The sequence below is a fragment of the Manis javanica genome, chromosome 6, assembly GCF_040802235.1.
Source record: "Manis javanica isolate MJ-LG chromosome 6, MJ_LKY, whole genome shotgun sequence".
Classification (NCBI taxonomy): Eukaryota; Metazoa; Chordata; class Mammalia; order Pholidota; family Manidae; genus Manis; species Manis javanica.
The window spans coordinates 135142396-135214484 of NC_133161.1; the positions used below are offsets into that span (position 1 = coordinate 135142396).

General features: G+C 44.7%; 1 long non-coding RNA gene across 1 annotated transcript; it reads right to left on the reverse strand.

Annotated features, from left to right (window-relative positions):
• Positions 1–6091: 6091 nt before the first annotated feature.
• On the reverse strand, positions 6092–35635 carry LOC118968824 (uncharacterized). Its single transcript, XR_012132910.1, has 4 exons — positions 34709–35635; positions 17521–17592; positions 17270–17379; positions 6092–6699 (listed from the first exon to the last, which is right to left on the reverse strand). It is a non-coding gene; the product is annotated as an uncharacterized lncRNA (long non-coding RNA).
• Positions 35636–72089: the final 36454 nt, after the last annotated feature.

The window sequence follows — 72089 nt, forward strand, 5'->3', positions numbered from 1 at the left end:
AATGAACTGAGTGAGCTCCACACATACTGTGAAGAGCCATCTGCTTTATTCAGTCCACCAATCAAATGTTGACCTCACCCGCAAATCCCCTCGTGACCACACCCAGAATAATGTTTTACCAGATACCTGGGCACACCATGACCCAGCCAGGTTGACATGTAAAATTAACATCACAGTTACCAAAATGGAAAAGGAGAAACCTAGGATGACCCTACGGATTAGAATTAGATACATAAATGTGAACCCACCATTATCAATAGAGAGAAATACAGATGTAATCCCCCTGGGAGGGGGCAGGGAACAATAACACCCCAATAGTAACAAACTCATCTAGCACTCAGATTTTGGTTTCTAAATGCCGTTTTTTCACAAAAGCCTCCAGAATTCTCCAGAAGAATGGCTGATTGTAAGACAGATAAAAAAAAAGGAAAAAATGAGCCTGAAACAATCGCCAGAAAATAAGGCAGTTTTCAAAGAATGATGGAACATATCAAAGGACACAAAAGCCAGCTTGACAATTTAGTACTAAAATAAATAATGATAACAAGTAACAACAGACTATTTAATAGATAATTTAATAAAGAACAAAAGACTGAGTAAAATAGGAATCCATGGGTTCATACTGATATAAGTAAATTAATGACCAAGTTGAAAGTTTGATGATTAACAGGATACTTAGAGTCTCAAAGCAACTTCCCATAAAATATTCATTCATCACAAAGAGCAGAGAAGTAACTTTGCAGGGGAGAAGGCTGAGAGATATCATCTTAATCTAGAGATCAAAATTAACACCATCAGTAATGGGACAAATTTAGTAGTGAAATGAAAGGAATGCAGCATCGCTTCTGGAATATTCCTAGCAAAGATGTATAACTTAATCCAATCACGGGAAGCATCAGTAAACCAAAACTGAGAGACATTCTACAAAATAATGGACTTGTTATCTTCAAAACTGTCAAGACCATCAAGTCAAAGTAAGACTGTGGAACTACCTCCAATGGAAGGAGAGTAAGAGACATGGCTGATTTTAGACTAGATTCTGTCACTATAAAAGATTTAATTGGGACAGTAAGTAAAACTCAAATGGGATCTGAGAGTTAAATGGTAGTAGTGTTTCCTGTTCATTTCCTGGCTTTGATGGTTATAATTTGGTTACATCTAAGAGTGTCCTTGTTTGTAGAAAATACACATTATTCAGGGTTGATGGTGCATCATGTCATCAACTTACTCTCAAATAGTCAAGGAGCAAAAGGTTCTTTTCACTATCCTTGCAGCTTTTCTGCAAGTTTGAGAAAGAGAGATGGAAAAAAGAGAGAGAAAGAGAAAAGACCGGGCAAGCAGACCAGGGCTAGGATCACTTAGGCAAAGCTGACAGCACTGAAGTTCATGGTATAAACCATGCTGCTGAGTCCAGACACTGCCTGGGTCATCCTGCCCAGTCTCTGAGCCAATCCTAATTAAGGCTGGGATGCATATATTAAAAACAAAATTGTATAGTGGCATCTCGTTTCCCCCCTACTATTCCCTAAGTCACATGCTCAGCCCACAGCCTGCTTGACTAGAACCTGGAAACTGCATCCAGCTCTAGCTAGGCCCTCCACCAACCAGAGGTGGTGCTCTCCAGAACCTCCAACCCCTGGCAAAAGTTAGCAGCCACCTGACTCTAAGTATCTTAACCATCAGAAACTATCTGCTGCCCCACCCAGTCCACCATAGCTCCCCTTGGATGTCTGCAGGTCCAGATCGAGCTGGAGTATGCCACAGCTTCCCACCCTATCCTTCCCTGAGGTCCCAGCATCCTTCCCAGACAAGCCCCCTTTCCCAAGCTAAAATAGAAGGAATGGATGATACCTCAGAGGCAGATCTTAGGGAATGTACATGGAGGAAGAAGCAGGCAAACAAGGAAAAGGTCGAGAGGGATGATCAGGGCAGTGGCATTCTGTGCAAACCAAAGGAGGCATTCCGGAGAGGGCAAGGGGTTCAGCAAAGTAAAGAAGTACAATGAGACTCTTTGGACTCGACCCTTGGGAGGCCACTGGTGAGCTCTGAGAGGGCATCTTCCATAGAAGGGCACAGATCAAATGATGAGAGATGATGGGTGTCAGAGGTGAAGACGATAAAGAAGTTTTCCAAGGAAAAGCAGAGGGGAGCTAGTTGTGTAAGATTTAAGACATCAAGGATTTGAGGGATATGAGGAACCCACACCATGCTTGGTGGGCTTACAGAAAACTATGGACTGAAAATAAAACTATGTGTATGCGTGGCTGGGGATTTGGGCAGGGCCCAGAATCAGAAGGAGAGGCAAAAGATCTCACGTGGAAAGCAGAGACTATCTGGGACCCCAGGGATACTTAGGGGAGTGGAAAGAATAAGTACAGACAGTGATTTTTGAGACAGGAAGAGATGTAGTGACCGCTAGTGAGAGTGGAAGCCAGGGCACCACAGACCAGCTGACCTCCAAGAATTCCGTGTTAGGGTCTCTGTAGGGTGATTAGCACAAATGCTAAGATCAGCTCTTCCACTAAGCTGGGTGCAGGTCAGGGGAAGGCACGGTGCTTTGTCTACATTTACACCACCAGTGTGTGCATGTAGTCTCCGAGGATATAGCCAAAATGAGGTCACTGAAGAAGAAGAGAAGCCTAGCAGAGAAGACGACAATATAGAGAACGTGGTCAAAAGGAACATAGTGACCCAAGAGAAAATATTCCCATGGCCAAAGATATTTATAGAAGCATTACTTTTAATAGCATATTAGGAAACAACCAAATGCAGGCAGGCAGGGGGAGGGTAAAAAAAAGTGTGGTATAGTCATAATGGAATACTATTCAGTAGCAAAAATAATTGAGCGATGGCATCAATTCAGATGCAGAAGGCACAAAAAGTCACCGTGTGATAGTATCCATGTAATGTTCAAATGGACACAAAATTGTACAATATATCATTTTATTAAATAAGCTTTCACACGGTAATGAAAAGCAAGAGAACACTAAACATGAAATTCCCTTGTCGGGAGGGACCACCAATGAGATGGGCACAGGCAGGGGGATGCTTCATCATTTCAGCCACATCCTATTTCTTAAATTGGGTGACAGGTCCAGGAGCATTTATCATATATCTTATATACATTATATTTTATTTTTGTGTGTGTGAAATATTTTATTAAAAAATAACCACATGCATTTTAAAAAGTTCCTAAGGACCATCATAGAGGTCTTTCTAAGGAATCTCCTGAGAACTATGAAGACGAGATTACCTACTCCCCTTGGTTGGCCAGGAATCTAAAACTTCTGGTCTCCAAATTTCCAGCACTTCAAGTGTCTCAGCAAAATTTCAAGACAACTGGAAGACTGTCGTTCTAACTGGCAGAATTTCAATAAGAATTCAGGGTTCTCCTTGCATCAGACAAATAGAGACAAAGAAGTGAACACTGTGAACTTTGAAAGAAAACAGTCTCTTGAGAAAAGAATCCATCCCTTGAGCAGTAACCTCAAAGTTACATGAGGAGGGAAGAAACCTGGCAGCCCCACCTCTGGGAGGAGAGGCCTGGAGAGACTGCAAAGGAGACCCTTCTTCAAGACTGCCCAGGGCCCTGTTGAGGTGAGGAAGGAGAAAGGGCTCCTGAACAAATCAGGGAACACCTATTTGCTCTCTTCAGAATCATGGAATGTTTAGCCTTGCAGGATGGGGCATCAGCTGATGCTGCTTAGGTTTCCAGCAGGCAGTACAAAGATTGGCTGGAATCCTACATGCTTGTTTTTCCAACTGAACTCACTCACACAGGAGTGAAAGCCCTCCTCCCCCCTCAGCTCCCTCTCCATCTCCAAGGCTGAACTTCATGCACAGGGCGAGCCAACCAGATGCAAAGGAGGGCAGGGCTAGCATTCGAGAGATCATGAGCCCCAGCCATAGAGATCATGAGACCCGGCCACAGGGAGCCAGAACCTAATTGAGGCAGGTGGTGGGGCAGTTTACCACAAGTTCCCAAAAAGTCACCCCCTGAGCTGCTTGGTGCCTCCAGGCCCCATTCTTCACCTTTGCTCCCACCTCATCTTTTCATTGCCAAGAACATCCACTCCAGCAGCGAAGCGCCATCTGATAATACCACACAACACAAGGCCCCAGGCTGGGGCTGAAGTTCACTGAAGACACTAGACTATAAATAAATGATAAAACATGAGAGAAAGGTCAGGCTCCAGGAAAACACTGCTCATAAATCCCCTTGAAGCTGATTGCTCCATCTAGAAGCAGATTAAGTGTAAAATACTGATCTTGAATGGGGTCCAGCCTAAATTTATACAGCTTAAGGGCTTTCTGGAAGGGCTGTGTTCTTTGTAAGGAAGGAAGTGGGTTAGGAAATGCAGTGCTGATGAAGGGTCCTGGAAGGAGGGGGTGAGCCAGTTCCATCCACCAAGTGGGGTATCCAAGATCCACTGGAGAAGGACATCCTTCCTGATACAGGGCAGGTGCTAGTTCTTAGGGTGAAGACAGTATAGTTGTTGGGGTGTTGTGGCACCACAGATCTGGTGCTGTGGTGGATTGTTTTCCTAAATAGTGTATTTTGTGAGATGATAGGGAGGAAAACTTTGGGTTGCAAAGTACAAAGCTGTTTAAAGTATGGAGAAGAAGAACTATGCATGACTTTGACCATTTCACGGAGTCTCAGTTTATCTCATCCATGCAAGCAGGGATAACTCTAGGATCTATGTTAAAAGATGTTGTGGGGATTAAATGGGAGGACACATGTGAAGTTCTTGGCGTGAGGCCTAGACCATATGAACTGCTCCATAAATGTTAGTTGTCACCACCGTGATCATAATCACCGTCATTATTCACTTGGGTGAATAAGACAGGCTGTAGGTCTGGAGGTAGATAGAGAAGGTAACGTGGGCCAGGAAAGGACCTGCTCATTTGATGGAACTCTGTAAGTTCACTGAGAGCTCATAGGGTTCCTAGAAACTAATATTAAGGAGGACTCTGGGGTCTGAATGATGAGTGACAAATCAGTGATATCTTTCCTTGGGTAGCAGGACAAGATGGACTGACAGACGAACTGCAGAGAATGCCATGTCACTGAGAGATGAGCCATTCATTCTCCCATCCAGTAAGTATTCACTAGCACCTACCTACTCTGTGCCACACTGTGTTCTTGGCAACAGGGCTATAGTGCCGAGCAAGCAAACAAAGCCCTTGTCTCCATGAGCTTTCTGAGAAAGATGCAGGAGCTAAGAGGCAGGCAGAGGCCTGAAAGATGCCTGCAGCCAAGGGAGGAGTGCGGCTATCATGGGCTAAGTGGGCATCTGTTAGAGCTCTGTGCTGTTTCTATGGAAGTCCTTTGGAAGGGAAATCTGAAGCCATATGGAGGGAAAAGTAAACAAAGACTTTGGAGCCAGTCAGCACAGGGTTTGAGTCTTGGTTTAGCTCTGCTGTGTGCATGAGATCTATGAGAAGCAGGTTTCTTGATTAAAAAAAAATATATGGCAATAACTTCCTTCCAGAGTGCAGCAAGGATTAAAAATGACACCTACCAAGCACTTAGTTTTATGGCTAATATATAGTATGTATTCAATAAAGTAAAGCCACTTTTCTACTTAGGCAGTTTGTATTTTTGGTCATTATTTCCTCACTTACATCTTCTGGTTTTTAGTAATGTTCCTTTGAAAACATCAGCCTGTCTCAATGGAGGAACAGGAAGGCACAGACCCCTGCCCAAGCTGTGGGGGTACAGGGAGTCATGCGCCGTAAGTGTCTGAGAGTTAGTGTGTGCTGGGCATGAGGTCCTAGGCAGAGGCCCTGGAGGAAAATGTCAGCCTCAGAGGAAGTTGTATTTTGGTGAGGAAAGGTGTCCTTTTAGGTCCCAAGAATGATGTTGGGCAAAACAGGTGGTCAGAGGCACAGTCGGGACCATGATAACTAAAGTGCACATGGGTATGGCTTTCAGAGGCTTGCACCTGATGTCCCATTATCCTCCAGCTTAGCTCAAGGGGGAGTGTTTTGTTCCCCATTATGCTGCTTGTACACCAGAACTAGGGGCAAACCATCACCTTTACTATTGTTGTTACTGTTTAGTACTTTGCTGTCCACATCAGCTTTTTTATTTAATTGTGATAAAATGCATATAAAATTTACCATCTTAACCACTTTAATATACAGTTCAGTGACATTAAGTATGCTCACATTGTTGTGCAATTATTGCCTCTTCTGGGCCTCAAAGTCCCATGACTGGTGGAAGCTGGGCCCCAGTATCCACGTTCTTGCTGAACCCCAGCTCCGAGTCCTCATTTCTAGGCCCTGGGACTGCTCTGGTTCTGTTCCCCAAATTCGTGGGGTGTTTCTCGCTGCAAACGGACCATGGGTTTGGGCACAGGATTAAAGCTGAGGACTGCTATACTCTTCACCTTTCATCTGGTATACAGTTTCTGTGAAATTTAACATCTTTCACCTGCTTCTGACACACATTTACCAGGATATGACTCAAATCGAGCTCCACTTGGCTGACATCTGCTTTTCCAACCCTGCCTGACTCGGCAGGGAAGCTAGTATCTGGCAGAGGGAATGCTGTCGGATTGCTGTTCCTGGCAAAGGAGAGCAGGGTCTGCTGCCTCACATCGCAAGGGACGAGGCAGGGTTCCCGGTTCTTCTCCCGGAGCCTCTGCTAACGCTCTGTGGGGTTTTTCAGGAAGTCACTTTGTGCTCCACTATCTGTCAAGAATAAGAATAACAAAATCAGTTTCTGTATACAGTTCCTCAGGGGTGATTCATGCAACCTCAAATACTTTCAGGCCCTCTGGATTCAAAACGTTCAAGAAAGGCTAACTCTATTTTAGGAAACTGATGTGATTTTTAATTATGACAATAATTCATACAGATTTAGTCCCTGATTGGTGACAGCCATTGTGCTAGGAAGGCAGGTCCTTAGGTGGCCCAAAAGATGGTTCCCAGACCAGAGTTTATCCCCCAAGATGAGACATGGTGGGATCTCTGATACTCTTTCCAGACACTATCTCTATTAAGTTCCTAAAGGGCCAGTTAGCCAGGGATGCTCACAGAATGAAAGGACCCCATGATATTGCCTGGACTTGACCCAAGCAACCTGGACTAGCCCACATGCCATGATCCAGAAATCCTTCTGTCACTCTTACTTAAGGCCACGGTCCACAGAAAATACTAGGCAACCTCCCACGTGCCCTCTTCTCAAGTGTCAAGCCCTGGTGTGGGCCTCAGCCTGCCCACTCCAATGGCAGAAGGGGAAATGAGGACAGAGAGAAGCAGGGATGGAAAGAGAGCCACTGATGGGAGAAAGCCACCCATGTCTCTTGTCTCCTGTGTTTTCCCTCTGACCTCAGTGGCCTACTGAGGTGGCCCTCAAGGCTCTGTCCTCCCCCACATGTGAAAGAGTGCCTCCTCCTCCCAGGATTGGGAGCTGGTGTCCATCCATGTTTTGAGTTTGTGATTAACAAATCTCCTAAATCTCTGACCATGGGACTCTTACAGAATTATAGGAAGAAGTTAGGGTCTCCCCACTTTGAGGAAACTTCACAAAGGGGGCCTCAGGGACACATCTCTGTGGTGCTTTGCCTTATACTTCCCCAGTAGTGTGCTGTGTTGTCAGCTAAGAACACTGAAGACGTTTCTTCTGATTGCTACACAACTGCCTTCAGTTCAGGCATGAGAATTTATCAAGGTCAGAAAGTGTACCCTAAGCGCTCATGGGTCATCTATGTCAGATAACATGACATAAGCTCAGAGAGGACATGTCTTGTCTTTCTCCCCCTCACATCACCAAATGGAAATGCCACCACTGGATTGCACTCATTCCTGTATGTGGACATTCTTTCACTGACGTCTTTGACAAATTCTTCCCTGATCTTCATACCTAATTTAAGCACCCAGTTGTCATCCTGCTAAACAGCTAGTGAAGCAGTTGCCTTCTTCCTGTGATCGCAGTCCTTTTGCCTTGGTCAAGGGTCCACACAGCTTCATTCACCAAGTAACCAAGTCAACCCCATGACAGCACAGCCCATAGGCCTTCACCTATCTAATGAGTCACCCACACAGACAGCACAAGTGGTCACAGCTCAGAGGACATCTCTCACTGCTAAAGAGGATGTCCCACTTACTACCTTATTATTGGATCACAGAGGAAATGAATCTGGACAGCAGAAATAGTAAGAAAAACTTAAAGATTTAATTTCCTGAAAGTTTAACATAAGGTTAAGGCTTCCAAACAAAAAACTAACAGATTCTCAGGATACAGAACGCAAAACACAGAAGCCACCTCCTCTGTGCCTCTGTCTCTCCATAGAGTCACTGGCCCACACTTGCGATACGCCTTGATTCACTTACAGACATCACCCTTCAAGAGAGGTGTTAGAACACATAGGAATCATTGAAAAAACAAGACATGGTCTCAATGAAGAAAGTGGATAATGTCTTGGGGGAATAATGGGGCAAAAGCCATAAATGAGATCTTAAAGACTTATTACAGGACTGAGAGCAGAAATGAGTCTAATGGGTAGATACTACACTTCTGCCCTATAATAAAAAATGTTTCTAACAGAACTGTCTGCAATTGAACAGTCTGTTCCATGTCTCTGGGGTGTTTATAAACAACCACTGAATAACCACATGACATAATACTGTAAAGACAATCCTTATGTTAGGAGGTAGGTCTAACTAAACGAGATCTAAGCTCTGTATTAACTCATAGATTTTCCCCCCATCTTATGGATAAATGAAGGGAGAGCCTGTTCCACAACCTGTAAAGCAGTTTCTAGAGCAGGAAGCAACATTTTCAACAGGGTGGGTCTAGGAAAACAAAGCTCCTTGGGATCAGGAGTTGGGATGGAGAAGATGGCGAGGGAGAAGACTGGCATGGAGCTACTAAGAGGGGAGGGAAGAAGACCCACTGGAGAAAGGAAATCACAAGCACGCAGATGGAATGTGGTTCCCAAGACTCTGAGGGAGTTTTGATGGCCTGGAGAGGAACTTTATGAGGAAAGTTTCTCCAATAAAATGAAAAGACAAACTTCATGAAGGAATTTACTGCTCATAAACCAAAGGCTGAGAACCTAACTACGGAGAGCAGGGATCAACCTCAGCGTCCCTCAGGCCTGCTATCCCAGGTCACTGGACACTTGTTGGCTAGTTTTGCCTCTGTAGCACAGAGTGATCATCTGAAACATCCTTCAGCTCCTCTTCTTCTTCCCTTACCTTCTCTGTTTATTTTCTCTATGCTCTGCAAACGAATGAGAACCAAGGAGCACACCATCCAAGAAAACCAAGAATCTGACAGCCGCCACCACTGCTTGCTATCAGCTAAGCGTAGCATAGGGTCCATGTCCTGTGCCTGAGATTTGCATGACACATCCCAATGGCACTGGAGAGCAAAACCAAACCAGGTTAGAAAGGGAAGGTGACAGGAACATGTGGAGGCAGCCCAGGCAAAGTGGTGAGAAGAGGAGCCATCTTAGTTACTGTTCGCCAAACCTACCCACCCCACCTACCCCATCTCCTTTGCATTGTAAGACTCAAGTTTCCCTTGGCCTTTCCTCTCTTCCCTCATCAAAATCTGATCCTGGAGAAATAACTTGATTATTCACTCATTTATTCAACAAATACACAATGGGCACCTACTGGACAGTGCCTGCTTATGTACCAGGTATTGCAGTAGGTAAATAGCAATCATTTGCAGCTTCTCATAGGAGTGGTTGCATTTCAAGTCTTTCAAAACTTGTTCCCATACCATATAATTTATCCTTTTAAAGTATACAATTCAGCAGTGGTTTAATAGCTAAAAAAATTGTACAACCATAACCACTATCTAATTCTAGAATTTGTTCATCACCCCAGAAAGAAACCCCCTACCCTTTAGCAGCCATTCTCCAGTCTTCCCTTCCCCCAGCTCTTGACAACCACCAATTAACTTTTTGTCTCTATGGATTTTCCTATTCTAAGTATTTCATATAAATGGAATCATATGTGACTTTTTGTGTCTTGCTTCTTTCACTTAGCATAATGTGTTCAAAGTTATCATGTTGTAGCATATATTGGTAGTTCGGTTCTTTTTATGGTTGAATAATATTTCATTGTATGGATGTACCATACTTCGTTTACACATTCAGCAAGTTTTGAACATTTGGGTTATTCCCCTTTTTAGCTATTATGAAGAATGCTGGTATAAACATTATTGTACACATTTTTGTGTGTACATGTTTTTAGTTCTCTTGGTTATATACCTTGGAGTGGAATTGCTGGATTATATGGTAACTCAATGTTTAGCTTTTTGAGGGACTGACAAACTGTTTTCCCAAGTGGCTATACCAGTTTAGATTCCCAAGAGAAAGATACAAGCGTTCCAATGTTTCCCATCCTCACCAACACTTGTGATTGCCCATTATTTATATATATCCATCCTGGTGGGTGTGAAATGCTATCTCATTGTGCTTTTGAGTTCCATTTCCCTAATAACTAGTGATATTGTTATTCACTTTTTTCCTCTTCTTATTGGCCACTTATATACCTTCTTTAGAGAAATTGTGTTCAAATCCTTTGCCCATTTTTTAATTGGGATAATTATCTTTTTATATTGAGGTTTTTTTTTATTATTCTGGCTACTAGATCCTTATGATACATGATTTATAAATATATTCTCCCATTCTGTGGGTCTTTCACTTTCTTGATTGTGGCTTTTGAAGCACAATATTTTTTATTTTGATGAAGTCTAATTTATTTATTCTTTTCTTTGGTTGTTTGTGCTTTGGGTGTCATACATAGGAACCATTGTCTAATCCAAATCATGAAGATCTGTGGCTACATTTTCTCTTAGAGTTTTATGGTTTTAGTTCTCACCTGTAGGTCTATGATCCAGTTTCAGTTATTTTTGTATATGATGTGAGGTAGGAGTCCAGATTCATTATTTTGTATGCGGATATCCAGTTGCACCATTTGTTAAAAAGACTATTCATTCCCCATTGAATTGTCCTGGTCCACTTGTTGAAATTAATGGACCATAAAGGGAAGGGGTTTCTTCTGGACTCTCAGTTCTATTCCTTTGATCTGTTTCTCCTTATGCCACATCCACACAGTCTTCATTGCCATAACTTTACAGTAAGTTTAGAAATTGAGAAAGCATAAATACTCCAACTTTATTCTTCTATTTCAAGATTTTCTGAGCTACTCTGCATTCCTTGAATCTACATATGAATTCTAGGAAAAACTTGTCAATTTAAAAGAAAAAAAAGCAGCTGAGATAGTGATAGGGATTGCACTGAATCTGTAGACCAATCCACAAATCAAGATGTCTTTCCATTTATTTAGGTATTGTTTGATTTCTTTCCATAATGTCTTATAGTTTTCAATATACAAGTCACACTTCTTTTGTTAAATTGATTTTCTTTGGTGCTTTTGTAAATGGATTTTTTAAATTTTATTTTTGCATCATTCATTCCTAGAATATAAAAATATAATAGACTTCTGTATTTTGAGCTTATATCCTACAATCTAGCTGAATTCATTTATGAGCTCTAATAGTTTTATGTGCATGTTTTAGGATTATCTATATACAAAATCATGTGACCTGCAGATAGAGATAGTTTTACTTTTTTCTTTCCAGTATAGATATCTTTTCAAGTCTTATTTCTTATTGTGCAGTGGAACATTTTATCCCTCCATCAACTAATTTCAGGAACCAAGAACATATGCCCCATGAAGGCAAGAATTTGTTTTGTTCCCTGCCATAGACCTAGCATTTAGACTCACTCCCAGTACTCACTGAATAAATGAAACCAGAAGTAGGTGGGACAGTTTAGTCCAGGGCTTTCCCCACACCCTGAAATCACACCAGCAGGCTGTGACTTCTTCTATCCCTTATGTGTGTGTGTGTCTTCATGTACCACTTATATGTGAGATATATATATTATATATATATATGATAACTGATATATATTATATATATATATGATAACATATATATATATATGATAACTGATAAGTGAAATATATAATATATATATATATATAGATTCATTTACCACTTATACCTACCCAGGGCCTGCCAATTACTTAGTACTCATAAATATTTGTTTAACGGGTGAATGAATAAATAAGGTAAGGCTTGATATACGGTCGTGTATGATGAGTGAGATCACATGGTGACATATGGTATAGGAAACACCATCTGTCGAACAGCTTCTTATGCCATCAATTCCATCTTAGGGTCTAGCAAATAATGTCCCCTAAGATTACAGTGAGAGTAAAACTCTGTCACTGCAATTCCAACAATACTACAGCGGTTGTTAAATGGTTTTGCCCCACAAAATGATACTATTATGCAATTCCTCTTATTTGTATCATTTCAACAGCAATTCAAAGAGTTGGCTGGGGCAAGGCAAGGGGTGGCAAACCAACCAGGCTGGCAGCTGTAGCCCGATCTGCTGGCCCTGCTGTGTGGCTTCTTTTTCTTTGACTCTCGCCCAGGAAATAGTTTAGATACATCTGGAAACGCAGTGAAAATATTTGGCATGGACACCATGTGAAAGTTTAGGAGGCCCCAGCAGCTCTAGGGCACAGAGGGTGGGGAGTAGGGGGATGCTCGCCTACATTCCCCTCGCTCCGGCTCACTCTCTCTTCTTTTAAAGAGACCGTCATTGTTCCCGTTGCCCCACCCCCACCATCCCAGGCTGTGTGCTACAGACTGAAATCTATACTCACCAAATCTGCATTTAATTCTATTTTACTCAGGCAATTATTAAATAAATAATTGCATTCCTATTGGAACCATATTTTAAGATCTTAATGACCACGAAGGAGATTTATAGCTGTTACAGACCTGCTAATCCTCAATAAATATGTTTTCAATCAGGTTAACATTTCATATACAGTAACTGTCCTATTAATTATGGGAGGGATTTTTGTAGCCTTGATGGAAAGTGCTGCAGTTGACTTGTTTACCCTGGGGCTTTTTAAGTTACATTCAAGTTTGGAGATTAAAATGGGAATTTTCTACCCTTCAAAAATCAAGACCCAGGAATAAGAGAGTATAAAAGCCACAAGAAAGAGCAAGCAGCCTATAGCCATGGAAGAGCCTGGACTAGGAATCAGGAAATCAGGATCTAAGTTGGCTTCTACTGCTAGTTAGCTCTGTGGCTCTGGCCAAGTCACTTAACCTTTCTTAGCCACAGTTTCCTCATTGTCGAATGGGGATAATTGTACCTAGCCTGGCCACACTTTTTTGTGGTAGGGAATTTGATATGAGTATATAAGAAAATGCTGTAAAAGTCATGCAGTGCTACCACATGGAGTCTGGAGAACCCAGGCTCAACTTCATGCTCGTTAACTGACCCACCTTGGACACATCTTCTGACCCTCTGACCCTCAGTTTCTTCATTTGTACAATGTAAACAATAATAGTAGTGGGAGTAGAAGTAATGCCTGTTTTTCAAGGATGTGTCAAGTTTGGTGAGATGACATATATGAGCCTTCACACAAGATCTAGCACATAGTAAGCACAAAAACCATTACATGTTCATTCATTAGGAATGAACATACTTTGCTAAGATGAAACCCAAGATGTTTGGGAAACCTGAGAATCACAGAGGCATCCTGTTTTCTGACAGAGAGAAACAGGCCTGCTATGGTAGAACTACTACCATCACCTATATATTCCTGAACCCCAGGGCCCATTCCTCTGCTGTTATGCCCTCTCTACCACTTCTTCATTAGGAGCCCTTTAATAAGTTCCAACTACAATTTTACCTTAACAGCTTGGCTGGGAGAGATGCAATTACACTAAGGAATACAGAAGGATGCTGCATTTGAGAGTGGATTACAGTTCTTCCAGAAGGAGGGCAGTGGGCAGTTGGAGATTTGGATCAGCAGAAAATTCCTAGTAGTCAGTGTCACACCAAGGAAGAAAGAAGCAACCTGGAATAATTTCCATTCCTAAGCATGTAGCTCTTCACTGTCAGCTCTGGAGACAGGGATGCCCATTGATGGACAAAACCTGGAATCATGTCACTCTATACCTTTCCAGAGTCTTCCAACCTCACAGCAGATATAGAGACAAACCACTCACCAGGCTGCCCAGACTGAGCGAGATGGCATAAGAGCACGCGCACAGAAACACAGACCCAACGGAAGGCCAGGGAGCCGAGGAGGGAACAGCCGGAGCACACGCAGGTGCTCCAGACATCATTGTACTCTCAGCTCTCCAGACTGGACTGGGGCCCTGCCCGTGGCCCGCCTGCCCTGCCGCACCCCCAGCACGCACACACACACTCACACTCACACATGCATTCCTCTAGGGACAAGCAGAAGAGAGATTAGCTACACAAACCAGGCAGGCTTGTAAAACAGCTGAAGAATTAAATACTCAGGAATGTTTTGGCCACGTTGCTGACCCATTTTCCGCCCTGCAAAGCCCAGGGAAGGAGAGGGAGGTAGAAAGAAAAATAAAGAACCAGGGGGAAACAAAACCAAATTATTAAGTTCTTTTCGTTAAATAAATAAACTGCATCTGACAGGCCCTCCCCTGGAGTCCTGGAGTGCCATCAGCCCTGGGAAATGACTTGAGAGAAAAAACACAACAAAGACTCCTGGGTCTTGACCAGCCAGAGCAAGAGAGGCCATTTAGTTCATTCCTTCACTCAAATCAGATTGAAATGAGAATTGGAATCTCAACAGAGGAAGGGGAAATGAGCAGCCTGTTGATATCCATTCGAGTTTGGAACCGGGAATCAGCGCATTTCATGCTGGCTTATAACCCTGGCACCTCTGCTTCTAATGTAATGACACCCAGGTATAAATGTCAAGACCCCAAATCTAGTCGCCTGCTGTCCTCTCCTCCCAACTGTATTCAACTCAAACACAGCACCTTGCCCTTCACTCTCCACTCGTAGCCACTCATCCTTCCGCATTCCTTAATCTAGTGCTGTCCCTTTATCATTAATGATCATCCATCAAAAAAAAAATTTCTGGCATCCCCCTCTCTTCCTTGTTCCTCATCCTCCAGATCCATTTGGTCACCAATTCCTATCGATTCTACTTTGACATATCGTCCAAATCAGGTCCACCTTCTGCAAATCTGTGATCACCAGATTAATTCAGGATACATCAGGATTTATTTTAAGAATCAATCCTCTTAGTGTCACCTATCAGCCTTTCATACTCCATTGTCATCTGCCACAGTATCATAGATGTTACTGTCCTAAAGAAAAACACCATATCAGGTCATTTCCTGATTAAAGACCTCCACCAACTCAATGCTGCTTTAACGGGGCAACCCTAGCTCTTCTCAATCTGACCCCCAACCTTCCTCTGTGGCCGAAACTCTTACCCCTCTTCACCAATGACCCTGAAGCCACAACGCGCTGTATCTCTCAAGCCTCCCACCGGCTTCCACGACTCCTGGTTTGGTTTGTTCTCCTCTGCCTGGAAGGTCCTTGCTCCATCTACCAAGACCCAGTTCTGGAGATATCTCTCTGCACCCTCTCCCCAGGACAAAGTTAACCCCTTCTTCCCCACATTGCTCATACCACTATTTTAGCACTCACTGTGGGGTGTAATTATCTATTTCTAAATTTGTTCCACTAGAATGTGAACTACTCAAGTCTGTTCCTCATGTTTTATTCATATTACCTTCAGCATGTGGCACTTCTTAAATGTTTCACTAAATGAACAAAAGGGCAAACTAATGATGATTCAGCAAGTCAGCAATGTCAATTGGGTAAAGGACTACTCTCTGTGGGACCATTTCCTCATCTGTGCAATGAAGGGCTTGAGTGAATAAACTTTAAAAATCCCTCCTAGAGCTGACATTGTATGATTTTATGAGTTTTAGCTGAGGCGTATTGGATGACTGGAAATTTCTGTGTGAGAACTGAAGCAGAGAGTTGAAAATATGTAAAGCAGTTGGGAGCCTTCTGTAAACACGGAGGTACAGGGGTACTCAGAGCAAGACAGGTTTATACAGAGGTAAGCCAGATGTTTTAAATAAGAACACAGCAATGTACAGTATCCAAACATTATATTAGAACTTGCAATCTGATATGCCTGCAGAAATCCAGCCTCAGTCCTTCAGAGGAAAAATGATGGACGGACCAGGAAGAAACAGAAATGGCCTAACAGCAGGTGGGAAGGTGGGCAGTGGGACCCGTGCGATGAGCGCCCGTGGCATTTCTCCAACACAAAAGCTTTCCTTCCCATCCTTAAGCACTGCCAATGTTTTGACTGTCTGGCTGGATGAGCCTACTTATTGCCATCTTGTTTGACCCAGTGCCTGACAAATAGAAGACACTCAGCAAAGGTTTTCCCAATTAATAACTGAGTGTTTTAAAAGCTAAGTGGAACCTATAAAGGTGAAACTCCCTGCCCTCAAGGAGAACTCCCAGTTTGTGAAAGGATCTAATCACTGAAGTAACTACTAAGAGAAGTAAATATTCACAGGAATATACCAAACCGTAGTGCTGTTGGTTTTTTGGTTTTAGTTTTGGGATTTTGTGGGAGAAGCTTTCCTATGCACCTTTTTCCTCACCCCAAATACTCGGCAAGCGCCTTGTGGACAAAAAATTAAGTTCCTTCTTTCCTCCAAAACAGCCACCACAGAGTCTTGCGCGTAAACACTGCATACAGATTTGTTGATTGATTTCCTTTATAAAGCCAGAATACTTAAAAAGAGAAAAATTGCAGAAAAAGTGAATGGGGAAAATGTCTCTTAGGAGAGGCTTCATCTAAACTGGGAGAACTTGGGAGCTTGGGAAAGACTAAAACTGCAAGGAAAAGAATGGAAGAAAGAAACGAATAGGAAAGAGGCAAACAAAAGAACGTGGCTCCAAAGAGCAAGAAAGAAAGAGAAGTTGAGGAGGATGAATTATAGTTTCAGAAAAACACCGGGGTCTAGTTAAGAATGGAAACAATTAGTGTCAGTGGTGTCAGGTCACAGTACTAGACACATCATGCATTTCATTTCAGACAGAGTTGTTTTTCTACGTGTGGAAGACGGTAATGGGAACCAAAGCAATTTTGTCAGAAAAATATTCGTTTAGTCACTAACTACAAGGAGAAACCTTCAGAGGAAAGAAGCCCAATCATTTCCTTCTTTTAAAAATGTAAAAGCTGGATTATATTTATAAAAAGAGCTCTTTGATAATGAGACTGAAACAAGTAATTTGGTTCCTATGGTTTGATGCCAAAACGTTGTCAAGAAGGGAGGGAAGGAATGAGAGAAAGAAGGTGAAAAAGAGAGAGGAGGAAGGAAAGGAAAGGAAATGTCTACCTTCCAGTTTGGCTGCAAGATCCAGTAGCCTTGTCTTCTTCTTCTCATTTCCTTTCCAAAGCTCTGCTTCTTAGGAGGCACTCGGGGAAGATACTGCCCAACTTATCACACTGAAATTTATGAAAACCAGAATTATGTAAAGTATAAAACCTAAAGGAAGAATCTCAAAATCCTAAGAACTATGAGTTCATGGCCTTCCTTTAATTATCCTGACATTGAGGAAAACAACATGCTTGTTTAAGTAAGATTACCTTGTCAGATGTCTTGACAGGTCTGGCATTAGAGAAAGCACCATATCATCAGCATGGATTAATGCTCTCTTCCTGTGAAACATATGACATGTTTTTCTTTAGATGGAAAACAATACTATCCTATCTTCACTACTTGTCTGGGACATGAACAGAAGTTTTCTTACAAGGATGAAAAGGGAGGCAAATAAGAAGCACCAAGGTTTTCCTTTTGCCAAAACTTGATTGACAGGAAGACTGATTAAAGTGAACACCAAAGGCAGACTAGAGCAGAAGAAGGAAGTCAGAAAAACGTCGGTTACGTATGGAAGAAGGAAGGGAGCACCCCAATCACTGTGCTCCAGTAATGGTGGAAGCACACACCTGGCTAAGAATGGATACTTATTGTATATATGTTGGAAGTGTGGATGGGTGAATGGGGAGATGGGTGAACAGATGTGTGGATGGATGGATGCATGGATGGATGAGTGGATGGATTGGTGAGTGGATGGTGGAGGGATGGAGGCATGGATGCAGGAGTAGATAAGTGGATGGGTGGATATGAGGAATGGAAAAGTTGATGAATGGATGATCTGTGGGGAACACATACCTCTATGCCCTAAATGGGTCACCTCCTAAATCACTGCCCAGCCTACTGGCCATAGGGAGAAATGCTAAAGGAATTATTTCAAATGACTGCTTACTCTGTGATACAAGGAGGAATAAGACTTCAATTACCTATAGATGTTTATTTTTTAATGGGCATGTCTATATACATATATATATGTGTATACACATGTATATGTTCATAAAAATGTTTATTACCCCAGACAGTAACCCCACTTGAAAGAATTTATTCTAAAATTTTTTCAAAAAAGTTATTTGCATAAAGATTGTTTTGAAACATAATCTATAAAATTTAACAATTACAGCACCTACAAATATTAAAGAAAATTATTTCACTTTGAAAGACTATTATCCATAAAAGAACAACAAAAATTATGAGACAACATGGGAGGATGTTTATAGTAGGGGGAAATTCAACATTAAATGTATATATACAAGGAGCATGCATAAATTTTGTAATCAAAATATAAATAATAATTACAGTTTTATGTGTAACTGCCATTACAATTACATAGAGATATATTTGCATTTCAAGAGGGTGAAAAGAAACACTCAAAAATGACAACAGTAAGTATGTTAAGATGGTTAGAATTCCAGATATTTTTTTAACTAAAAAATTATTTTTAAATTACCTTGAGGTACTTCATTTCCTTTAAGCACAATAATATTTTCAAATAAAAATAAGGAAAAACATTTTTAAATGATTATCACTGTTGCCCCAACCAGGCTGTCAGCATTTCATACTAAGTCAGTGAGCTATGGAAAAGGACCTAACATAGAGGAGGAAAAAGGAACAACTCAGAGAAGAGGACAATTTCAATGGAAGAGAAGCAGAAATATATATGAATATCTCTGAGAATAAATGACTCCCATCCTCCTCCTCCCCAAATGCTCTCACCTAATCCTCATTCCTGCTTTCTCCATGACCTTTTCGTATCAATTACCCAGACCACATGGCAGCCCTTCCGAACAGTTTCAACATTTTGCTCTCACATCCACGATTAATTCCCACAGCCTCCAACACTTCAGCCTAAAATTATACTGAGCGTATTAGTTTTCTCTTGCTATGTAACAAATTACCATAAACCTAGGCATTTAAAACAACACACTTTAATTGTCTCATAGTCTCGATGTCAGGGGTTTGGGCACAGTTTAGGGTCTCACCAAGCTGCTGTGAAGGCACCATGCAGGCTGCATGCTCATCTGGAGCCTAAACTAGGGAAGAGTCTAATTCCAAGCTCATTTTGGTTGTTGGCAGAGATTGCTTCCTGGCACACTCAAGACTGAAGACCTCCACTGTCACTGGCTGTCAGTCAAAGGCTTCCTTAAGGCCCTAGAGGACACCATCAATTGCCTGCCATGTGGCGCTCTCCATAGGCAATCAGTGTTTGCTTCCTTAAGACCAGCAGTAGAGTATCTCCCTCTTCTCAGCCTCTTAAGTCTCATCATAACCACAACTTCACTTAGACCTCTACCACCTCAGGCCTCTCCGATCTTTGTTTTGGCTTCACTGACAAATTTCCAAAGGAAGCCACTCCCTCCCACTCAAAAATCCCCAAGCTTCTCCCTTCAGTTCCTTGCTCTCACCAAGTTCCCCCATATCGCAGGATCCTCCCTTCTGCCCCCTCCCAATCCCCAACTCTCCTGCCCCTTCTGCACCTGATTAACTCCTTTCGGTCTGCTTCAGTGGGGACTTCCGGTTCCCCAGACTAAGATGTCATCACGTAATTTTATAGCCTCTCTGTAATAATGTGTTTAATGCCTTTTTCCTCTACGGTTTGCAAGCTCTATGAAAGAAAGAAGTGTCTCTGCTTTGTTTATTCCTTCCTATACCCTAGTGTTTACTTAGTTCAGTGCCTGGAGCAGAGTAGGTACCCAGTGGATGTATGGTGAATGGATTAATTGGGGAATAGATTGTAGACAACATCTCAGAACCCTCAGCTTATCCCTTAGTGCTGAGAGGCTACCGTCCTACGGGATCTTCTCAGCGTCTACCTCATGGTGAAGTCTGTCTCTTCCCACTCACCCTCCTTTACTTGTCAGCAGCTCCTAGCATACTGAGCACCCCTTGACTCCCCTCGTTCGACTTTGGAGCTCTGAACTCTCCTAATCCCTTTCCTCACTTCCTAAAGGCTCCTTTTGTGTTGCCTTTCGAAGACTGTCTTCCTCTTCTAGAATTTCTGCTTCACCTCCATCCAGAGAAAGCCAAAACTTGTACCCTGACCCAGAGCTTCTCTTTCTAACCCATCTCCATTTGTGACTGGCAGCTGGGTCTTTTCACTTCAATGATTCACCACCCCTCAAACTCAACTTGTCAGAAAGTCTCCTCTCCTTCCCTTCTTGGATCCTCCTCCCTATTGTCACGTTGACATCAAAATCATCCAGGTCCAAACCCTCAGAGTCACATTCGGCTACTCCTGGTCTCTCCCTGGCTTGTCTCCTGCAGCCAGTCCCTCCTCTAACCCCCACTCTGCTTATTCCTTCTCAAATGCCCTCCTAGATGGCCTCCTAACTGACCCCCACCTCCAGAACCTAAGGACCATCTATTCGTTATCTTCCTAGATCACAGTTCTGGTCATGTCCCTCTAGCACATGATAATCCGTAGTGACCACCATTTGCTTAAAATCACTCCAAACTCCTCACATGGCATTACCTGACCCCCACAATCTGGCTCCTAGGTACCTCTGTCATCTTACCTGTGTCCTCACCCTTGTTCTTGTCTGGTCTAAGCAGGAGAGTCACAGCTCCCACAGTGCTCTGGGTCTTTGTTCATCAGGTTATTCCCTGCTTGGAATGTCCTTACTCTGACCCCTGCTGAAAAACAAATCTAAAAGAACAAATTCAAACACCTGCCTACCTCTCAAAGGCCAACTCAAATCTGACTTCCTCCATGAAGACTGCAGGTCCAAAATCTGCTATTTCCTCTGGACTGCAGCCACAGCCCTGTGCTACTCTTAGAGTACCTTGAATGGTTTTTATAGCAACTCTTTGGGCATGTGTAATCCCCACCCCTAAACTATGTGCCCCTTGGAGGCCCTGGTCATCATCACCTGGCTTTGTCTCCCAAGCTGAGCAGGGCCCCTGGCCCATAACCAATTTGCTATAAAAAGTTCGAAGGACCACAGATGGCCCTGGTGGAGGCTCCCTTTGCTGAGGTTCTTGAGAGCTGCAACCTTGAGTTTGGCATGATTTGGGCTTGCCTTCACCAGGACTCTTTACCTCCAAACTGCAAACAGGAAAGCCATAGGGAGGAAAAGCTGTGGTTAATAGAAAAGCAATCTCTCAGCCCAAACCACCAGCTGCCTTGTTAAAATTAACAAGCAGCAAAGTGAAACATGTGGCTTAGGAGTCGGGTTTCTTATTGTTATTGTTCTACACACACACACACACACTGAGCTATACACAGGATGACTTTCCCAGGAATAAGCTGGCTTGAGTGAGTGGCTGATGGACGAATGGAAGGTGAGAGGCAGGAGAGGAGAGTGTGGAGCACACAGCCAGTGGATGTTCTTTAAACCCCAAAAGAGCAGAATGGGGGGTGGTTAGAGTGTGACCATTCCAGGGGTGTCAAAGTCTCACAGCCAGGGCCATGCAGAGAGTGAGTGCACACCTTCAAGAAATCACATTGGATCTTCCTCTTTCTCTCCTTGATACGTGTTCTAATCCCAACCAAGTGTGTAGCACAGACATTAAAATGGGGGCTGTGGACTCAGAAAGACCTGCGTTGGCCAGGTGGGTCCGTCACTTCCAGGGGGTGTGTCTATGTGTCTCAAGGCCTCTTTGGTATAATGGAAACAGAGTAGTAGGACTTGATTCATAGGGGGGGGGTCTTAGACTTAAATGAGATGCTATTTGTAAAGCAGTTTGTACAGCACATACTTTACCCCTCAATTTATATTAGGGTTTTTTCTTTCTTTTTAATGTGCCTACTATGTGCCGTACACTGCCAAATAATATATAAATCACTATATTGCTTGAAATTTGCTCCAAGTTACTTATGAGGAAAGGATGGGAGCCTGTGGTCCAAAGCAGGATAAGTATGGGGGCTGCTTTGGCACAGCCTGTGCCCACCTCTTTCTCCACCCACTTTCCTTCCTGGAAATTCCAGTGTCCCCACCCCAGGGCAACCCTTGTCAAGCAGGCTTAGCCTCAGAAATCATTGTTGCCAAATTCCAGTGCTGTAGCTTAAACTGAACCTTTCTCAGCAGCTCTGGCCTGCGAACACTGTTCCAATTGCATTCAGCTAGCAAAATCCCATCTGCCCAGTGTTGTTTGCACAGGGCCCTGACACACCCCCAGGAGTTCATTTTATCCTCCTCCCCACCATCCTCTCTGCTGTTTCTGTGGACATCTTTAGTCAAAGTCAGCGATCATCTGTGAGTATTTAACAACCAGCTCTCTGGAGAGGAGGGAGGGAGCCTGGGTTTGTATGCTATGTTCCATGTTGGAAATGTCCTCGCCAGGGAGTTGGGAAGAAATGCACTCAGTCGGGTACCTGGTGTGAGCTGGCTCCAGCCCCCGGGAACCCTGGGAATCTCTCTACCCCCCTACAGTCCTGTCTTCAGAGAGGTTCTAATTGCCCTTATTCTACCTACCTCCTTCATTCCCTTCAGGCCCTTTAGAAATGAATCATCCTTTGGAAAGTGAGTCCCAGTGTCAAGGAATCTAGGTAGGTCTCGGCCCAGGGAGCCCCCAGGTTCACAGCATATGGCCATTCAGGCCACACAGGGCCCAATCCTGCCAGACTGCATTCCCACTGCCTTTAATGTGAGCGGGGACCAAGAGATTTGTGTAAATGAGGGGCCTGGGAGTGTCTTCACTGGAGGGATAAGGGCTTTCTGGATTAAGTGCAGAACACAGATGGCAAGGCTCCCTTTTCCCTAGTGACATCCTGGCCTCAGCAACTTCTCCCACTGTGGAGAACGCTCAGTATTCCCTAAGCAAAATGAATGGACATAGTGCCTGCCTGCAGGCAGATTTATACTCTTTTCTCCCAAGAAGCAGTTAGATATTCACCCTATGAGTTGCCCGCTTCCCACCTATTCAGTCAGTTTCATTTATTAATATATTCAACAAGCATTTATAGAGAATCTCCTAGTTTTCAGGCATTGGACTAACAACTAGAAATACACTGAACAGAACAAGAAGTTCACACTCTAGAAGGTGATACAGACATGCAAGCGAGCAGTTGCCCGTTACATTTACAAAGACTTGTGCCCACCAAGAAAAGAGCATCATGACAGGTAAAGTTGTATTTGTTCATAGCTACCATGTATTGAGTGCTTAGTATGGGCCAGGCCTTTGCTAAGCATTTCCTTGATGTTATTTAATCATTACAGGAACTCATAAGAAAGATAATAGTATCCCTTGCCTATGTGGGACCACATGTTCCTTAGGTAGCCGGACTATCTCTTCCTCTGTGTCCCTCTGACTCGTCTGCAGCTGAGCAGCCCTCAGAGGATGCAGATAAAGATCTGGTCCTCACTGACCCAGGGTTTAGCCATCAGGACTTAGAGGCTTGGAGACATGAAAAGCTGCCCAAGGTCATGTGGCTAGGAAGCATAGAGGTCGGTCTGGCTGCATAGCACTTGCTCTTAAATTCTGGGCTGTACCAGATCTCAAAATTTCTTAGTAGTCAGCACTGTTGGCTAAACCCTGGGTCAGTGAGGACCAGATCTTTATCTGCATTCTCTGAGAGCTGCTCAGCTGCAGACGAGTCAGAGGGACACAGAGGAAGAGACAGTCCAGCTACCTAAGGAACATGTGGTCCCATATGTGGGGCAGAGCAACCACCCAGGCCACAGCACGTCACTCCTCCCCCATTGCCCACCCCAGATGCTTCCTTGGAAATTCTGACTTCAAGGTCTTAAATAGTAGTTGAGCACTATTTCTGGAAGCACACATGATAACCAGCAAGGCTTTTGTTTTCTTATTCTTAATAGTTTTTAAAATGGAAAACTTGAAGAAGTCAGTAGAGACAAAGTTTAAAGTTAAGGGGAGAAGAGCAAAACGAAGGGGTGCTCTCACTACTAGAAAGTGTCCCTGACTGCCAAGCCGGACCCTCTAGGATGAAGCCAAAGATGGAATGTGGGGACACAAAGCCTCAGGACAATCTCAAGGGACTCCAACTAGCCTGGTTCCAATGATGCCTAACAGTCCTTCGGATCTGGCTAAGGTTTCTTATTCCCAATCAGACCTTTGGAAACCCTGCAGAAATCAAACCTACTTGTCTCTCTTCCTGGATATGTAGGGATCTTGAAGAAGACAGCCAATCTTGTCCCCTTTGCATAACAGAAGAGGATTCAAGAAATAATGAGAGGAGGATCTCAACTTTCTCTGAGGTCAGAAAACACGCCCATGTCCACTGCAGGCTTTGGAAAATAATGGCACTAATTTTCCTGTGCTCCGGTTTCCATAGCCAATCTTAAGAAATCCAGGCAGAGAATCCAGGACCTGAAGTAAAGGCAGGCTCCAAAAAAATTGTTAAGAGAGTTTGTGTGTCATAACAATTGGAAAAATTAGTACATAAAACAGTTTTCTCAATTCTGTCTGACTGCACAAACTAACAGAAAAAAAAAAAAGGCTTAGAATCTCCTTTTCCAGTCTTCCTACTGATCTCTGAATTTCAGGTACCCTGAGAATCCTGTTCCCACTTCACATGCCTAGTAGGCCTAAGAGAGTTTCTTTTCTGAGCACAGAGAAATGGACAATAAATGCTAATAACTCTGAGAAAATGTGGGCAGGGTCAAGACAAAAGTCAAAGTGGGCTTGAGCAGCAGAGAAATTTTGAAAACTCTTTGTACTAGCAATGCTTCTGATTAAGCAGTGCCCACACCACAACATCCGATCATTGCTGTGATCCCCAGGCCACAGTTCCTTGGATGAGGCCATCAGGCTGTGAGCCAGCCAGATTGCAGAAGAGAGTTCCTCCTGGCAGCAAGTTTGCAGGCAGAACAGTCCCTAAGCTCTGCAGCCAAAAGCCATGTGGGGACATGGCAAATACAAACCTCTCAGCCCCTACCTGGAAGCCACAGCTCACATCTGGAGCTGGAGGAAGATTGCCATTGGACCTCCAGGTCCTCCAATCACCTTTGATCTCTGTTGCTAGGAGATGCTCACAAAAGGACTCTGGTTTACAGATAAAGGACTTTCTTTGGGTTTCATAGTCTCTTAAAAGGATGTTTTCTCAGGTCAACTAATACAACAAACTGTTTTCAGGGAAAGAGGGAACAGGGGAAAGCTTAGCCTAGGGTAGCACAAAAACACGCCACTAGGGCCCTTGCTCCCCCTACCACCTTACAGCAGAAGAGTGGAAAACCAGGGCCGGCTTGGACGTGGGGTGACTTGTCATGCTTGTGCCCAGGCTCTGCTGGAACACTCCCAGCTGGGACACCCGCCTGGCTGGGCTGCCCTCCTTCTGACCCTGTTTGTCTTATTTTCTCCAAAGAGCCCTGGATAAGGAAGAGATAGTTAGAAATCACTTCTTTTCACAACTCAGGAGGCCAGTGAAGGCAGGGAAGTTAGAAGAGGAGGGGGAATATTTGCATCTCTCCCATCACCCCAACTGGTTTCTAAACCTAGTTGCAAAAGATGTTCTGAGTAGACTTCCAGTTGTTCTGGGATGCCTCACTCACCAGCCCTGAGCCTGAGACCAAGTCTATGAGCCCAGCATCTGGAGAAAGCACCAGTCCAGAACGTTCTCCTCTGCTTCATGGAGTGAATCTGGGGGCGTAGGAGTCCCTGTCCCTCACAGGAGGCTCATTTGAAGCCTGCGGATGATTTTCTCATGGGAAGAACATCTTTCTCCTTTAAGAACCCAGGCCTCCAGCTCCCAGAGCTGCCTCCCATGTTTCTGTATGCTATTCTCATTTATTTTTACTTTCATCTCATTTTTCTTTTTTTTCCATCAACTATGATCTGAAATTCATTGCGAGGTCATCCCTCAGGAGGCAGAGCTCAGAATCCAGCAGTGCTGGCAGAAGGGCACAGAAGGACTTGGGGTTCCATAGCAAGCAGCATTGAATTTAAATTGGTTCCCTCCAGGATTTAGCATAGGAGGCTCTAGAGCAAGCTTGTCTGCATTTTCAAACTAGAACATGGCAGGTGAGACTGACAGAACACTAGGGCATAATCCAGAATTATTTCTGAAATGCCCGGGAGCATTAGTAAACAGTCTTCTCCAGCAACCACAACCTCAGTGTGAGGAGTAAGAGACCAGTGAGCAGGTCTCCCTCTGCCATTACCTGCTCATATGGCTGTCAGCAAGTCACCTGTTGGAAGCTTTTTATAGTTTCTTCATCTATAGATTAAGAGATTAGACTAGATTATCCTTAACACCTCTTGCAGCTCTGAAATTCCATGTTTCTAACACTAGCTTGGAACCATAGAGCCTCTTCATGTCTTTATTTCACCCCATCAGAACCGTCTGTGCAAGACTAAGAGCTCCCAAGAGTAGGAATTCCCTACTGGGGGTGCTCTCCATAAGTGTGCTGTGTGTGCTCCATGCAAATGTATGTCCATACGTGCTTTGGGATGATTCATTCCTATGGGCAATTATTTGACACCTACCCACAGGGACTTGTACTAGGCCATGTGGAGACATGGCAATGAGAAAACAGGAACTCTCTCTTTCTGGGAGCTCAATCCTGTGAGAGAGACAAGACCATTCATGAGCAACCAACATAAGATAGACTGTTCTCAGGGCTACAAGGGAGGCATCAAGAAGGTCCAGAGGAGAGGAAGCAGGAGAGACCTCAAAGGGAGAAGCAGAGGAATAGGGAAGACACAGGATGTAATCAAGGTCTCGACTTATGGATGGTTTAGACATGAGGAGAGGCCAATGGATGTGGAAAGGCAGCAAATGCAGGGAGTGTTCGTGGAACAATGAGACTGGATGAGGACTGGGGACAGAACAAGTATGACACAAGGTTGGTAAAGCAAGCACGGCAGATAGTGGAGGGCCTTGAATGCCAAGCTGGGCACAATAAATTATTTTCGAATGATAATGAGGTTGACTTCATGGTACCTCTGCCTTTGAAGGAAACCACTCACTGCCCTTCCCTCCTGCTACCCAATGTGACAGACCCCAAGCCATCCCTATGGCAGGATTGAGTGCACCCTGTTTTCCAGCTCTGCATCAGTGTGGCCTCAACACCAGAGAGTGCCAAGTCCAATCAGAGCATCGCCCAAAACACATTTGTCTTTTCACATGAAATTCCTAGACCATGGAAGGCGAAGGAAAATGACGCTGCAGAACCCTCCTCCACGGGGACTAGAGAACCCAATAGTCCCACTCAAGGACAGTCACTGTGTAAGAGTGAAAAACTAACAAAACCGTTAGGGAGTCAGGCTAAGGTGAGGCTGAGCTGCTCGCTAGTCCTCAGACGCGGGTGTACTGGACGTCGGCTCCTGATTTGCTCATTGCGGCACATCACAGACACAGCATTGAGGCCCTCCGATGCTCCCTGTCCCCGTCCCCGTCCCCAAGTGACAGATCAGTTTCCTACTGAGATGGCTCCAGCCCAGCCCTAGAGGAGGAACGGCAATGGGGCGGCTGGTCCGAGGCTGCTCTGATGGAGGCCTCACCCACATGCACTGAACGCAGTTATCTCTAACAGAGATTAGGAAGTAAAGCAACTCCCTTCCCCATCAGCTGAAAGCTGGCCCATTGGGGCTATGAGACACCCAGATCCAGTAAACCCAGGGCTCAGCTGACAGCTCACTTAGGGTGGATGGTCTCCCCCGCCTCCACCTCCTCCTCCTGCCTTATATTGTTTTTGGCAGCAGAGCAGGGGGGCCTTGAGGTCGAACTTGTTGAAAGTGCAAGGGAGAGAAAATTGTTCTCATCTGAATAAATAGAGGCAGCTGTTGCCAGAGGGTGACATTTACCCATTGTGAGTGCCTCTAGACAAGCCAGCAAAGTGCTGGGCTGGAATGGGCACTTGACTCAGGCCAGCACTACGTGGGCAATTCTGGACATGGCTGCCAAGTCAGTGCCTCCCAGCCCACCCCCAGTCCTTGCAATGGCCCCAAGGGAAGTGAGACAGCGGGGACGGGATGCTGGGTTCAAGGAGGGAGATCCTGACCATACTTGTGTTGGTGTTCAGCACATACAGGCTCTCCTTCCACTAAGGAGAGGGGCAGGCAGCAGTGGGCACCTGCCACCCAGAACCCAGTTCACAGGTGGTGTTTCTGACCCCTGGCCATGGGGCCTGTAGGTGGCTCTCCTGGAGGCCAAGGCAGTGTGCTGGGTCTCTGTTGAATCTGATGTCCTGAGAACACACCAAGGCTGCTTTGAGGACGTCACCTAATCTGACCAAACAGCCCACCTGCCCCAGAAACTCAGAAACCATCCCAATCCACAAGTCACATCAAATGGGCTCTGGGAAGGGAAGTGAAAGGACAGAGGTGAGGGAGGATCAGAGTGGAAGGAGAAAAGGAAAAGGGTCCCTGAGGGATGATGGAACTGAGGCTGGAAATGGGGTCCTGGTCCCGCTCCTTTCAGAAACAGCAGCCCAACTCAGCCCAGGTCCCAACTCTCAGGTCTACGGAGATAAGACCATATGCTGTTTATAGTTCTCCTCAAACTCTAACATGTGGTGAAACCAAACCCAGGACCCAGCACCCCTCTCCTTGGTACATCCAACTCCACCCAGTCACACACAGACATCATCCTGACACCACTGCCAGGCATCTGCTCCCATCACAGCGTCTTGGGGCTCTGCTCCAGGGACCCACAGAAAATCCTTCTCATTCCACAGCCTGGAGATGCTGCTGCACATGCTAAGCAGGATAAGCCAAATCACATGGAAAATGCTTTTTCTGCTCTAGTGGAAAAGCATGCAAAGAAATGAAGACTCAGACAGCAGCATTTCTGTTTCAAAGGGGCAGGGAAACCAAAGGAACTCTACTGACAGACAGCGGGAGAAGCACCTTCAGGAAAAAATGGGCCACCTGGCAGAGGGCTGTTTGCTGATATTTTTCCCGTCGGGGCAGACTTCATGCCGTAATCACAATTCCTTACGTGTATGGGCGTTTGATAGTTTCCAAGGCACAGCGCACATCCAGCTTCACTCAGTCCTCCAAGTAAGGGAAGCAGCACAGCTTCCCATGCAGATGAGAAAACCAAAGCTCACAGATACGGAGATGTCCTGGGCCTCGGCTGTAGCATGCGGTTGTCACCCACGAGAATCCTATCTCGGGGAGGGTAAAGAACAGGCAGGAGTAGAGGAGTGGATTGTGGTGAGTGCAGAGGCCCAGGGCAAAATCCCGGGCTCCCTTTCAGGGTACATCATCAACCTGGATTCTCAGTAGCCCCTCCCACTTCCCCAACTTCTCAAAATTCATCAAAACTGTCAGTGCTTCCTGGCCAAGAGATGTAGTTGCAGACTAACCAAAACTTCATAGAACCGGGAGAAGACACTTCAGGTCTCATCACATCCACCCCGTCACTTCACAGGTGTGCAGCAGAAGCCCAGAGAGGTAAATTGACTTTCCTACACTCACACAGCTAGCTAGTACCAATGCCCAGAATAAAGCCTGCTGTTCCTGACCCCCAACCACAATGGGGCAAGTTAGAATGCCTGTCCAACAGGAAGGGCCTGAGAAGGATCTGAGAAGCTCCAAATACAGCCAGACCCTCTGGGTCCTTTCTGCCTCCTGTCTTGAAGTCACACCCCCAGGTCCATGTGCTCTACATCAAAGTTAGAGGCTGAGCCAGAAAGCCTTCCTCTCATATGGAATGACTATTACATTCACGTCCGAGGCACTAATTCCAACTGAAAACCTCCTGCCAATCCAAACAGAGCAGGCTGATCAAAAAGCTTTTGTTTTTTATTCCCCTTGTTTACAGAGCCAGACTGGAGACCTGAGCCTATCTGACATAACCACAGGGCTGTTGCGGGGTAATTGCTGAGAGAGGCTGCCTGCAACTAGGGAGTTCTCTCTGAATTACAAAGGGTCTCTTCCAGCTCCCCAGAGCATCACTAATTCATTCATTTTTTCAATAATCACTTATTGGATTCACTATTTATCAGGCCTTATGCTAGGTGCAAGATCCACAGATACGGATAAGACAGTAAGCCACATTCAAAGCTGGGAAGCAAATCCTATCTGCACCTTCTGGGCAAACTCCAGAAGTCTAAGGAAATCGACTTCTGAGTTACAAAAACCAAAACAATGTTATTCCAGGCTGGTGGTTCAGTCAGACCTGGAATCTCCAACTTGGTGATCCAAGGCTACAAATGTATTAGGAACAGGGAAATTGTCCATTTTATGGGGAATAATTTATAACAGCAGGTCTCAAACAGATCTTGAGAAAGAAAGAGGATTGAGATAGACGGAACCGAGGACTTTGTAGGGAAGGAAGCTAGTGTCTGGGAGCTCATTATGCTTCTCCTGTATTCAGCAAGCCATACAAGTTATCTCATTCAGTCCACCCCAGTGGTGCAAAGTAGTTATTATTACTCCCATTTTATAGGTGAGGACACTGAGGCTCAGAGAACTTATATGATCAACCTGTGATCACAGTTCAGTTCCAGGCCTGTATGACTCCAAACCTCATGCTCTTTTCTCTGCCTTGTGTTCAGGAAGGAGCTGAGAGGCAGCTCTGGTGCTGATTATCAAGAAACTGTACAAAAGACAGCCAAGTTACACAATCCAAGAGTGTTCTGCTGTTTAAAACAGGCATTTTGTTCGCAGTCTTTTTTAGTGACCATAAAGCCTTGTCATCATCATCACATCACTCCCCTTGTCGTTCTGATGAGATTCTGTATAATGTATTAATAACCGTGTGCTAGGTACTGGGCAGTTATTGTTCCATTTAATTCTCCCCAAAACCCAATGAGTTTAATTGCACTGCTTTTGTCCCCACACTCCAGGTAAGAAAACTCAGGCACAGAAAAAAAAAAACACCCAAATCACACAGCCATTAAGTGGCAGGGCTGAGATGCCAGCCCAGGTATTCCAACTCTAATGCCAGGGTCTCAAACACACTACTTATTCTTTGAGATTCTGCACGCAGGGAAGTGGGGCATGACTCACAGATGTCAGAGACAGAACAAAAGGTGAGATGTGCAAGTAGGAAAGCTATTGAGTTTGCCTGGGCCACATAAGGCCCGAAGCAGCTATGGAGGAGGGAAAGCCCACTCTATGCAGGTTTCAGCCTGAGATGACTTCTGGAGGGAGCAGAGCTTTAGGAGCTGCTGGATGGGGGAAGGACAAGACCTACCCGGCCGCAGGAAGCTAGGCACAGTGGGTCCTGTGGGCAGCCAATGGGAGACAGGCAACCGCAAGGCCACGGCTCTTGCAGATATAGCCTGGGGCCCATCCTACACTGCCCAAACTCCCCAAAGGCAGCTGAGTCCCCAAGGAGTCCTTCTGTCCCTACCAGGTGATAGACGCCAGACACCACATCCTTCACGGGAGGAAATGTATCTTGGAATATGATCTCCCATTAGTGTACTTGCTGCTGCTTTTATAGGTTGCGAGTGGGGGCCCACAGACTGCCTTCCTTCCCGCCCCCCTCCGCTCACCCCTTCCCAGCTCAGTGTTCCTTCATAAATCATCAGCCCAACAGAGCCAAGTTCTGCTTCCCACTTGTCTGAGGGCATTTATTCCTGCTGATAAACTGGATTCAGACAGCTTCGTAAACCCCCAAATGTGGCCAAGATTATGAAGGTGAAATATTCACGGAGCTCCATCCTGTCAAGGAGAGGAATGCATAGTACAGGCTCACACTGGCCTATTTCCCACACATTACCATCCAGGCGAGAATTACTTTCGTCAGGGACTGGAGCTGTGTTTGGGGTTTGCCTAGAGATATACATCAGGAGTGTTACATTGGTGCTTCCCACCAAACTCCCGGAGAAGAAGGCAGAGCTGCAGACCCCTAACCTGCAGGCCGAGGGTTTATGGTCACCAATAAGGCCCTTCAACCAAACCCACCGTCATCCCAACTGGCTCATGACCAGATCAACTCTCTGAAGACGGCCTCACTCTTCCCCATGTCTGCAAAACCTCTGGGCAATGACTGGCACCCCTCATGCCCTTGCACAAATGGGGTGGGCCCAGGGCCTCTCCTCTCCTCTCCTCTGCAGGATCCAGGCCAAATCTCGCTATGGAGTCTGTGTCAGACACCAGGAAATGGCACTCCTCAGTGGGATGCGCAAGACTGAAATTTGAAACTGCCGTGTTCTGGCGGGGGCAGGAGTGGGAACAAGGCCATTAACACCTTCCTTTCCTCAAAAGCTGCATCCCAAGGATACGTAGATGCCCATCAAGGTGCGGGCACAAGCACAGAGGCAGCCTGACGTCACCCTGAGAACCACGGTGCTAGAGAGAAGCAAAGGGAGGCTGTGCTAGGGGATGGCGCCACTCTCAGACACTGCCCCCCACTGCCCAGGAGGGACTCCAGGATTGATGGCGGGCAGGTGAGGGGACCAAGAGCCTGGGACCGCCCATGTCACCCGTGTTTACTACAGCACCCACTCCACATTTATCTCGGTGGCATGGCCAACATCACAGGAGGATGAGAGGAATTACCAGCTCCCCCAGAGAGACAGTAATGTCCGCCAGACAATGAGTAGCTGTCAGACAAAATGAGTGTAAGAAGACAGAAGCGCAGTCACTCACGGGCTTTGTAATCCACATGGAGTCAAATCCCACCTCTGCTGTTTACCAACTGTGTGGCCTGAAGCAAGTTACCTGCTCTCCCTGCAAGTCAGTCCCCACCCCTGAAAAATGGGGTGGGAAGCCTGGTGGCTCGTGTTGTGAGAATCCACAAAGCTGATGCAGTCAGCACGCCTGGCGCAGTGCCCGCACACCCAGGGGATCAGCAAGTGCTTGCCCTCATTGATCTCAGAGAGGAAAGCAGCCCTCCCACCCCTGGCCAGCACTGCTCTGCTGGGTTGGTGGGCTTGCAGACCCTCGGCATATTTGATTTTAATTCCTCTTTGTAAGATTCTGAAGTGTCAGTCCCAGGAACATTTAACACGTCCTCCGAAGCTAACAGACTCCAGGCTTAGCCTGGCAATCCCCAGGTCAGCACGGAGCCTGGCTTCCCCATCTCTTCCTGGCCTTCAGGGCAGCCTCTTTCCTTGCTGGTCTGGGTGCACCCCAGGCCTTCCCTCTTAACCCCCTGCTCCTGCTGGTCTCTTGGAAAAGGGGATGGGGAGGAATACTCTGCCTCACAGAGGTTATTTTATATAGAAAAAGTAACACATTACCATATGCAACAGTACAAGCTTCAGAGAACAAGAATTTGGTGCACAGTATGAATTAAGTCTGCTATGCTTCATAATTACTTTTCAGATGGTGTACGTTTTATATACTCTTCTAGATACATACCTTTCACGATTATTGAAATGTTTTAACAGTTGGTCTCCCACTCCAGACCCTCAATCTACAAACCCAGAAGCAATCATGGTTAACGGTTGTTTGTGTATCCTTCCGGAAACTTTCTGTCCATATGCAAACACACATTCTGATTATTACACAGGGGAGAGCATACTGTACCCACCATTCTTTGCCATGTTTTATGCTTTCCTTAACATTAGATGTTGGAGACTGTTTGGATAGCAACACATACAGAGCTACCTTATTCTTTGTAATGGCTGCGCAGGTTCTGCTGCTCGGATGCCCTGTGACTCCTAACCTGATCTCTAGTGTGAAGATCACCGACACCACTAGTCTTTTGCTCCTCCTACCGTTGTTATGAAGGGTCTCTTGTTCATATGTGTCAGTGTGTTTCTAGCATAAATTCCTAGAATTTGGAATTCTGAGAATGTCAGACTGCTTCCCAAATAAGTCACATCCATTTATCCTCGCCACAGGGGACTTGTTTTTGTTTCTGCACCTTGCCAGCATTTGCTACCACAATATTGTGTTTCAAAATAACACACAGAAAAGTCTTACAAACCATAAAGTTCCTTGTATATCCCAAATGGCACCTTGATGCCCCCTCTCCCATGACACTTTTCCTGATTTCTCACCCTCCAGCCTACCTTCCCCTCCAACCCCACTCAGCCCCTTGTCTGTTCCTCTCTTCCCACCCTCGCATCCTTTTCTACACTGCAGTTCTACACACATGGCTCTCCTATCTCTGAGACTGTAAGACTCGACCAGTTTGCTCAATTTCTACCTCCTGCAGCAAACTTTACATCCCTTGCACAAAATAAGGACTTGCAAGGTTAAATTGGGACCCTACCAGCCTCCCACTGAGGCTGGCTGTGGGAGCAGGGGAGGGTCTGGAGTTCCTGGATGACATCAAGATCTCCCCACAGCACCCCGCACGATGCTATTGGTGTCTATTTGTTGGGTTTCTCATGAGAAGAAGACCATCTCTGATTTTCAAATGGGCCCAGAATGTACTTTCCTGGGTACCTGACCCCCAGCAGCAGTGAGACATTTCATTGAGGGCATGTATTTAGCAGCCAGTGGCTTTATTTTGAGGACAGGAAAACAAAGCGGGTCAATGCTTTTCTGGCTTTCCCCCATGCCTCTCCACAGGTCATGTGTGCAGACCTCTAAGGCAATGGAAAGCCAAGTCCTTCCCACTGCTCCAGCTACCAAGGGCCCAGGACTCACCCATCCCAAGTCTTCAAGAGAGCAGCTGCCAGAATGCCATGGAGAAGAGCATTTGATTTGGAGTCTCAGCCCATGACCCTTGGAGTCATTCCTCACTTGTCTCCTCTTCTTTAAATTCTTTAAATGGGGACTGCATTCCTCTTGGGCTTGTTGGGGGGACAGGGGCAATAATAAATAGCTTGTCAGAGTTTATGAAAGGTTTTCACAAACAAATTTCACTGATGAAAATTAAAATTAAAATTGAAACACCATGCCTGTTTCCCAGCCAACTTGACACTGGTCTGTAACCCATATGCCCCACCCCCTAGTCTATCTTCCCAAGCCCAGGAAGGCGAGGCAAGCATGGAATTTCTCCCTCTTATCTCATAAGTGGATCCAGATGTGCAGATGCTGGGACCGACTGCACACGTGCACCCTGAGCTCCTTCCATCCCATCCCAGGTCCCAGTGGAACCAGTCTACTGCCTGGCTTCAGAGCTGGGTCGACAGCAGCCCTGGGCTAGCCAAGGCCTCTGGAAGCAAGCAAGGCCAGTGTGACAGCGAGCATCAAGGCTGGGGCAACTGCTAAGTGGGAGCGCTCCCCAGTTCTGCCCCATGCCATACATACCCATGCCTGCCTTCCTGGAGTGGTCAGGGCACCAGGCGTTCAGGTCTGGGCCTCAGGATCCTGTCAGTATAGTGGGACACTTCCAGCCCTGCAAATGCCCTCTCCAGTTCCCTCCCACAATTCCCCAGCCTGGGAGCCACTGGTCTGGGAGGTGTCAGGCTGCCCACTGGGAGCAGCATAAAATTTAGAGCACTGAAACCTGGGTCCATGATGGAGCCATGCAGATGCTGTTGCACCCAGATAGCCTTCCAAGCTGTTCTCTTCTGCCCGTTGCCCTCTGCTGTCTCTTAACTCTTCACATTTTCTCCCCGTCTGTCCATACCCACTTTGATGCACTCAATCCCTTTGATGCACTCAATCCCTCAGTGTCTCTTTGTGTCTTCACGTCTCTCTCCTCTCCCTCCCCACACCGTCTCTCCTTCTCTTTCTCCCCACTGGTCTCTCTTTGTCTCCCTTCTTCTCCACCATTTCCTGACTTCTGAGCATTGGGAATAACTGTTCCAGATCCAGCGCAAGGCCTTGTAAACCCTGCTGCTGGGGGGCTGCTTTTTATCAAAGGATGGTTGGGATGAAAATGTGTCATTCGTTGGTTCAGGGGACTCAGAGCACACGTCCCATTGATGGCAGGTTTCTGAGCATCTCCTCCTCAATGGCTTTCCATCCTCCTCTGCCTCTTACTCATTCTTCTGCTCAGGGAGATGCTATAAATCCTTCTTCCTTATTTCCCAGATACTCATCACAATCCTTTAACTCCTATTCTGGAGCACAGCAGAGGCTGGTGAGGGTAAAACAGTGCCAGGAAGAACATTTTGACAGACCTGCCCAAGGAGAGAGAGCTCTATCTCAGAAAAGAGTGAGTTTGCCATGATTGGATGTGTTCAACCAATGGGCAGGAGACAAGCTGAGCTGTCCAAGAGAACCAAGCATCAGATAGAGAGAGACGTGGACAGCAGGGGAGGGTTGATCCAGGTGAACCTTTAACCTTTAAAATCCTCTGAGTTCCCAAGTAAGGAGTTGTGCTGCCTTCAGTTTGGTGTTGTTACCAACAAGACCTTAAGTGCAGATTCTCTATGGCCCCTATTATCTGTCCCTAAAAGAAGAGGCACTTCTAGATTAGAAATTTCCCTCCCTGCCTCTCTTCTTTCCAAACACTTCTACTTTTTCTGGCCAAGCCAGCTCTCAATTTTTATTAAATGCCCCTGAGTGTGGGGCACTAGGGAACAATGCTTTGAGTTTTTTCTTCATCCTTTTCCTTTCCTCTGTTACAGCACTTTCAGATACATTACCTCATTCTTCTCAAGAAACTGACCGTGTAATTTGAAGGTGAGGAGCTTCCAACCCTGAAATGAGGATGAATCCCTCAGAGATAGAGCTATAAAGTTTACTGCCAAGACAAGGAGGCCAGCCAGAGATGCTGAGCTGGGCCGTTGGCACAGTCTGAGTGAGGCAGGGATTATGGATAAAGAGAAGACAGCTTGGAGCAAATTGCCAGGGGCGGGTGGTCAGGGATTCTGCTTGGGCTGCTATGTACAGACAGACAGCCTGAGACCCAAACAAAACTTCCAAAGGAATTCCCTTGGCTCTTTGTGAACTGGACAATCACCACACCACCACCCCTGACCCTCAGCCTACCCTGCAGAGCAGCGGCTCCTGAAGCAGCAGTACTGTCAGGAAGAGAGGACAATGGGCATCTGGCAGGGAGGGGCCCCCTTCCTTTCCACTGCCATGGGTGCCTCCTCAACACAGACGAGAGTCATAGGGTGCGTACTGTGGGCAAGCTTAGTAACCAACCCTCCATCCTCCATAAGCCATACTTCCTGATGGTGACCCAAAACAAACCAGCACCGTGTTCTCCTCTGAGCATAGTCAACAGTCTAGTTCTTCTGAGTTGGCAGGTTCTGCTGATTTCGCTGGGCTCTTAAGGGCCTCTGCGGCAGTAGAGATGTCTCGATTTGGTGGAAGAGGAGCTAGAGGCAGAGTCCAAACAAAAGGCAGTGTGGATAAGGATAGAAGCACTCGCTTTGGAGCTAGAAAGACCCAAGTTCAAAACTCTTTTACTTTGTTGAGAAAGTAAAGAAAGTAGGGCATAACCCTTATCTATCCAATGCCAACCTTATAGCACAATTCCACGAGATACCACATTTGAAGCACTTAACACAGCCCTGGACACGGAGTCCGTGGTTAATAAATGGCAACTTGAAAAAAGATAAAGTAGTAATGTACCAGAAAGAAAGCTCTTATCTATCTATTCCTGGGGTCAGTGGCCGGGTAGAGCTCTAGCATTTTTGAGGGCTTCCCTTGGAGTCCTAAGATACAAAGGCAACATGGGTAAAACTTCAACAAGGAACCCATTCTTCTCAGGACACGTAATGTGCAGACCGTCTCTTTACCTACAATCTTAAACTATTCAGAAAGACTCAAAAAGTTGTTGAAAGTAGGCTCACAGGTGTTTTTAAAAATGAGTCATCTAGTCACAGGAAAATTTAAATTTCTTTCATTTCAAAAGTCTTTGAAAGCAAATTAATTGACCACTAAATAATAAAATGGAAACATGGTTTGCAACAGAGATGGTAAGAGCTCATGCCTGTGGTATGAAAGAGATTATTGTCTGGAAGCATTTGCTTTCTCCCCTCTCCATCTCCATGAGCATCCTGGCCACTGGGATTTGGGCGTGGCCACGGGACTTGTTTTGACAAATGGAATGTTAGCAAATATGGTAACTCGAAGGATTAAGAACCGCTTAGGCAGCTGGACTTGTTCTGCTGTGCTTCTGCCATCATCTTGGAAAGAATCTGCCAAGCAAGCTTGCCGGTCCCACAAAATGGGTGAGAGACACACAGAACTGAGTTTCCCCAACTGGGTCCTGCCTCTATCAGCTAAAGCAGAGGGGCTTGAGCCAAGCAAATGCTTGTTTGCTGTATGAGATTATATGATTGTTTCTTATGCACTATTACTGAAACAATAATGTAATGACATAGAAATTTATTCTACTGGCATGGAAATGGGGTTCTGTTATAACAAAAAAAGCTGAAATACATGGCATTGGACTTTGAAACTGAATAGTATATAGAGGGTAGGAAAATGGCAATTTGTGTTATATAATGGTGAAATATTTGGGAAAAGTATATGCAGAAGTAACTTGGAAAATAAAAGAAATGTGTCTTGTGAATCTGGGAAGAATTTTGAAAGCATGAGTTGATTTCTTTTGCTGTATATAAGATACTATAAAAAAGACAAACCTCAAAAAGAACTGATCGATTTGCACTCAGAATTTCGAAGGAATATAAATAAAATAATTTCTTATCTCCAGTCTCTCCATTCAGTAAAAATCTCAAATTAAAATATAGACTGAATTAAACTACAGTACAGACCCAATGCAGGAAATTGCCAACATAACACAGGGGCTCAGAACCACATCAGGTGTGTAACTCCCTCTGTTACAACCTTTAGAAGAATTGAGGTGGTGCTAGTAATGTCCCTGACCTGCACAAAAGCAATTCTAGGGAACTTACAGATGAGATGTGGTTCCTGTGGGAACCATATAAATGCCCTGCTCATGTCTCCCACAATAGAAGCATCATTGAAAAGCCCACTACCATACTCTGGACTCCATCCCTACCTTCACTCCGAGGCCACACTTCCCATGGACTGTTCCCAGCCAGTGAAGGACAGTGGTGGGGATCCTAATCAGGCTGCCCCAAGGAGACGCGGGACACCTCTGACAAGCTCCTTTGGCCTGAACACTTCCCTGGCCTTGCCAAACACTCTCAGAACTTGACTGAACTCTAAGATGCCTCCGCTCAGCCTTCCTCTTCTCTCACCTACATCAAGGACAGACCTATGTTACAGGCTGACGGCTCGCCAGCCTCCTCCAGCTGCCACCCCATGTTCTCTCATCCTATCTTGGCATCTGCTTCTCGGAGGACACTGCTGACATCAGGGGCCTCAGCGGTGGTCCAAGAAGAAAAAAATGGAATCTGGGACTGGATCCCACTTTCCCCCCCACCTCCCCACCATCCTTGCTGGTAGATGAGGCACAGAGAGTCTCTGGCACAAGACGGTGGATCAAATTGCTAATGACTCATCAGTGGTACCCTGGGAAATGTCCCCGTGGAAAGGAATGCTGTGGCATTTTGAACATTTGGGAAGAACAATACCTAGAGAGACAGCGGAGTTGGCTAATTACTGCTAAGGTATATAACACCCCACAAAGGGACAGAGACTGAGAGCCATTAACAATGAATGGCGAAGTGTGGGAGCCCGAGGCTTCTGAGGGTGCCCAATGAGGCCCTCATCCCCTGCAGTGGAAGAAGAGACACAGCTAAGCAGCAGACTCAATGTCTAACTGCTAAGAGACACAGAGCTCCAGGAACATTTAAAAACCCAGTCACCGAAGATCTCTAATGCAAAAGCAAGAGCTTGGTGACAAAATCTAGGACCCTGAAATGGGGTACAGGGGCTTCCTGAGGGAAGATGTTCACCCTCCAGGGTTCCCCCCCTCCCCAGAGCCTCTGGACTTGCAGAAATGGCCCACCCTTCCCTAGTAAGAGCTAGCACTTCAGCTATGGATGCTGCAGGGCCCTCTCCCCTCCAAGGCAATAGGTGCCCCCTTATAAGCTGATCCCATGCCCTCTCCCGGTTGCACTGTAGGTCCAAGCCATGATGCTAAAAGCCTTGACACTCAGGCCATAGGGTCTGGCAGGCCCTGTGATGTCAGTGGTGTCAGTGCTGGGGGAAGAAGCAGCCGAATGGATATTACAGTGAGCCTCATTGGGAAAATCACAGCACAGGTCTTTGGTGTCTGAAGCGAGGCTAGGTCTTCTGCAATTTATAAAAATTTGGGCATGGTTCTTAGCCCTGTTACTGGGCCCTATTAGATACCCTGCATGGGATATCAAGTAACCACACACTCACAGCTGCCCATTATCAACTGTGCTCTGTCAGACCTACCGAGTCCTAAGGCTGATGTACCCAGCCACAGTTTCACCTAAAATGCAAAAGACATTTCTGGCATCGAGCTTGAATAGGACCAGAGGGCACGAGCAAGCTGTGTGAGTCTGTGACCCAGGTTCCATGTCACCCATCATACTTGCCCTGGTATGAGCTTTGTGTATTTCTTCTATGAATTAATTGTTCATGATTTTTTCTTATCTCTATGGCCACATTCAGTATTTTTCTTACTGATACACAAAAATTTCTCTAAGTTCAAGATATCATTCCTCTGTATGTATATTGCAAATTTTCCCCCATTTTGTAATTTATAATTTGCTTTTCATTTCATTTGTAGGGTTCCGCCTGTCTTTTAACTAAACCCAAATGTTGTGAGCAGCTAGGATTTGATATATACATTTGGATAAGCTTATATGTATTTGGAAAAGTCTTTAAGCTCACAGTAGTAAAAAATTATGAAACAAAAAATGAAGTATTTTATCAATTAAACTGGCAAAAAAGAAAGAGTTGGGTTAGTGTCACAAGAGTTCAAAAGGAAGCAGACATGTAGTCTCTGCCACTGACGCACTTAGAATGCGATCGGGGATACCAGTCCTATAAACATGGGCACCAGATGGGGAAGCCGCTAAGCCGGCATGTAGTATATTTATCTGAAAGGAGAATTTCATGACAAAACAGATTTAGGAAATGTGAGGATAAACAAAGTTTAAAATATTTCTTTACCATAGCGCAGCTCAGAAGCAGTATTGTGCTGGTGCGCACCGCGGCTTCTCAAACGTAGGGAGCAGGTGAGAGGGAGCGTAATGACAGTATGTGCCATTTGAGTTTGGCACGGGCTTCCTGAAGAGGTTAATGTTGAGCTGGGCTGCAGAGCCTGCAGACGCTTTGGCTTGATTTAAAAAGTAAGATATTACAGGGAGGCAGCCAAGCGGAAGGTGGAACATGCCAGCACCAACCCAGATAACACGGGTCCTCAGAAAACCAACTAGAGGGACGTAAGAAGACAGGACGGGGCTGTGCCCTTCCTTTTGCTTTCTCTCCAATTTCTGTACACAAAAGTGATCTGGGCCTATTTCTGTTGCCATTGAAGTCTGTATCCTGGACTCTGTCAGTGCTTAAACCCTGTGCCATGGAGGGATGCCCAAAAGACAGGGGCCCCTGAGAGAGAGAGGCCTGCGTCCTCTGGGTTCTGAGAGAGTTCCTTGACACACTGAGCTGTGCAGTCCCCCTTCGCTTCCGCCCAGGTTCAGCAGTGAGTTCTCTGGCAGCAGTGCCTCTCAAATATTTGCAGAATGCTCTCCCACGCCCCTCAGTTGGTGCTGAGGTCAAGGCAGGGACTCCTGATCCTTTAGGTTTTACTCATAAATCATTCTCGCCCCTCCCCTTCGATGCTTCAGTGGTTCTTCCCGCCCATGTCTGCTTTCTCAAAGCTCGCTCCCTCCTTCTAGTCTCCAGGGAAGGACGTGTTCCCACCACCAGCTTCTGAGAAATGCCGGCCGCAAGCCCTTCCCCTGGATCTCTGATACCACTTTTCTGCACTCAAACCAGAGCAGCAGACCGAGCTCACCAGATGCCCTGATGTCACCCTCTTGGCTCCAGAGATGTCCAGCCCCGGATACAGGGAGTGGGAATGGGCCTTATCATTAGACATGGGGTGGGGAGTCAGGATGCCTGGGTTGCGTTCCTGGCTCAGCTTGCCATTTGCACAAGTCACCGACTCTTTCCTGCTGGGACATGACTTCCCTGAGCACACACTGCCCAGCCCTGTGGCTTCCTAGAATAAAATCTAAGTGGGCATCTGTCCATGGTGTCCAGATGCAAGGCAGCTTGATGAGTGAGCTGACCTGCAGGCAGAACTCAACCTCAGTCATCTCCTTCCTGATGATTACATTTCTCTGACATAGATTTCCCCTGACCCCAGAATTCTACAGAGGAAACAGCTACAATGTAACGGTATGAATTAAATACCAAATCCTAAACTCTGAACTAGTCTCACACAGAACTAAATCTAATCCACACCTACTGTTTCCCAGAGCCTTGCTAAATTGTCCTACAATTAAGATTGTCCTGCAAAGTATATACCATTTCTATGTTACAGAAGAAGAACAAAGTCCAGAGAAATTCAATAATGTACCCAAAGTAAACTTTACACTGGAGAATAGCAGAGCAAGAGTTCCAGATCACATCTCTACAACTCCAAACTACCCTGAGCAGAGGATACCAGAGGCAACCGGAGGACATGTATAAATAGTTACATATTTTGGAAGGTGAATGGGAAGCTATTTAACTTGGAGTTTCTTACCATGTTTCCCTAATCTACTTTGCAGACCTCCTGCTATCTTGTTTTCACTTGGTATTATCAGGGGACAGAAACAAAAATAAGTTAAACCATTTTTAAGTCTCTTGTGTCCCTAGAACCATTATGCTTGGCCTAGATGCATGAGACAGTTCTTCTCAATATGGCCAAGACCCATCTACTAGTTGGTTGTGTGTTTTGACCTCTTTGCCATATTTGGTTTAGTTCCCCTTGCTAAGACTAAACCTTTGGGATAAAAACAGCCACAATGGCTGAGAGAAGGACAAACCACAATCAGGAAAGGTATGCAAATGTCAGGTGGGTGGCATTGCTGAGAGTTGGAATGAATGAGGAGGAAGCACAGACTCGGCCCTTCGCAGCCCCTTGTCTTCCAAAGCTGTGGTCTCTGGCACTCTCTCTGACTTTAAGGAGCCCTGAGCACCTGCCCCCATTCTCATGGTTGACACAAGGGCCTTTGCACTCTCCCGAGGGGCAGGAGCCTCAGCCTCGAGCCACCTCAGCCTGGCCTTAGGGCCAAGGCTGTTCGTCCCCCCTGCAGGCCTCTGCTTATGAATGCACAAGAGCCCCTTTGTTGCCATCACACTGGGATCTTTTATTCACCGGAAGACCTAGAAGCTTCTGTGTGCACAGGGCCCGCCTTCTCCCTTCCCAAGACACTTTGATCCTCCTCCCATCTGAAATCTTGCTGGCTTTTCAACACCCTCCAGACAATCAGGTTCTTTTCTTTTCAATAACCAAGCTGTTCTCCTTACTTCGCCTTGGTAGTGTCCAATAAATCCAACCAAGAAGAGTGCACGGGGGCAGATCCCAAGGCAACAAAAGAGGCATCATGTTGGTTACTGGCTGGGGTGCACAGAAAACACCATCCACAGGCTCAAACATATTCGTTGAAAGAAACAATGAGTGAGTGAGTGAAGTGCTAAGCGGAAATGACAACAAAAGCCAGGGGGGAAGTAGAAGGTGGTTTCCTCCATGGACAACTGGTCAACTCTGAGCTTCCCGACTGGTCTGACTTCATCCTCCCCTGTGCCCTGACTCTCCCCTAGTCTCTCTCACACCCATCCTGTCCTCTGCATTTTCTCTCCTCCCACCTCAGTTCATATTGTCTCTTAGCTGATCTAGGTCTGGGATCTCTTTACAACCCCTTCCATCCATGCTGCATATCACCACCAGCTCAACCTTCACGTAGCACCGCTCTGACCAGGTGCCACTTTGCAGTTCAAAAAAGGCCAAACATTTCCAGTGCTCAATGTACAAACATCTTGGGCCTCATGAAAGGTCCTCTTTGGCCTTACTGTCTCTGTTTTCACTTCCTTAGGTTCAGCAGGATATAGTAAAAAATGAACTAGAGAGTTCGAATCCCCTGCTGCTCTTCATAGCCATGTAACCTTGGGCAAGTCACTTCAATGTTCAGGACCCAATATCCTCAACTGTAAAACGAGGAGATTGAGCCTCATGATCTCGGAAGTATCTCCCAGTTCTATGATTCTGTGATCCCAGGAAATTTACACTCCTGCCAAATTGTTGCTGACTCATAGGTTTTCTTACTCCCCTAACTTTGCACTTCTGAACATGTCCTTTTCCTTCTCAGAATGGCCTTCCTCTCCTCCCATCTAAATCACACACATCCTTCATGGCCCTCCTGAAATCCCACCATTTCTAAAAGCTTCCCTAGCCCATCAAGATTGAGAAGAACTCTTTTTCTTCTGCCTCACCTCCCACCACACAGATGGGGTGGATCATGCACACACACCTGGTTTGTCTGACTACATGATAAACTCCATGTGGTTACATGGGGTGTCTTATACCCTCGATACCCTTGCACTCAGCAGACAACCCCCAAATAGGGTGACAGTTTCTGGTGGGAAGAGCACTGTACCAGCAGTCAGGAAATCTGGGCTGCAGTCTCCAGTGATCTTAAGCACTCCACCTGTGTGGCTCTTAGTTTTCTCATCTGTAAATTGACTGCTTTGGATCAGGTTACTGGCTCATCTCTGAGATTCCTCCCAGATTTTCTGATAAAAAATGCCCAATCCTCCTCAGAGTCTCACTTTTCCTTAGATCTTTTCAAAGCCTTTGGTCTGGCTTTTGAGCTGAGCAATAAACATGGGAGATTTCATTCTCCCTCCTAGCCTGGGCCACCCCTGAATAAACTGAAACTCAGCTGTGATGAACAGCCACAATATGGACTTTCAGATTCTGTCAGCTGGCTGAATGACTCCTCCGGAGCAGACTCGGTTTCCCCAGGAGAGCCTAGCTATTTGACATTGAAAGTCTTCTCACCACCTTCCATACTCTGAAAGCTGCCTGCAGCCACCCACAACTTTAATGCCAGCATTGTAATGAAAAGAGTTTAATAAAGCCCCAAAATATTTCCCTTTATATATGGGCTCTTACACAGAAACCAGAACTCAGTTCCTGCTGGTGTTTCTAGAAACAGTTATTTCTATAGTTGTGGGTTTGAATTAGAACTGGGAAGAAGCTGGGAAGCTTTAAAAATCAAAGACTTACAACTTTATCCAGAAAACAGATGAAAACTGGACTGCCACAATAATAAATTCCACCTGCTACTGAGATGATCACAATAATCTAATTACTGAAAAATCAGCAAACTTATTTTCATTCCCTGACTTGGTACCACCACACGCACCGCGTCTCACCATACCGCATTAGTGGCTCCCTCATTGTATCATTTCAGCCAAGATTTTATAGACTTTTGTAAGATATGTTTCTCAGGGAAAGACAAAGGAATGTAAGAGGAATTTCTATGTTAAATGCCTGGCTCTGTGCTGAGTCGTCTGCTCCTATGCTTTCCTTCCCTAGGCAATAAGAACAGTTATCATTTATTGACTGTTCAAAAGGCACCAGGAACTGGGCTAAGAGCTTTAATGCACATTTAAGGTGTGCAGTATCATCCACTTCTAGATATGGGAACTGGGGTTTAGAAAGAGCTAAAAGCCCACTCTCACAGAATAAGTAACCAGGCCAGGAGTCAAGCCCAGCTCTCTGACGCTCCAAACCCGTAGTCATAACCACTTTGAACATAGCCAAATTTATATCTTTTTGGCCTCACAGGGTGTCGCTATCCATTTCGCTTGCTTGGATAAGCACAGATGGCTAGAGTCACCCTAAGCTTGAGTTAAGTAGTCTCTTTGCTATTCCTGGTAACTTAGCAAGAAACTTTAGCCAAGGTTCCTAAGGCCACTTAGGAATATGAAGTTTGATTGTTTTCTTGATTTGAGGGAAAGGATCATTTCCCATCACCAACGCCTACAGATTTGCACCTCCCTGCCTGGTCCCCATAAGAAAAAGGAAGGCAAGTGTTGGTTATCTAGGGTGGGGTGAGAAACTGGGCTCAAGCCAGCAGGTTTAAATACCTTCTGTCTATTCAGCATCCTGTAAATGATAAGGGAAGGCGTGGCTGAGTGAGGAGGTGAATCATCTCTGCAAACGTTCTTTTGTCCGCAGGATGAATGTGGCTATTAACACTGAACAGCCTTCCTCTTCCAGAAAAGAATGGAGCCTACCACTGAATCACTGCCTCAGTGTCAGGCATCTTTGGGCTCTGACCCAGCCCATGGCTGCGACTCAAGCTACTGTCCCTGACTCAGCAACTGGCACCCAAGCCGCCCAGAGCATGGAGCTGGTCCCACATAGATTGATCTGGCCATCTACGGTGCTCTAAGCTAACCTCTGGATGAAGAAACCAGAACACCAGAAGGATTGCAGGAAGAATCTTCCAGTATAGCATGGACAGTTCTACCTTCAAGATGCCCCCAGGTTCCTATATTAATCCCCACCTGACCCAGATGGTCCCAAATTGAGATTTAAGACAGAAGCAGAAGTCTTCATTTAGGCATCCCATGACATGGGATCTAAGGACCTTAGACTGGAACTCTTGGTTTGATGAGAGTCAGCAGGGTGGACAGCCAAGTGTCATTTGTATTCCTGTTCAGCTATTGTTCCTTGATCGTGCAGTGCCTTAGGAATTATAGACACTTGCTGCGAACTTGACTAGTAAGGCAGGATTGGAGCATTTCTGGGTACCTTTTTGGCCACCATTCAGTTAACATACCATCACAACCTGCCCTAGCATCCAGTACAGTTGTGCAGGAAAATGTGCTTTTAATACCTGAGCCAGAAAACAATTCAGAAAAATGAGGAAGTTTTACGAATATCTGAGTCAGTTTATTTCACTTCTATTTTTCCTTTTTTATGTATGTACAAGCATGATCTATGCTTTTTTTTTAAAAAAAAAAGCTTATGTCTAACTAAGTCTAAAACAACATTTTTAACATAATAAAATAAAAATCCTAAGTAACGAGAGGAGAATGCCTTTAATTACAGTTCAGCCCCAAATCACACAGCTGATCAACGATAAAGCCAAGACAGGAATCAAGGACTCTTGTCCCATGTCCTCTGTGGGCTGACACGTCTCACATCAGGTGTCACTCAAGCGCGGCCACCCGCTTGGAGCTCTGCTGAGCGGCCGCACACCCTGCCGGCCCGGTCCTCGGCAAAGGACACAAGGAATTTTTATGACTACATCCTGCTTGCAGAGTCATGCACTCTCCTTCTTCCTTCTTGGGCGATGCTCAGGGTGACTGAAAAGAAGTCACCCAGCTGGCCTTTGTACTGTAAAGAAACCTGGCTCAGCCATGAGAGCCTCTGGCCCTCAGTTCCCAGCCCCGTCCCTTGGAAAGTGAAAGTTATGAGCCACACTGGGACTTGGCAGAGGGAGCAGTTCTCACCTGGGCAAACAAAAAGCAGGCAAAGAAGAGTAGCAGGCAGAAAGTGCTGACGTCTAGGACGGTTTGCATGTCTCCTGTAAAGGGAGGAAGGCCCAAAGATCTCAGGCAGTTAGGGAGTATAGGACTGTGTAGGGAGGAAAACTTCCCTTCTGTCCTAGTTTCTTTGGCCGGCCTAGTAATTAAATTGACATGAGACATATTAACAGGGGAAAATCTAATTTAATTATGTATGTATGGGAACCCCACAAAGACGTGAGAGGCTCTCCAACAGTCGGGCAATTGGAGCCCATATGCCATCCTGAGCTAAGGAAGAGGGTATTGGGGTCTGGGGCTTCAAAGAGAAGGAAAACAATTGATAGGAAGATGGAAAGAGCAAATGTTTGGTAAACAAATATTTGTCATGCCCTTCGGAGAAGTCTTTTTACATTAAAAAAAAAGTTACCTTTTGTAATAGCTGTCTTCTATTACAGCCTAAATTCTTTTAGGCTGTTAAGGAAGAGGAAAAAGATTTGTCTTCATCTCCCAATGATCTGCATGCCAAGGGGCACATTCTGGGGCAGCCCATCCTGAATCCCATTAACTTCAGCTGAGGTCAGGGCTTGAATTTTGCAATGCTCCAGAACCTTGGGGCATTGACCCACAGCTGGGGCTGTAACTAGTACCTTAGAACTTGCCTTCAGTGTGCTGCTGTCATGAAAATCTTTGGAAATTTTAACCAATCTGGGGGTGGGGGTGGGGGATTGTGGCTTAAGGAAAATGAGGGGAAGAACAGATATTGCTTGCGGTTGTCTGAGAAACTAGGTTTATACCAGAAAGATTGGTTTGTCAGAGTGAAGAAGTGATGAAACTGGCCCATTGTTCAGAAAGCCTGGTAATAAAATCTTCAAAACCACAGGAGTTAGCACAGGGGAAGGATCATGAATTTTGCAAATAATCCTAAAATCTAGTTCTAGCTCCATCATTTATTTGTCATGTGGCCTTGAGAAACTTGAAATATCATGAACCTCAGCTTCCTCATTTGAATGTGGGGTAAAAATAAACACTTTGAAGGGATGTTAGAGAACAAAATAAAATAATATACATAAAGCAATTGGCTCACAGGAGATGTTTCTAAAATATTTGTTCTTTCTTCTAAACCTTAAAGATTCCACCAGTGTTATGTTTTAAAATATCTCTTTAAACAATAGAACCCTTATAAAATTGTGAGTAGTTTCGCCTTAGAAACTGTGAGATTTGCAGGATGTAATTGGATATCACTTTAATAACTGTATGAGTTGTGTGGTCCTACTGCTCAGGAAGAATATGGAAAGAAGATAGAATTCCATCAGTGTCAAAGGTCACTGGAGCTAGATGAAAAAGAAATTAATATATCCTAGACAAAGGAAGCAAACGCAAGTCAAATCATGCAGCAGCCTGAACTGGTTGAAGGCTTTCATGACTAGCCTGAGATGGGATAAAATGAATGTAATCAGGGATGATTCCCTAAATTCTTAACACCCTGTACAGTAAAGGTTCCAACAAACAATGCAGAGGCCACTAATAAGTAGCTGTGTGGTCATATCAATCTGCACAGCTCTGTTTACAAGACCAGCCACTCATAACATTGTAAGTTCCTGGCATGGACTACAAATAGGTCTGGCAGGAATCCAGGCTAACATTCTAGTTAAAATCTCTGAATTCTCCCCAAATTCCTTGCGATGATGCTATTATTTCCTTAGTGGGTAAGCCTCTTTTAACTCTGGGAAAATTTAGGAACGTTTAAGACTTAGAACATTAACGTTTATGCATTAAGAGGAAATCTATGCCTATTTGGTAGTATACTTATTTTTAATATTCAAGAGAACTTACTTGGACTATTATAAAATACACCTGCATTGGAAATTCCAATTTGAAATGTGTGGTTGAGTAATTGATTTAGGCTTGTATATTTAAATTTAATCTTTCTAGGTTTATGTATGGTATTGGAACAGGTAAGCATACTTAAGAATCACCATACATGTAAGTTTATTTAATTAAATTTCAAAGAGTTACTAAAGAAGTTGAAAAGGCTTATTTTGCTATGATATTGAAGGACTTCAAAAGAGACTAAAATAATTTACAAATGATGTTTAAACATCTTAGAGGCATATTAGTCTATACATGGGCCAATTATTAATCAAAAACCTCCTTTAAACTAACTGACAACAATGGCCAACTTATAAATAGTATAAGATCTGTAAATTGACCTTTAAGGAAAAACTAGGTTTTTAAGTGTACAATTTTAAGAAACATTCATTTTTAAAAACCAAAGAAACCTCTGAATGAATTTTTCTATATCTGAAATCTGTTCCTGAGGGTAAAAACAAAAACAAAAACAAAACCCTCCCATCTGGGAAAATAGAAATGAAATCTTAAGAAAGACATTGTGGTTAATAAAACAAATATTCCAATTAAAAGAGGAACAGAGCGGGTCCAGTCTACCTCTTGGCTCCTCGCTCAGCCCCAGACTGACACAGCCCCCAGCACCACAGCCACCCTTTGCCCATCCGTTTCCGGCTGACTGTCTACCCACCAGGGACAGCAGTGGGCAGCACCCAGGCAGGGTAAGGCGAGAGATACACCAAGTAATGTAAAAATCATCAGCTTTGAATTTACACAGGCCTGAGCTTGAATAACGATCCGGGAAAGCTCAGAAAAAGTATCAATTCTCTGAGATTCAGTTCCTTCTTTTCTGAAACAAGAATTTTTTTAAATGCCTACTCTGAGGGTTATTAAGAAAAGACTATGTAATCCTGTATTTTTTTAACTTTCACCACCAGCCACAGGAGGTATGGTTGTGAACAAGACACAACCCTGCCCTCCAGAATAGCTAAAGTGATCACTGCACTTAGTCAACCAATGGCTACTACACCCTCAGTTCATCATCACATGGAGGAAATCAGCACAGCCATTGGAGTCAGGAAGAGCTGGCTTATAGCCTAGCAATGCCACTTACTAGCTATGTCACTGTGGCCTGTGAGCCTCAGTTTCCTATTCTGTAAATGAGGATAATTGAATACAATAGACAATCATTGAGGGAGTCAAATGAGATGGTGTGTGTGTGTGTGTGTGTGTGTGTGTGTGTGTCTGGCATAGTGCCCAGCATATATAGGAGATTCTCCCCATATTCTATATTGCACCCACTTACAGCAGTTTCTTCCTAGCCCTACCCTATTGCACAAGGATCCAAAAGTGCATGGCTAACACCAGGTCAATGTCTTGTTGACCTCTGGGGATAGGGAGAATTCTAGAACTGCTGCTGGTCAGGAATCCTATACTCACAACCCTGACTCAACCCAAGGAACCAAGTCACTAGTCTGGAACAGATACCCCAACATCTGGTTTTATTCAAAGTTTCTCTGCTTTTAGAAAAGTTTATATAAAATGCTGCACCCATACCTGTCCACTGCTAATATCAGCTCTTTCAAAATTTCCTGGTAGAGATGTGACTACGACCTCCAGGTTACACTCATTTTTCTGGACACACAACTAACTGTTCACCCATCAAATTTAAGGATCTTCTTTTGGCCTAACAGTGATGGGTCATAAAGAGTGGTGGATGGCTAGTCAGTCCAGAATTTACACCATACCTCAGCAAGATAGTCCTAGTATCTGCAAGATACTCCTTAATAAAGATACTCCTTCTTAGAGCTCCCATTCCTGGGCATGAGCTTATTGCCCATGTGGCTAAGTTTTGAACCCTGAGACTTAGGGAACAAAATTCTCAGCAGTCCTTTGTGCCAGAAGTATCCTGGCTTCTACCATGGCAGAAGTATATAGGGAAGGAAAACTTTTTCTCTCATCTCTTCTAGATTCTTTGGCTAGTCTGATAATTAAATTGGCACAAGACATAACAGGAGAAAAACAGGTAAATTTAATATCATCCATATGGGAACCTCAAAGGTATAAGACTCAAAGATAGGCAATTGAGGATTTTATACCATCCTGAGCTAAGGAGAAGTGGGTAGCAGTCTGGGGCATCAAAGGGAAGGAAGACAATTCACAGGAAGATGGGGCAAGCAGATGTTTGATTAAAAAAAAAAAAGTCATGCCACATAGAGAAAATGGGACACAAGAATCCAGACAAACAGGCCCCTCCAAGTTCTCCCCAGCCTGCTATACCTAGCCCCCACTCTTTGTAGTTATCTCTGGTGATAGCTCTCTTCCGGGACCAGGCCCTCTATCTAAATTTTCAGGCAGTTAAAGGAGAGGTAAAAAGCTCTTCCTGAGTCCTTGATTATCTCCAGCTTGAAATAATCCACATGCCAGAGCTGAACATCTGAGGAAGCCTGTCCTGAACCCCATCAAAGGCAAGCCCCCAATTCATGGAGCTACTTGCACTTTGCTGCCCCAAAGGTTTCCGTTCTTTCCTGTCCTGTTTTTTCCCCTTATATACAAAAGGAGTGATCTAATCACATTCCCAGAAAGGCTGCCCTGATACCTCAACCCTCTGAAATAGCCAGGAAACTATTCCTTCTGTCCAGAGAGAGAAAGAGATCTTACAATGGATATTTGCTTTGCTATCTGCTTCCGAACACTCTTCTAGTAACTGTACCCAGAATTTCCTCTGAAGAATCACCCCCTCTCCACTCTCAGTTGAAACTGACTCCACTCCAGCTGCCAGGGAGAGACTTGCTAAGGAGAATGTCTTCCTCACTTGGAGTTCCACAACAAAATACCATAGATCAGGGGCTTAAGTACCAGCAACTTATTTCTTACAGTTCCAGAGGCTGGGAAGTCCAAGATCAAGGGCCAGCCAGTTTGATTCCCAGTGAGACCTCTCCAGCTTCTTTTCACGGTGTTCTCACGTGGCAGAGAAAGAACTCACTCTCTGGTCTCTTCTTAGAAAGCCACTAATCTCATCATGAGGGCCCCACCCTCATGACCTCATCTCAGCTTAACTCCAAACACCATCACTTTGGGGGTTAAGGCTTCAACATACGAATTTAGGGATGAAACAGTTCAGGCCATAACACACACGACATCCTCATATTTCCCTTACCATGTGCCTGGTTCATGGACAAACACGGAACACAATCAAAGCCACTGAGACCAAGCACCTGCTCCTTCATTCTCCTCCACATGCAGGACAGAAAAGCAAGACAGCGAGAGAGCAGGTCCTAATAACACCTGCCTGAAGCCAGACCCACCCTACCCTTCTACATGCTTTAAATTTTGTGGCAAAATAATCCCTCTTGGCTTAAGTAATTTAAATTAAGCTTTTATTAGGTGCAACCAAAAAAGTCCTAATTTATGCAGATCTGTACTCATTCATCCAGCTGGTGTGCTGGAGAGAATTCATTAGAGGCGGTTGGTACACTTTCAGGAAATGTGTGAACCAGGTGTTAAACACAGCCATTATTAATAACTAAATTGTGCAATTAAGCTTCTTGATAAGAAATAAATCGGTAAGACTCAAAGATAGGCAGTTGAGGATTTTATACCATCCTGAGCTAAGGAGAAGTGGGTAGGGGTCTGGGGCATCAAAGGGAAGGAAGACAATTCACAGGAAGATGGGACAATTATATTTTTAAAAAGGTAATAAATACTCAACCCCCTTACTTCCTAAAAGCCAACCATTATCTGTGCTTGGAGGTTATTTCCATCCATAATATCTGATGCTGGGCATAGCATATAGTGGCTGCTGCTGCACATCTCCCCTCAAGCCTACATTTGGTGGCATCACTTTGTGGCATGAAATCAGCCAGACTGGGAGTGTTTACACCACAAAAATTTAAAAACACACTATTAATCGAGGCCTGATTTATTGGTTTGTTGATTGCTTAGACTTAAGAAAGTGATGGGGAAAGTTTTAACAATGCAGATTAAATTTAAAGTGCATCAGATCAAATACTTGAGGAAATATTCTTCCAATGTTTGAAAATTATTATTTGATTGAGCAAAGAATGTTTGCTGCTGTGCTGCCGTGGCTTGCCACCCCTGTGTTGAACTCCAAAGGAACAGAACACTGTGCTGTGCTCAGGCAGCTCAGAGCTCAGGACCATTGGCTCAAGGCCAAGTATCATAGAAGATACAACAGTAAAAGCCATTGCATCTGTCATCAAAAAGCATATAATTTAATTGCAAAGATAAGCCCAAGACACGGAAAATACAGTAGAGTCTCTAAGTCAGGGATGACAAATGTGTTATGCATGCCACCACCTCCTTGTCCACACCACTGAACAAGCGCCGGCATGCTGCCCTGGGCCGGATGTGGTTCCAGCACTCCAGGCAGCCACTGCTGTGCTCCTTGTGGGGCCTGTCACAGGGGAGCACAGTACTTAAGGAAGGCTTTATAGAAAAGAAGCTTGGGAAAGGCCTTGAAGGATGAGTAAAGAACTTGCGATGCAAATTCCCAGGATGCATCCCAGATCCACAGAATTAGAAGCCCAGAGGGTAGTCCCAGGGGTCCTGCCATTGCAGGTCCTCCTTCCAAGTGGCTCTGACGTGGACTGACAAGTGAGAACCACCGGCTATGCCCTGCTTGCTTTGCAGCTGCTTTCTTTCTCATGTCACTCAAGTTATCCTTAGAACCACACTGTGCAGTTGGTGGGCAAGCTAGGACGTTTATCCTTCCTGCCCTGGTGAGAAGAGCAGCTCAGAGATATCACGGGACTCACCCAGGACCACACTGCTGATGTGCAGCTGAGCCTGGGGCTCCAGCCAGGTGCCAGAGCAGTGTTATTTCCATCAGCCTCAGGGTAAGAAAGAAAACATAATGGCACGCTTCCCTCCAGCCCCCAGCTTCCTCAGTTCCTCTCTCACCTTCCCAAGAAGTTGGCCAGCTTCCTGACAACAGGCTGTGAAGGAAAGGCCTGTGGGGGTGACGACAGCGGCCTGACAAAAGGAAGGCGATAGGGCTTGGTGCCGGGCCCCCATTATGCTCCTACCTGTGAGGGTGGAAGTGGACTGTGCCATAACCAGCCCCACTCAGCCAGGCCAGGCCCCAGAGCCTGGGCTCAGCAGATGCCACAGCCCAGAGCTGGTTAATGGCAAGAATGTGGAAACTCAACCTCCAGGAACCCCAGAAGCAGAGCCACTAGGATTGATCCAAGATCCAACTCCATGTTCCAAGCTCTCTCAGGGTTTTAAGAACCATCTCCAATCCAGGGCCAAGCAGCCAGGTCAGCCTGGGTTAGTGCTTTTGATCTAACCCAGGGCATGGGCTTTTGATCTCAACATACCTGGGTTTGAAATCCATCCCACTACTTAGAAGCTTTGCAAAGCACGTTCCTTACCTTCTCTGAGACTATTTCTTCCTATGTAAAGCAGGGGTGCTAATACACCCAGTTTGTGAGAATGAAGTGAAATAACATATGCAAGGTCCTGGCAGAGGCCATGGCCATTTCCTTCCTTCATTCCTCCCTTTGGGAGTCCTCTTTCTCCATCTCCATGGATCCCAGGAAATGGCTGCCAAAGTTGCTCATGAACCAGGCTAAAGGGAAATAATTCTGCCCAGGGCAGAAGACAACTTCTAAAATATCTTCTAACATTAGATCATAAATCTGTCTTATGCTGAAACTGTATCTGTGGGCTGTTAGCTTTGTTCGGGATGTATTTTATGGGCTTTATCCGTCTTTCAGCACTCACCATGTACAATAATGAGCTGCTCTGTAACTTATGCAATATTGGGCATGAAGAATCAGGAATTCTCCTGAGATCTCTAATTCTCTGAAATTAATTAGCAATTCTCAGTAATCAGGAATTCTCTGTCATTCTACACCCATAGGTCAAATCTGGCCAAGCAGCTACTTTTGTAAATAAAGTTTTATTGGAACACAGCAATGCTCACTCACCCATATATTATCTATAACTTCTTCTGCACTTCAAAGGCAGAGTTGGACTGCAAGGGCTAAAATATTTATTATCTGGCCCTTTACAGAAAAGTTTACCAACTCCTGCTCCAAAAGAAAGCAGAGCTAAATCTAAATGTTGCAGTTTGGGCTCTCCAAGAAGTAGTCTGAGAAAGCTTAGGGTTCAGGAGGTCAAATAGGGAACACCTCTGGGATCCACACCTCTGGGAGGAAGAGGAAGGAAGCAGAAGTGGGCACAGGGAGAAACCTGCTGCAATGCAGGTCCAGCAGCCTCGGCCAACTCTGCAGGGAACATTGGAGCAGTAGCCCCAAGAGTTGTCCTGAACTGGCCAAAATATCTGTGTTTTTATAGTCTTCTATTCATCATTAGTAATGGGCCGTCCCTGGGTTGCCACGACCTGGGGTGAGGCAGCTTCCTAAGGGTTGACTGCTGGAGGGTATCTACTGACAACACCCGCAGCTCCTGGAACAACAAATACTCTCTCCAGGGAGAACCCAGCAGCTCATCTCCATGCCCAGCACAGCCACCTGAGCCTCCCCTCCCCCTGAAGCACACCCACCTCTATGCCAGTAAGTCCGTTGTCTCCTGAACCACCTACAGAAGTAGTGGATGTCATCAGTGGGACACAAACAGGAAAGGGGCTTTCAGAACAACTAAGACATCACTTCAAATTTATTCCCAATAATATTCTTGAAAAATGTTATGCCTATAAGCTTTGTTGGAAATCATAAATAAACAGGCTAGTTTTGCCTGTTTGCCTCCAAATGCCACTCTCTGAAAAGTGGACTATTTCTGTCAGCATAACACCCCGATTTTTTGATAGAATGATAGGTGACATCTAAGATATGTGATGTACACAAGACATAAAATGTTTTATGTAAAAGATATAAAATGAGAGATAAGGTACAAAACACTACTACTATTGATGCAATAGCATGAGAGTGAGAGAGTTTGAGTCTTAAAGACCTAGGTCCAATTCCTCACCTGCCACCCTCTGTGGCCAATCACTTTACTGTCCCAAAGTGTTTACTCTTTCGTAAGATGGGACTATAATATTTTATCTACCTCACTGGGTTGTCGTAGAATCAGATGAAATGATCTGTGTAAGAGAGTGATGAAATCTGTAAAGTACTCAAAAAACATCTTATTGTCTGTCTTCTATAATACTTCCTTAATTGCTATCTTGAAGCTCTAGTCAAATATTTAGAAGTTTTAATTCTTCCTTTTGTCTGGTCCTACTGAGTAAATCATGAACATTTTGTCATATGCAAAATAGGTATTTAAAAATATTTTCATTTGCTCTTGATCTACCTACAGATACATACACATGCACGCACATGGCCTAGAACTCCCCACCATGTTTTCCTGACCTGTAAGTGACCAGGGAAATGCAATAAGATCCAGGGTTTACCTTCATTCTGGCCCGGGCCTCAGTTGGTGCCCCTGTGCTCTCAATGGGTCATTATCCTTTCTGCATTTCTTATTTCTCTCTTTCAATCTATCTCTTCATTCCATGAGCAAGGATGAAAAGATGTATCACGTGTTTCTTGGGCTGCATTAATCAAGGGGAAAAGAGTACCACAGTGACAAGATAATCAGCATGTCTCAGGCTCTGCCCACTTCTACTCAACCTATCAAAATCTCATTTTCATTTAAAGTCCCCACAACTGATTGTGGGGTTCTTAGGAAGTGCTTGCACATTTTCCCAGCCCTTTCATCTACTGTGGGGCGCCTGCCATTTTTCTCCCTCTTCTGCTCGAAGTCTGCAGAGCTCTGGGGCTTGGTTCTGCTGGCAGATGCCCAAGGAAGTCCTTCTGAGCCGATGTGGATGTCAGTGATGTTCATTCCGACCTGAAGCGGACTCTCTCCACCCTGTTACCAGCCTGGACTGTCTGCTCCTCCCCGGTCCCTTAAGACATCCCTCCCAGCCCTCTTTCCATGTCATTTCCTCCCTTTTCTCTTTCAACTGCAGTGTCTCTCCTCTCTCCTTGGCACTCAGGGGCAGATCCTGGAGTTGGAGAGACTGGCCCTAGAAGACTGTCTGAGTTTCAAACTCCATGCAGTCCTGAGAACCAATCTCCTCACATACGACTGGGGCTCTGCCATTGGGCCAGACTTGTCACTGGGTCTCCAGCTTCCCTTCTGAGGACCTGGGTCTTTGCTGCCACATACACCCACCCAGTCAACAGAGACTTGGTGAGCTACTACTCAGGCAGTCCAGGGTCAGACCTGCATATCTGCATCCCTGAGGGGCCGTGCCTCAGCCCAGCACTTACTCTGGGTCTCCCCCTTTCACGAGGCGTTCAGTCATTCAGGGAGTATATTTAGTACCTACTCTGGGAGGAACACTAAGCCTGTGTGGTAGAATGTGAGTAGCACAGAGCTCTTGCCCTCAGAGCGCTTATAGTTTAGTAGCAGATATAAGGATTTCACAAATAACCACAATACAAAGCAAAATACATTGTGTTAGAAGAGAAGTACCAGGTGTTTCTGATTTTCAGAGAAAGAAATGTACATTTATTAAGCACTTTCTATAGACCAGGCATTGAAATATATTGGAATATAGATATAATCATGCATATATTTTTCATTTGAAGTTTCTTAATTCACACTGTGTTGGAGAGCAAGCTGGGTCTCAGAGTAATCAAGTAACTTGCTCAGAGAGGGATTCTGCCAGTGGGAAGATCCAGAGAGTTTTAGTAAAAGAAGTATAATCTCAGGGGGTTATTAAGGGTTTGGTGGAATTTTTATTCATTTCTATGATTCTTAGCTGCAAAAGTAATGCATGTTCATTGTGGACTTTTTTAAAATATAGAAAATCACAAAAATGCAAGTTAAAACAAAAATAAGCCTGGAAATCCCACTACCTCACATTAAAAAAGAACATTTTGATGGCTATCCTTATAAACTTTTTCCTACTAATCCCCGCATGTAAAAGATCAAAATCGGGAGCACACTGTTTAGTCACCTGCATTTTTATAAATGTTATTTCACCTGATCCTCACAATAGCCCTGCCAAGTAAGAAGTATGACCAATCCCATTTTATAAGAATAACTTGAGAGACACAGGTTTAGTTTGTCCAAATCAAGCGAGAGCCCCAAAAGGCACATCGGGAACGTCCTTGTCCAGAGCCCGTGCTCACCTGCCTGAGGATGCGCTGTGTCAGGGAGGTGGCAGGGCCTCAAAAGAGGAGGAACCACTGACAGCGATTGTTTTTAATGCTAGATTTGGTGGCTGCTTCTATCTAGGGCATAAAGGAAAAGGAGAAATTTGTAAATGACCCTAAGTTCTTCAGCCTGGGTAGGTGATCCCCAAATGATTCCTATCTTGTAATCTGCTCAATAACATGTATAACCTCTACTAGGCCAAAGATTTTCCCTCAATTCGGACTCATCTCTACCTGAAGGCTCTCTGCGCCATGTGTTTCAGAAAGGTCTTAGCAAATCTTTAATCCAGGTCACTAAGGAAACTGGCCCTGGGTGAGAATTCTGTGGGAGCCAGAGTGGGGGCTGGAGCACCTCATTGGTGCAGGCCCAGGCCTGCCCACACTGTGCTTTCCCACAGAGGCTTCCCTGTAGGCAGCTGGGTATCCAGGACAGGTACCCGGTTAAAGGACTGTCTAGCAAAACAATCTCCTCCCTCCCCACACCAAGTGGACCTTATAACTGCCCTAGCACAGATGGGAGCAACTAGTTTTTGCCAAAACAAGAGAAGAAATCAAAACATAAAATGGACTTCTTCACTGGCCTGCATGATCCTGGCTTGACTTACATCACTCATGTAGCAATGATAGTATTTGTTAGAACAGCACAGAGTTAGAAGGCCAGAAATGCCAGCCTGAGATTTGGTGCCCAGAGTTCCAGCATAGAAAGGAGTGGAAGACGCAGTGGGTGTGGGTGTCAGGAAGGACTCCTCAGATTCCAGCCTCCCGGCCCAGGCACACGCTGCCTCACGGAGCCTGCAGGCAACAAGGGAAAGGGGCTTCATGACAAGGAAGAGGGGGCGCACATCTCGTTGGACCCTTGAAGGACTGTCTGGTAAGTTCCTCTTTGACAGGAAAACAGTGGTTCATGGACAAAGAGCTCCAGTTCAACTACTGGCCGAGAGTACAGCCCCCAACACCACCACCCGCAGCCCCCAAGCCCAAGATAATTCATTTCGGTACTTTCTATCTCAGGTTTTCTAAACCTTGCCACTTTCAAGACAGTCATACTCAGGGAGCTGATTTTTATGTCATTGTTAGTTTGTGCTGGTTTACGGTTTTTTCATTTTATTTTTTTATAAAAGCTAATGGATGCATTTGATGACCTACATCAGTAGAAAACATTAGCTTTGCCCTCTTTGACTCTGAAAACTTGGCAACAAAGTCAGATTCTCTCCAGGTCTCTCTAGTGTGAAACTTCTTGTAATCCTTCCCTAACACATACCGCAAATCGCTCACACAGATGCTTCCGAGAGACGGCCAGGCCCTCGCAAGGATCTTACAGAGGGCTGTCGTCAGGTCTGTTTCTTCCTCTGAATTTCTCCAGTTTCTGCTCCCCCTTTGCTCTCTCCTCTACATTTTATCACACTGTATCCAACCATTGTGTCCTCTGTACTGGGACAGATAACATCCCATAAATAGGATGAATGGGATCATTGTGAATGCATCCATCCCCATCTTTTCTTTTCTCATTCTTTTTCTTTGCATTTGCTCATCCCTGTCTCCATATTCTGTGGGCTTTCAACTGAGACCTATAGCTGCTCCCTGACACTTTGCTATTTGCCCCTTACCTGTACCAGCATCTATCACCTCTTTACCGAAAAGATCTTAAACAGGACAAGCTTCACTGCACCTATATCAATGAAAGGTCACTTTTCCATTTTCACTCAGTAGTAAATATTTATTAACTACCAACTGTGTTAGAATTATCATTCTAACAAAAAAATAAAGTCCCAAAATCCAAAAAAGCTTACATTCCAGTGGCAAGAGACCAATAGTAAGCAAGCAGATAAGCCAATAAATAATGTGCTCAGAAGAAAAATAAAGCAGAGGCACTGGACAGGGTGACAGGGACTGGCTACAACTGTTCAGGCCTTAGTGGAAATAGTCACTTGTCTTCATATTTTTCAAACACCTAAGCCTCTCACTCCTTTGGCAGCAGATGTGGATGTGTTGAAATAGCTGATCCACAATGTCTGCTTCTACTCACCAACCCTTAACTGGGAAGAGTAAAAATGTCCATCTCATGAGTATTAAATGAGATAACTAAGCCCTGTAAAGTGCTTAATGTGTCAAGGACACAAAGTACACTAAGGAGAGGACAGCCAGAAAGAATGGGAAGGAGGGTGGAGCTGCCATTGGCAAGGGCCATTTGCTCCAATTTTAGTTTAGTCTCCACATTGTGTGTGCTTTCTTCAGGCAGCCTGTAGCTTTGTGAGCAATTGACCCTTGAACTGAGAAGCTGCTCCAGATAAGGACCTTAGCTGAAAGTGACATGATAAATAAAGGGCACAGTTTAGAGAGGAATGCTGGCTGAACTTGGCAGTAGCTGGTATGTCTCGCTTTCCTCCCTGAGGTTCCTCTTTGCCCACGAAAATTCACTTGTCACCTAGCATGACAAACCTGGGAGGAAGGAAGGTAAAAGCCCAGGGGGCAACCTTAACCAATGGGCATAGGAACCAGGAGAGGAACTACTCTACCTCCATGCTCAGGGTCAGGAGAGCCAGATGGCAGCCACAGCAGTGACCAGCTCAATGACACAGCATGTTTTTCCTTCTTTCCCTATTCAATCTCCTGGTCCCAACCCAACTCCTGTTCACTGGAATCACTTCCAAAAGTAATTATCTTCATAAGACCCTTGTATCGGAGAGAACTCGGGCTGTGACAGTCACGCTGTCTCTGCACTGGTCTCCCTACCTCCCTATACATGCATATATGTTATGTATATGTGAAACTATGCAGAACCTCATCTCTCCTTCATGCTTCCTTCAAGTTAGGAAGTTTCAGTCATCGTATTATCCCACAGCTTCTCTAGCATGGCTCTTTTAAATGGCTCTTTCAGTATATATTTAGCTTCAGCCTGGCCAAGCTGATCATTACTGTTTATAGATATGTACGCAAAACCCGGGAATCACATCACTTCTTAGAGAAATTCTCTTTGCTCCAAAATGTTACATCACCTCCTCTCTGACTGGTAGAGACAAGATCTTAATTTTTTTCAAGTTGGAAAAGTAGCCTTGGGAGGGTTATAATGAACTTCTGTATTTTTGAGGTGTAGACAGTCCTTTAATTCTGAAGCAACACTTTGATGAACCTTTTGGTAATGCTAATACTAAGACATATATATATATATATATACACATATACACACACAGACATACATATATATACATAAGCACACATATATATATGCAAATATATACGTGCAAATGCTTCAGACTGAGGTGTTAAAAATCTCTCTGGGCATGTAAATTGAGTGTAACTAACAGAATTATTGACCCACACTGTTATATTATTTTGTCCTAAATCTAGATTTAAGTTGTCTTATAACTAGACTTTTTAATTTGCCCTTAGAAAGAAATAGAAAGACAACCACCAGGAGAAGCAACAAGATGTCAAGGAGTGACCAGTAGAAATGAAACATGAGCACCATTGTTGAATGGCTAGGCTAGAAGGGGAGATTTTGGGGAACAGTTTTCTAAGGGGTCCCAAAAACCACTTGAAGAGGAAAACCTCATAAAATACTGAATTTCCTGATGACAGCAGAATGGAGACTTAAACTATTGTTACTTGGGCATTAATCACCTCTGAAGGCGGGAGAATTAGGAGCATCTTAATTACCCATGATTCCCCAGCACTTCCGCCCATCCCTCTCCCCTTGTTTTCTTTTTCCTTCCTCACAAGGACAAGAGAAATTGGAGGCCTCTAACTTTTAATGTGTTCTGCCATGTTATATGCTTTACACACATTTGGTAAATATTTATTGAGTGAATGGATGAAATAGACCAACCTTCATCAACAAATACAAAATTATCTGCATGAAAAGAAGAAAAAAGGAATTTTTTTCAAGCTACTACTCAATTTCCTTTCTAGCATTTCTCAGTGGGTTCTGATAACCATTAGTTCCTGGAAGCATGATGTGAGAAGATATGTGTTAAGTATGTTTGGGAATACTAGTTAAATAAAGCAAAATGGACTTTGTTGATCTTAGGGTTTTTTTTTAATTATAGGAATGTTCAGCTTTCAATGTGCTAATATATATCATGAGAGTACATGTTATATAGAGCTTCCATATGTATTTAATCATGACTTTTTTCTTGGAGAAGTATCTTGCAAGATGTTCCTTGGGTACATCGTTCCCTGGATACACTTTGGGAAATACTAGTTTAGTATCACCCTGATTTCTTTTTGAGTTTTGACTCATGTAGCTTTTCCTGGCAATCACATAGCTCTCAAACAAGGATCATTCTGTACTCATTCTCATTATAAAGCCTCTTATATAAGTGTAAATCACTGAATGCTCCCAGACATCCTCCTTACTTCTGCACCCCAACTTTGAAGTTTAATTTAGGCCTGGACTTCCAACCAGTCTTCTCAGAGATCTTATTACAAGAGTCTTACAGAGTTCCCCAATTTTAAACTATAACCTATAGAATGTGTTGATATCTACACTTCTATGCATCAAAAAACATGTACTACGTACTTCTTATGTGCAAGGCACTGTGAGCATAGTCACATGACAGATCTTGACTTAAGAAGATATAGTTTGATAATAATTGTAACTTGAAATAATAGGCTCAGGAATGAAATACACCTGATTTTGTGGACTTAGGCAAGTTACTTAACATTTCTATTGGTACCCCACCTGTAACATGGGGATAATTATGTCTACTTTCCATCTTTGTCATGTTAATCAAATATGATGAAGCACACAACACTATCTAACACAGTACAGAGTCTGGCACTAGAAGTCATAATAGCATTAATAGTAAGAGAACTCTTTAGAATCTACACAGCAGGTTTATCCAGAAGCAAGGCTTCCCTCAGCTTCTCCACTGGAACCTCCAGAAGCTGCCCAAATCACAAAGTCTGATGAACATGGACTGGGGAAATGCCCCTCTACACGCTCCATCCCATCGTGCATCACGAGCTGAGGGGGTAATGAACCAAAGAGGAAGCTACCTTTGCCAAGTCTGGCTAGTCAGTCTCTCCAGTCCTCTAGCCTAGCCCAGGCTTTGTGGTCTGGCCTGATTCTCACAGATATTTTCAACAAATTTTCACAGTATTAGTAGGGCATTTTTTTGTCATTATCTACTTTTGACAAATGAGTAAACTCAGGCTCTGAAAAAAAAGTCTTAGCCAAGATCAGCCTGCTAATAAATGGCAAGGTCAAGATGGCTCTATTTTATGGGGCCAGAAGCACATAAGCAACAACACAGAGGGTGGAAGGCTAGGAGGCTATTGTCCTAGTGCAGGCAAGGGGCTGGGAGAGCCGTTGCTGGAATGGGATGGACAAGGAAAGGCACGTATAAGACATAATGAAAAAGTACAGTTCTTGACAGTGGAAGGACCTGGAAATCTTACAGTTCTCCAGCTTACCACCGCCTTCATCCCCAAAAGAAAAGCACACCGCATCTAACGATTGTCACACAGACATCCATCTTTGATTTGGTATTCCACTGCCAAGCTACAGCTTCAGTTACATTGATTTTTACAAGGTCCCTGCCTCGAAAGGTTAAAAATCTGAAGAAAAGACAAAAGAGACCACAGAAAGGGCATGAAGTCAAAGGTTCTGTCACACTTGGGTAACTTGATTCCAAGGTCAGTTCCACCATTAAACAGTTAAGTGACCTTGGGCAAATCACAGACCTTCATTGGATCACATTTTCTTCACTCATCACTCATTCATTCATGTATTCAGTAAATATTTTTCAGCTGCCTACCAGGTGTTCAGGACTGTTGTAGGCACAAGAATACACATATCCCTGAACCCAAGGAGGCGAGAGGCAAACAACCAGAGAATTCTTGTTTGGACAATATATGTCCAAATATATAGACGATTCAGTTCTATAGCAAGATGACTCTTCCTCCCCATCATGAGCGATCGCCAACTCCTGTCTATTTTATTCTCAAAGCGTAGCTTGAATTCACTCACCTCTCAGCCCCTCTCCACCACCATCCTGGCCAAAGCCACAACTTGTACGTACATGAGCCACTCCTGGGATGAACCCACGTGTGATGGACTCCATCACCCAAGCAGAAGCCTGGTGAGTGAGGGGTAGTCTCAACTGTTGTGAGCTGTCCTTCCTCCGAGCCCTGCCTGCTTCAGGAGTGAGACCAAGTATCCTGGGAAACAGGCACTGTGTGTGCACAAGCAAGGAGACCGGGGGCCTTAACAAGGACATCCAGTGTTGCTTGAACGTGGTATTTGCATTTCAAAGAAACCACAGATTATTAAAAATCACATTAAGCCTGTAATTGTTTCAAAGGGAGGGGAAGTTAGAAGCCAGGGAGTTTAAGTATCACAATCACAAAGCTATGCTTCCTGCAGGAATTTTAATAATAAAAGTGTTTTTAATAGCTATAAGTGTTTAGCCATAAAACCAGTACATCATTAAGTAAATTCAGCCTTTGATGATTCTGGCTTTTCTGCTCAAGAGGAATAGCTGTTCTTTTTCTCTATCCTACCACAGATTTTTATCATTCTTTTGTACAGAAAACAAAATACGAACCTCTCAAACAAAGCAGCAGGGTGGCACATCACCTCCCCCCATACAAATACAGTTCCCCAGGAGATAAGGACACTTGCCTCAGTTTCCAGGTCTGTAAAATGAAGACAGTAATCTGACCACTTCAGAGTTATAAGTAGGATTACATCAGTTTAATATTTGTGACATGCTTGGAGCAGTGTCACACACAGCACGTGCTATATAAGTGGTGCTAAAATAAATTCATTCTTAGATGGATAAGCCATGTTACATCCAATTCCTATTATGAAAGTATTTGATGTGGGAAAACTATGTCAAGAGCAAAGCAAGGGAAAGGTGGGAGACGAGTCTGTCATAGCACAGCATGCAGACTGTATAAAAAGAGGAGGTCAGACTGATTCCCTCCATAGGTGAAGTATTTTAGATCAAATATGCATATTCCTGAGTCACTGTGTTATGTGCATATCTACATCCACCTAGATGCACAAACTCCTATATGTCACTCCTAACGCTCCCACTTAAAAACCAGAGTCTGAATCAGTCAGGCAAAAAAGAGAAATTCGTTAATTGTGTCCTACTTCTCTCTGTAATAACACACAAGAGGTTACAAACCTCAAATTGGGTCCAGTCCCAGAATTTGGTCAGTAAATTGAAAACAATAAGAACATAAAATGACTGAGACTCTCCATCTGCAGTAATAAACCACTCAGAAGGTGGTTGTAAATGTGCTGTTGATGAGAGTAGGGCTTCTCCCCATTTTCCGTCAAGGAGGACAGGATGCCTTACAGATTCAATTAAGGACACCAGCGTCTCCCCCAAAGGCAATCAGAGTGGCCCCAGGGTGTCTCCCCAGGAAAACACTTTGGAATGTGGTTTATGGTAACCTATTCAGTTGCATTGCAATGAATCTGAGGTAATGTTGTGTTGTCATAACAGAGGGTGGGGGTCCGCAGGAGTCAGGAAACGGAAAGCCAAGCAGTGAGACTTTCAGGGTGTCTCCACCACTATCCAGGGCTGTGTTTCTAGGTCGTCAGTCCTGAGGGGGCTCAAAGACAGCCAGTAGTAACCTGTGGTCTAATTCCACGATTTCTAAGGAAAATCTTAATTGTCCCTCAGTGTCCTTCAAGGAGGGCTTACAAAGGTGAGTGTCTTTACTCAGCTTTGTGACCAGATTCTCACCCACTGTACATTAGTAAATTCAGGTGGTGAAAGAGGTCATTCTGCACACAGGCTGCCTGGGTTTGAATCCTGGGTCTGGCCATTACTGGCCGGAAGACATTGAGCAAATCATTTAGCATCTCCCGGTCTCCATTCCTCGCTGACAAGGGGATATCAATAGTACATCGACATCGTGGGTGGCTGGAGACTAAAATAAAAAAATAACCCAGGAAAAATGGTTTCTGTTTTGTGCCCAATAAATGCTAGCAACTCTTATTGTTGGTTATTGATGATTATTGTATTATTATTGTTGGTCTGGCTAACTCCTGACTGATCGTCATCCTTCTGTGTGAACACCTCTGAGTCAATCACTGAGATCAAATCTTAGATCTGAGAAGCTGACCAAGTGCCTAAACCTGGGGTGACCCATTACAGTTCCATCCTCACTGCCATGAGAGAATATTTCTTTTTAACTGTTGCATCAAGGCCAATGTTAAGAATGATCATGTTTCCCAGGAATAGATAATGACTTTTTGAATATATACATCACCATATAAAATGAAATATTTAATGTTCTAGAATGACTCTCAGTTGCTTCTCAGGGACCAGCCTCAGTCAGTGTTTTCCCATAGTGAAGCCACTTAGCAGGAATCCTTAGGACAGTTAGGTCCTAAGAGGGGACACTCTTTTTCTGACTCTTAGTTGGCTTGAAAAGACCAAAATGGGAGAGAAGTGGCACTCTCTCCTCTTTCCTGAATCACGGTCACATGCTCGTTGCACTGTGCACTCCAAGGTCACAAATCACTGAAATGCAGAACAACAGTGAAGAGAACTGCTGAGCCATGGACTCAAATGCAGGAGACTCAAGCCTGACCCTGCTTCTGTGTGAGTGGCCAGGGGCAAGCCATCAGCCTCTCCTTGGCCTCCATTCCAGTTCTCATGAATAGGAAACAGGGGAACCCTGGCCACTTCTACTCAAGGCTACTGGGGAGATGGGATGAGAGGACATGTCAGGTGCTCTGTGGCTCTGTGTTCACACGGAAGCACCATGGGAACAGAGCTGCTTGCTTTGTTGTGGATGGCAAAGCAAGCTTTCATCAGTCAGTTCTGTGATCCTGAAGAGAGAGGTACTGCAGGTGGCACTAGGCTGGAGGTGGAGAAGCGAAGTGACCTTAGGGGACAGACACAACAGGGCTGTGGGGTCTAAGAAAGCTTTCTGAAGCACAACAAGGGATTTCCACATTGTGTCCACTTCCCTTACCTCCTCTGCCACCAACCATCCTTAACACATTCAAGAAAGGAGAGCTAAGAACAAGGGCTAGAGCATTGTGTAGAAAAACAGGCAATAAATCATAAGGCAATCAAATCTGTCGCAAGGAATGGGAAACACATGGCAGGTCGTTCTAATTATTCAATGTGTTGCAGTGTGTTGGGGTGTTGTTTCCAGTATTTTACATTTGACTCGTCCCAGGCCACCCTCTCGCCATAGCAACTGAAGTTTACCAGAAAGTAGGAAAGTCTGCATTTAAGAGAGTTAAAGGAGCTCGATACAGTTTAGCCAACCACAATTAAATTTTAAAAAGAAGAAACCAAATATTTCCTTCTCTACAAACATCCTTAGGGAGATATTATCTCTCTCTTTCTTTCTCCTATGCCTCATTCTCTCTCTCATCCACTCCCACCCTTCTCCACCACCCTGAAAACTCCTTTTCTGTGTATCTGTTTCTCACTAACTGAAGAAAGTGAGCAGGAGAACCATGTGCACAAACATTTTCTGCAAGGATCTGGTTCTAGAAGCACCATGAGACCTTATCAGCCTGTTATTTGTTATAGCCTTAAAAATTTTTGAATGAATGAATGAATGAGGCTCCTCCTTCCTTTCACTATGCACTGTGGATTTTAACATGACATCCCTATTTCAAAGAGGCTGTAGGAGATAGTACACAGGTCTACCATCTCCTGGTGGCCTGAGAATCTGAAGATTGTGGATCCTGCTCAACCTTGCCCCTACCCTTCTGCGTGGGCCTCCAGTTAATCACCCACCCTCCCTCTGTGCTTTATTTTCATGATGAAAACAAGGGCATCAAGCAAGATATCCTTTAAAGTTCTTCATAATTCTTTTCATAATTCAAACCTTCTTTGCGTATTCTATCAAAGGACCTGCAGAGAAATAACCACCCCTTCATGGATGAATAAGCAAGACCCACGCTGTTTATCTTTTCTGACTACAGATATGGGCCAAGCTAGAAGAAAAAGCAGTGTCCACTCTATATGTCTCAGTTTTATACTGATTAACCTGGGAAAGTAAAGCTGGAAACTGGGTCAACTGTCCAAATTACTTGAGGAGCAGATCCCAGCCCAAGTGCCCCCATCTGAGCAGGAATTAATTCAGTCCCTATCATGTTTATATGACTCTTCATCTCCCTTAGCTTTTATGGGCAAAATTGAGACCTTGTCTCAAAGATGAGAGATTAAAGAAGTAACCCAATATTTGCCCCACCTGTAGGAAGGGCCTTCCCTAAATTACCCCAGAGAAGTGATTCAGTTCTGCACATGACCATCATCAATGAACATTTCACAATTTCTCTACGCATTGCACCAGGCCAGGCACCACTCTCATACCATCTTCAGAAACTGAAGTATAAACTGGCATTCTCTATGATAAACACCAGGAAGCTGTTCAGCTAAGGAAGCCTGGGCTCTATTCCCATTGCTCTGAAAACTCACTAATTTTCAGAGATCTTGGGCTTTAGGCTCTTCTCCTGGGCAACAGCAGCTCCTTAAATGGAACCCTGGGAGAGGAACTTAAAGATTTGGTTGGTTTTAAGCTCCTTCTTGAGCATCTCTTGAGCCAAGGCACATCTCTTCCACAGCTAATGCAGTTGAGCTATCTGAGAAGTCAGGGTGGCCAGGTCACAGGCACACCCAACGGCTGGGCATCCACCTACACTCACGCTTTCAGGGTATTGGGTTGGGCAGAGGACTTTTCCCATACTGGCCTCTGGCCATGAACTCCAAACTTTGGGGTGATTGCTTTAGGATAGCCAAGTTAATGATTGAAGAGCTAATAAATAAACAAATAGCTACTCTCTGGGGCCGAACTGCTAAAAGCAGCTCAGTCCTTCCTGCCTTCTGAAAGCTCTTTCAAAGAGGGCATCAGCCGGCAGGTCATTAAAAAGAGTGAAATGTGCTCCTTCTGCAAAGCTCCCTTTTCCCTCAATGCTCCTTTGTTCTTGTGGGTTTCAACACACTCCATCTGACATTCTCAATTCCTTTGATAAGAAGTTCTTAGAAGTTCATGGCAACCCAGGTCTCCCTATTCTGGAAGCAGGTCTGTAGGAATTCTAGTAATTAGTTGAGTTCAAATTGACCTTGAACAAGTTGTTTCACCTCTGCAAGTTCCAGTTCTCTTGTTTGGAAATGGTTTATAATCTGTGGGACCTCCTTAGTAATCCAGGATCCTGCCAGAAGCACTAGGGGCATCTGGAAAGAGAATAGCTTTGGGATCACACAGGATTGGGCCTGTGTTCTGACTCCCCACTCAGTAGGTGACTTGGGCTTGTTACTTCACTTCTCTAAGCCTCTGTTTCCACATTTGTAACAAAATTAAATGAATTAGTATGGGCAACCAACCTATACAAACTCAGGTTGAAAATGCAATTATATTGCTTTGGGGTTTGTAGTAAGTTGTTGAAGCCCCATGACCTATCAGTAGAAAGCCTAGTGTCTCTCTTACATGTTATTCTATCCATGAGCTTTCCAGGAACTCCAGGCTTCACTCCATCCAAAGGTACTCTGTCCTCAACCAAATGACTCACCCCCTTCAGAGGATGTTGCTCTGATGACTCACCCTACACAGATCAACAGTCAATGCCTGCCCTTAGAGCCGGGGTGGATTTCTTGGTCAGAATTACCTGGGGAACCAATGTTAGATCTTTATTCACACTCCGTCCTCAGCCATAACTCCCCAGTCCGCTATCGCAGGGCAGGAGTGCCGGGTGCAAGTGGCACACACAAGACAACACCAGCCCCTGCCCAGAGGCCCCAGCCTGCGTCTTGAGCTTGGGTGGCTAGTCTACCCTCCCTTTCCAGGAGAGCCCTAGGATCAGATCCTTTCCCAAACTAACCCACTTTCTCCACATCCCATTCCCTATTGAGCAAGTTTGTATACCAAGAGGTAAGAGAGCATTTGCAAAGCCATTTTTCAGAAAGGTTACTCACCACCTTAATTCATTACAATTCATGCCTACTTAAGTGCCTTATATTTGTACAATTGGGAATTTTTTCCCTGAACTTTCAGGTGTGATCTGCTCTCTCCTCCCCAAACTAAACAAAAGAGGAGTTGAAATAATTTTAAGTACCCCTCTTAATGAGCAGCGCATTTGATCCCCACCTCATCCATTACCTTAATGCATTGGTGCAAATACAACGCACCTAACAGCACCTGACACAAAGTGGGACCTTTAAAAGTGATAGTGCACCCCACTCCAATAAGAACCACACCCAAAGTCAGTGGCTAGTGAGGACAGGGACCCACTGCAGAAACTGTGTAGAATTCATTACCTCTTCACCAGTTGTAACATCACATTTATTTATTTCCTACTAAGTAAGGGGTAGAGAAACTTCTTCTGTAAAAGACCAGGTAGTAAATATTAGGCTCTGCAGGCCACTCACAGCTTTGTCATATATTCTTTTCTTTTTTTTTTTTAAACGATGCTTTAGAAATGTAAAAACCACCCTTAGTTCAAGGCAGTAAAAGAGGATGGCTACTGGTTGGATTTAGCCCAGTGCTACAGTTTACCTATCCCCACCCCCACCCCCGCCCCACCTAAACCAAGGACTTAGCAAATCTAAATGTTAACCAACCTCAAAGGGAATGGGGTTGGGGAAGCTGCTTTTGAAAACAGATTCCTAGGTCCCAAACCAAACCCACTCATTCAGCATCTTTGAAGTAAATCCCTAAGCTCCCTGGTGGTTAGGATGGAGCTATGCTCCTGGCCGACCCCGAGGCTGGTCCAGAAGTCTGACCTCCTCTGACACACACGCATTCCTCCCCACACTCACTCCTCCTCAGTTCTTCATGGAAGATTCTTTTACCTGCTCTAATGTTATTGTCAAGCAACGGCCATCATGCTCGACCCTCCAACTCTGCTGTTTTATGTAGATCTGCTCACAAATTCATGATGTGCACTTTTTAAAAAATAGTCATTTCTGATATACACTCAACAAATTTGTGAATAGCCCTTTCCCTATAAAGCTTGCTGGCAAAACAGTGTTCCCCAAAAGTGCTGCCTTCACCCCACCTTGGCTGACACTATACTCCCTCCTCAACCCCAACTTTTCAGCTGAGCAGGCAGTTCTGCCCCAGCCAGGACCACCTGTGGAGTGAAGGATGCAGCAGCTATCAGATCTCTGAGCCAGCCTTGACCTTTGCTTCAGGAGCATTAATACCCAGTTCTTCAGTTTTCCATGGTTGCAGTTCTCAACTTCTGGTTCCCCAAAGTCACGGTGCATAAATAGGCAACTTACCCACAAGAACCAAAGTTATACCTCTGGAATCCTGGGGGGGAAAAAAGCACATAGCAAAAGCAAAGCCAAAAATAAAGGCAACTGGGAATGAAAGCCAAATTTGAGCAGTTTATAAAGTTAGCACAGGAGTTTGAAATAAACTGGCAATCAGTCCTACATACACACTGGATCAAAATGACACTAAGTTCACCTGGGCATATCCCACAGCCTCAGTGAAGGGACGGGCAGGTGGAAGATTTTCATGGAACTGTTGCCCTCAGCATCTTCACAATTTTTCCCTGGAACATAGTATACCAGTCAGCTTGATAGTCATCGTTTCCACGACTTTGTCAATACAAAGAAGCGTTGGCCAATAATTCCAAAAGCCAGTTCTAGCTCAGTTTTTCCTGACTCAGACAGCTGGGAGGGAAGCCAGGGGTAAGTTTGGGAGGTGGACACTGCAATGTAAAAATGCTGAGATCATTAGAGAGAAGATATGCATCTCTGAATAAAGCAATCAAGAAAATAAGGACTGGCCTATTGGCCCAGGTCTCCCAGGATCTTCCA